General features: G+C 42.8%; 2 protein-coding genes across 2 annotated transcripts in view; both read right to left on the bottom strand.

Moving 5' to 3' along the window:
* Positions 1-8,362, bottom strand: part of LOC140694975 (uncharacterized) — a 40,744-nt gene extending 32,382 nt beyond the window's left edge. Inside the window, exons 1-2 of the mRNA XM_072957971.1 lie at positions 8,099-8,362; positions 3,443-3,661 (exon numbers count right to left, since the gene is read on the bottom strand). The gene's annotated coding sequence lies outside the window, so the exon portion shown is untranslated. The remainder of the gene's footprint in view (positions 1-3,442; positions 3,662-8,098) is intronic.
* Positions 8,363-38,750: 30,388 nt separating this feature from the next.
* LOC140694972 (uncharacterized) lies at positions 38,751-70,615 on the bottom strand. Its single transcript, XM_072957968.1, has 11 exons — positions 70,237-70,615; positions 69,482-69,762; positions 68,878-68,956; positions 68,569-68,637; positions 46,034-46,092; positions 45,684-45,836; positions 45,024-45,147; positions 40,392-40,451; positions 40,136-40,233; positions 39,737-39,857; positions 38,751-39,025 (listed from the first exon to the last, which is right to left on the bottom strand). Exons 1-6 carry the CDS (start codon positions 70,427-70,429, stop codon positions 45,741-45,743), a joined length of 777 nt encoding a protein of 258 aa, XP_072814069.1. The 5' UTR covers positions 70,430-70,615; the 3' UTR covers positions 38,751-39,025; positions 39,737-39,857; positions 40,136-40,233; positions 40,392-40,451; positions 45,024-45,147; positions 45,684-45,740.
* Between the last annotated feature and the right edge of the window lie 1,474 nt (positions 70,616-72,089).

Raw genomic sequence — 72,089 nt, 5'->3', positions numbered from 1 at the left:
TCTCCTCTTTAAGCTCGTGACACTGCAGTTAGTTGTCTCAAAGGCAGCTCCAACTCCACATGCAAAGAGCTGACTTCACGGTGTTCCTCCCATAGCCGTCCTTACCAGGGCCCCTGGTCGGAGGGTAAGGTCTCCCTGCGTCTCCCAACTCAGGCCCATCACTCACAGATGTGAATGGACCCCTCCTTCAGGGACCAGATATCCTCAGACACCGAGTCCCACTACCCTCAACTGACCTACCAGATACTCACTGGCACTCACTCAGCACTGACTCTCTGCTGGAGACCACGCTGCACACTGCACAGTGTATCTCACTGGATCTCCACAATAGTCCTGGGAATTGGGTACATCACTGCTTCAATTGATTAGATAAATTGTTTCACTTCCTTGCGTGCGTCCTTCAAACTGACACGGCTACTAAGCCACAAGCCTGGGCCTGAAAACCACTTGAAAATTGGACACTGCTACACCTCGCAGCCACCCTACTCTGACTCATCACATCATCTCCTGCCAAGGAGAACCAAACGGTGACCGCTTCCTCCAACAGCGTCCCCTGCAGCTGTCACCTCCGTGGCGGCCACTTCCTCACCAGTGACCGCCGGCCAGGAAGCGCCGTCACACACGTCACACAGCGACAGCCAGGAACCGCGTGCCGAGCACGTTTGTGTAAAAGCAGGAATCGAGCAAAATGCTGCAGAGTTTGACCTTACAAGTTTAAATACTCCATGAAAAGAATCCCTGAGCACCCGACAAAATCAATTCGCATCTTACTTCTTCAAAACAATCAAACAAATTTAATAAGGGCGCATTTGTCACCAAATAAAAGGAGGACCAAACATGTTCCTCAAAAGCAAGGATTTCAACAGGTATCAAACACCAGTGGGTGATGAGCTAACAAAGCAAATATTCCAAAAAAATAGAAATTAAAAAATGACTAAGATAATAGATGGATCAAAACAGCTGTTAAGTTGTTGCTTTTTAAAGCGATGGAGACTGTACGGAGGGCAATCTGGCTATTTCCAATGCAGGGTGTGCACAGCCCACATTTTCAGAAGCAACAACATGCTCACTGGGCAGTACAAGTGAAAAAGGAGTAAAGAAAAAGGAAAAGAGGAACAAGAGAAAATTAGAATCACACAAGAACAAAAATGATTTTGACTGCATGTACAAGAATTTATGTGAGTGTGTGAGGCCAGGGACACGGGGATGGTGAGGCCCAACCTCACCTCCTGCTCAAGGGAAAGCAGGGGCCTGAGGGGAGCGGCGCTGCCGGGGGACCACAACGTGTTCAGCTCCCCTAACCAAAATTCGACCTACAAGCGTCTAGGCAGCTTTTGAGCTACAAAATGTGGTCGCATTTCAGTCTGGACCGTTTTACTCACTTCCACCAAGAGTAGCAGGAGAGAATGAGGCTCTGCTCCTGCACCAAAGCATTGTTTAAAAAATTAATGACTGTGGAATAGTAAAAGAAACAATGGAGTAAAAGTGACTGGAGGAGAATGTGCTTGACCCTAGCTCACTGGCCGCGTTATCTCAATGACGTTCAGATGCTGGCTGAGCCCTTATGGTACCACAATAGACAGACCCACAAGGAGGCAGGTTTAATGCGCTGAACCACTGTGGGCTAAGTACACATCCGGCTACTCCGCCAAGTCCCAAGGGCAGACTTCAAAAGGCAAAAACAAGCTGGCATTCTCTGGTGGGTCTGCAGACTCAGAGACAAGCATTTGTTGAGCAAAAATATCACCAGTGCCTCCTATGACAAAAGAAGTGGCACTGGCGTGGGGGCTGGGGCAGGGCTCCAGGCTTCCACTGCTCACTCACCACTCTGTCCAGGGGGAGAAGGTGGTCCCTGCTTAGGTTTCGCTGATGCACCTACCTTGACTAATGTCTGGGGCCTCAGCAGGAGTTGACAGGTGAGGTGAACAGAGCCAGACTCTGTGTAGCACGGTGCTGGGAGCTATGCCCTCAGCAGTGCCCAGGCTCCTAAACATGTCAACTCATCTCCAAGAAGCAGATGGGGAGTGCGGGCATGTAGATCACAGGGCCCTGTGAGGACAAGTACAGATCATGGCCACGACATGCCTCTCCTCTTCCTTAAGCCATAGAGATATTTCCGGGGAGGAACAGAAAATTCATCCAGAGACCGCTAGGTGGGCTCTCGCAGGTTGGACTAGTGTCCCCTGTGCTTCTCACTCACAGGGCTGGTCTAGACATTCTTATTATTAATTCTCTAGCATCTTCTCCTCCAACTTACCAACAACCAGAAAGTAGGATCTGATCTTAAGTAAGTTCAAGAATCACAGAGCACCACCTCCAAAGCGGGCCCGGTAGCACATGCCAGGTCTTCTGACCGCCACCTGTGGGACCACCATGAGCCCTCTCCAGACTCAAGGACAGAGGCCGTAGGCCGGGGGGACACAGCTTCCCTCACTCACCCCAGCAAAGGGGGACCACGTCTCGGCAAAGGCATCTCACCCTCTTCAGCCCGAGGGAAAACACGATAGATATATGGGGAAACAGAGCAGAAGGTGGGGGGTAGGCAGCCCAGAAGAGCTCATCTGTACTTCCGAGGCAAAGTGGGGCCATTGACTTAATCACAGGGACAAAGTGGGAATGAACAATTCCCTGCTCTGTCCCATACACCGTGATACGCCTTTCCCTGCATAAGGAGTTCATTAGGAAGTCCCTGGCGGTGTTTCTGATGTCCTAACTTGGCATGGTGGCTGTCGGGCAGGAAGAGACGGCCTGAGCTGAAAAGGTGCTGGGCCTGGGAGGCAGGTGACAGCGGCTCCAGCCGCAGCTCAACCAGCGCCTCGTTCTGCCTCTCGGGGCTCAGCATCTCATCTATAAGCAAAGGGATGAGCATGTACCAGGACAGGCTGCCCAACAGAAATGAAATGAGAGCCATGTAAAGAAAGTTTCCAGTTGCCACGTTTAAAATTTGAAACAAAGAAAGAAACCAACAAACAAAAAACAAATACTAGAATGTGATTTTAAGAACAGATCTTACTTAATCTACTGTATGTAAAATACTATCATTTTGACATGTAATCAATATAGGAAGTAAAGAGATAGTTTATGTACTTTTACTAGACAAGCCTCAGCGTCTGATGTGCATTTGACCTACAGCACATCTCAGCTGAGTCCAGCCTCCTCCCCAGTGCTCCTAGCATCAGTGGCTTTGGCTACTTTATTGGACAGCAACCCCAGGGGTCCCACCATGGTCATGGCTGTAAAGAGGGAGTAAGTGTCCACACTAACCCTAAAAGGATCTCTCTGAAATAAAGGCGTATTCACTTTGAAATGTCTGGAACCCGGCGGGCTGCACCTCCCTCCCCCCTTGGCTACAAGATTGACTTCTTCCTTGCTGATCCCTTTCTGGATGTAGGGAAGCAATCCAGCACACAGCCAAGGTGGACTGGCTTCCAGGTAAACTTACCTGCTGTCTGTGTCCAGTCCCATGAAGTCCTCCATCTCAAACGGGATGCAGGGGAGGGGGATCTTGTCCCCAGAATTCTTGGGGCCACCATCCAGCCACTTGGACTTGAGCAAGATGAAGAGTGACTCAGTGAAGTCCTCGATCCTCTTCTCCACCACCCTGCAGTACTCTTAGATTGAAGGCAACGTCGGTGCGCGTCTGCTCGGCTACCTCCCCATGCTGCACAAAGACAAAAAGCTGAGAGTCATTAAGCGATGTGCCATACAGCTCCTCTGCATGTGGAGCTTCTCCAAGGCCTTGGCAGAGAGACATTCGGTAATGGTGACAAGGCCCACGACATTGGGGTGTTTCTGGAAGACGCTCCACCGATTCTCGGGCACATAGCGGTGCCTGTAGTGGATACAGTGTGTCCACTAGGAGCCACAAGGGCTGATATGGCTAACCGAGGTGAGTAGCTGATAGATGCAAAAGAAATTCTCCTCTGAGATGATCTCTACGGATTGGACCACAACGGGACGAGTCTGGTGGTCCTCAGCACACTGCACGTAGTCAGGGATGCTCATGTTGCAGGCCCTGCCGAGAGGGGAGAGGAGATCGAGGTACATTCTCTGCTGTGTGCTATGGGCCCATCTAGGTTGCGGTGACCTGGTGTGTACCAGACAGAAGGCAAGGGAAGCCAAAGCAAATCCAAGGGTACAGTTTGTCCTCAGAGTCTGCATATGGTTACTGTAGCTCGATCACATTACCCAGCTTTTGGTCTATTCTTCCTGCCTCTGCAGAGTAAGGTCATTTCTTATTTTCTATTTCCAAGCACCTAGCAAGGCCCTGATGCAAAGTCACTGCTCAAAAATGCTGAATAAAGAAATGAACAAAGGAAATGCTCCCCCAACCCCCTTCAGCAGAATATAAAGAAAAGGACCACAGTAGGATCAAAAGATCTGGATTCCTATTCAATTTATTTGAACACCTAGGCTTCATAATAATGGATAAGAAAACTTACCTTGGGGTAGAGGGTACTGTTCATTGGTAGAGCATATGCTTAGCATGTACGAGGTCCTGGGTTCAAACCCCAGTACCTCATTTTAAAAATGAAACAAGTAAATACACCTAATTACCCAGCTGAAAAAGTATTTTTTAATTCAAAAGTCAAAAAACACCTTGCAACTGACACAAAATTGTAAACTTGACTATAATTCAATTAAAAAAAAAAGCCTTGCCTTACAAGAATATATCTGGATTACGGATGTTTGAAAATGTAAAATGCATAGGGTACCACCTGCATAAAAGGAGGTGACTGTACACATGTTCTATCCCTCCTTTATGAGTTATACTTCCTTTGGGGGGGTTATAACCTCTCAGAGCTAATTTTCTCAGATTAAAAAATATAAACATTACCTGATTCTCAGTACTGCTGAAGAATCAGATAACTCTATGAAAGCATCTGACCCACAGAGTTTACTCAATAAATGTTTGTTGAATGAATGTATAAATAAGCAAAGTGAATGCTGCTCCCTGCCAGAAACCATCATAATGGTACTGCCTGGATATCCCAAGCCCACGTTCACCCGACTCTGCATTAACAATGTGGGTGACCTGGACAGGCCTGTGTGCTTCTCGAAGCCCCAGTTTATTCGTGAATAGAAATAAGGGCAATAACACAAACCTCAAATTGTTAGTGAGTCAGTAATGAATTGTACCCCAACACTGCAAGATGGAACCATTAAGAAAACTGGGCAAAGGGTCCATAGGCCCTCTCCATATAATCTCTTACTACCACATGGGAATCTACATTACATCTCAAAATTAAAAGTCTAATATTTTAAAGAGGTTATCGAGGTTAGGTGAGCTCACTGTCTCAAATAAGGAACACACAGTACAAATAGGACAATGCCCAGCCCATGAGATACACTCAGTTAAGATTCCCACTGAGCCCACTAGTCCCTCCAACTTCAGAGCAAGAGGATGGGTCCTCGTGGCAACAGGCCACAGCACCTGAAGCTAACAAAGCTAATGGTGTCCACTTAAAAGAGCCCCTGTCACCACCCTTGTTCTAATTTTCTATTTGTAATTTTTTTCTTTTCATTAAATTGGAACTCCAAATTGCATAGAATTCTTACCAGATATCATGATGGCAGCCCTTCAAAACCTGACCACAGAGATCATGATCTCAGCCCTTCTTGGTGAAACAATAAAATGAAAAGCCATTTCCACAAGACCTCTGTGTAAATCTACTAGGGAACTTCATCCTGGACTGAGGAAGAGGACTGGGGAGTAGGGGGTAAACTGGGACACGGAGAAATATGGGCCACCTGTCCCACAATGGACTTTAGACTCACCCTCACCCTCCAGGAACGTCTAAATACACACAGACAGAGTGCTATGGACAAGAATTTTTTTTAAACAAATCCCTGAATCACTAGCAGATCTTGTTTCTACCGAGACACAAAAGTCTTATTTGTATAATGTTTCACAGAAGCCTTAAAATATTATCACCCCAACTTGACACATCAAGAAACTGAGGTAGAGAAGTTTATCACATTCTACAAGATTAGAGAGAGGCCACGTCAGACACCGTATTTAAATCCAAGTCCCTGCTCCGTTGCTCACACTAGAAACTGTCACATACTGCCTCTTTCCTGCCCTCTCCCTGCAATAAATCTCTGAAGAGTCTTTTCTGTGTCACCTGCAATCAAAATCACATCAATTTTTCACAAAGAGCTATGTCACTCCTTGGAGGACATACCAAAATCTAAAGGGTTGGGTTGAGAGGAGATATTTGCATTTTCTGTTTCTCAAAGGAAACATGGCTTTAAAAGAAACTGAAAAGTATTTATCTAGTCAAAGCGCTCATTGTGCACAGAAAGAAATGGAGGCTCAGAGGAGAAGAGGAAAGGGCGTTATTAACAAATATTGCCTCAGTGCAGCACCAAGCCAGCCCTGGGCACTTCTGGGGGAGGATCTGGAAGGCCCAGGAGAATGAGTGTTAGAAAATAGAAAGAGAAGAAGAATATAAGGCCCCGTCTCTACACCACCATACCATGAATTTCCACCAAATTACCCAGTATGGGTGCAGCCAATATTAAGGTTGTCTAAACAGGTTATTGAAACCTGGAATTCTCAACCATAGTGGAAATTCCAGCATTTACTGTGCTTTTTTCCCAGTTCAATCATCAATTCAGTGGGCATTCTGTACCAGGGACTACACGAGACCTGGAGTTCTCCCAAATAAAGATCTCTATTACCACGTATGCAAACCACATAAAGGGCACCAGAAGAAAAGCGCCCACAGATAAGATGGAATTACTGAAACTGAAAGCAGCCAAAGAGCATATATTACTAGGAAAAATGGTGCTCCTATAAATGGACTCATGGACATAGAAAGCAAACTGTATTTAGCAGGCAGGAAAGGAGGGATTAACAGATACAAATTAGTAAATATAAAATAAATGACAAGGACCTGCTATTTAACACAGGGAACTATATTCAATTTCTTGTAATGAGTTATACTAAAAACAATCTAAAACATATGTATATACATATGCATATGTTTATAACTGAATCTCTGCTGTACACCTGAAACTAACATTGTAAATTGACTACACTTAAATAAAAAATAATTTAAAAAATAAGTAAAAATAAAAGCAACGCCATTAAGAAAAAATAAAAGAACACTCTAATCCCCTTAGCTGTAGGTGGTGGAGAATTCTGGTTGCAAACACCAAGTCCACTGGATCACTCCAGCAATGGCTGTCACTCTTTCTGACCATCAGAGAGTCACTTGTTTCACTGAGGTTTCTTTTCTCTTCTGTGAAAGGCTACAGCTGCAACTAACGATGTATAGAATCTCATCATTCACAAGCCCAACAAGTAGTGAGGACTTCCCATGGGCCAGGCTCTGGACAGAGGAAAATATAGGGTCCGAAATATATTCATGGGTAGAAGAAGTTTGTGCCATAAAGACGTTAATTCTTCCTGTTTTGATAGACAGATTCATTGCAATTCTGATTAGAATTCCTACCAGATTTTTCTTGGAATGTAACAAGTGAATTTATGGTCAAGATTAGCCAAGAAATTTCTTTAGAACCACCACGGGGGAGGGGTGGATAGGTCATTAATTTCCACTGCTCTTTCTGAAGTGATAAAAACGTTCTGGAATAATAATGGTTGCACAACTGTGAATATGCTAAAAGCTGCTGAATTTTACCATTTAAATGGATGGAATTCATGGTGTGTGAACTATATCACAATAACGCTGTTATATGAAAAAATATTTCTTGACAAATATTTTTCTTTTTATACCACTAGTCTGTCCCACAATTTAAGAAAAACAAAAAACCAATACAAACCAAACTGTGCCAGGAGTTCTTTAGGACTGCAATATCCCTGGGTCTCCAAGGCCTCTGGTGATGCTGTTCCTGTTAACACACACTAGCTGGGCTGGGCTAGTTAGGGACTGTAACTGTCTTTTTAAAATCGACGGTCACACGTTTCACCCTTGGAGAGGGAAGGAAGGAGGATATCACAGCTTCATGCCTTCAGCTCATTTTTAACAGAACCAAGCCCTGCTTTCACCACTGTTAATCCCTCTCACTATAAAAACACGTGACATCAACAAGCACCGCCATCATAACACCTGAAAGTGTTCAAGGTACTTACCTGCGGCAGAAACACTGAGGGAGGAGACAGAAGCTTGCTCAGCACTGATGCTCCCTTTTCCCGACTCCACCAGGTGAAGCTGGGCGCTACAGCCAGAGGCTCTCAGCCCGGGGAGCAGCACACACGCCACTGAGCTGGTCCTGAGGGAGGGTGAAAGGGAAAGGAGGGCAGCCCTAGGGGGGAGGGAAAGGGGGGGTGCGGGCTGCAGCCCCGCTCGGAGGCCAGCCCCAGCACCAGCATAAGCCGCCCGCTCCCGTCCAGGTCTGCAGACCACGCCCGCCCGGGAAACAGCCCGCCCATTGGTGGGGACTGGCAGGCGGCCGAGGAGAGGAAGCCCGGGTGGAGAGGACTCGTGGGCGGGAGAGGGGAAGGGGACGCCAGCCGTGGACTGAGGGGATCCCGGCTGCGTGAGAGGTGGCAGGCGCACACCTGGACCTGGACAGCTGTGGCCGGGGCGCCGGGGCAGGTGGTGCTGTCAGAAGGGTCTGGCCAGAGAAATTCAGCTGAACACGGGCTGACTGGCGCCCTTGGGGGCTGTGAAAGGCGGATCACCCTCCCGAAGCCGCCTGAACCCTTTCCCGGGAGCCCCCCAACTTGCACTTCCACAGCCAGAAGCCCCGGCCCCAGGCAGGAACCAAAGGCCTAACGGGCGACAGAGTTGAGAAGCATTTGGGGCCAATCCCCGATTCGGACATGGAGCTTCGAACCAGCGGACCACCAGGCACCGACAGCGCATGCGCAGGAGGGACATGGATCCTCTCTGGATTCTGCGAGAGAAGGTGGGACAGCGAGGGAGGGAGAAGATGGGAGCGGGTGGAGAAGAGGGGAAAAGTGGAGGGATACAGATGGACAGGAAGAGCAGAGAAGGGATGGGTCTGGATAGGGGAGTGTCGTAGCTGAGTTGGAGAGAAAAAGCTTTACCTCTAGGGCACCCTGAGATGGCAGACCTACCTCTGTACCCTTCTGTAACTGTTCAAGTCCCGCAGCTCATGTTTTACCTCCCTGATCCAGCCCTCCATCAGATGCTTCTGCAGAAACACTACGAGGATCACACCCGTTGCCCCCATGCGGAGCTGGGTTTTCTGTTGCTCTGAGAACCAAGCACCCGCAGGTGTTGTTGCTCAGAACTTCCTTGGGAAGAGCATATATTCCCTTTTTACACGCTGGGAAACAGGCAGGAAGGATCACTGCCTTAGCTCCACTGTCCCAGGTGTTGGGCTGGGGGGAGTGGTGTGGTACAAGATCAGAGCCCCAGAGAGAGCAGACTGCTTGAGTGTTGGTGCATAGTCCCCATCCCTCCTGGGTAAACCATACCCCACCCTAGTGGAAACATCAAGGGCTCACAGTGGTTTCCTGGGGGTGAGAGAGCTATCCTCATGTGAAGGAAAAGTCCAGCTGGGCTAACAAGCTAAGTCACAAATCTAAGTGTGATAAGTGTCGGTTTACTGATCTAAGTTCTGCTGGGCTATCTCGTAAATCTGAAGTTTAGTGTCAGTTTATTGGCCTAACAACCTAACTCGTAATTCCAAGCTCAACAAGTGTCAGTAACGTGATCTATTACAAATTGATAAGCTCCAGTGTACTGATTCCTTGCTTTTTGTTCTTTAAGTCTTATTGGCTAATATCCCTTTACTTGTATTGAAGTATTTAAAACCTCATGTGCATGTCTTGGAGGTGCTCAGAACTTCGGAGCAGAAGCCCCTCTGAGCCCGCCGGCATAATAATTCTGAGTACTCCGGCACTCCGATTGGTGCTTTTTTCTTGGCTGGCCTGTTTCCATAACACTCAGCTCCAGTGCCCAGCTTTCTAGGTAGATAGGAGTGTTACCAAGTCCAAATTCATTCTCCTCAGTGCAGGACAGGCCAATAAGTTTGGAAACCAGATGTTGGGGCTTGGAATAGCAAGTTTCTGTAGACCTAGTTGGCAAACAAATGTTCTGGAAAACTATCTCCCCAAGTCACAATTCAGGCTCCTTTCCTACGCGCTTGGTTGTTGCAAACTTCTTAGTGTAGGAATTCCTTCTTGTTAGAATCCTTTGTTCTTATAGCTATCTGCGTGGGTCAGATCCCTGTAAATCTCCACCAAAACAAACGTGATTTTCTATTCTGCAATTTGCTATCTTTTAATGAATGAAAAAGTGTTAAATATCCTTAAAGGTCAGAGCTTCAGAATAAGCTCTCCTGTGTATTTCAGGCTCTAGGCAACAATTTTTTACAAGCAAGATGAAGCCTAGGAGACAGAGCATAGGGTTAAATTCAAAGGAACAGATCTAATATGGAGTCAGATTTGTTCTGTTATATTACCCGGCCAGAAGCCACTTGAGGATTTAAATCCCTTTAAGTTAAAAATAACTAAAATTTTAAAGGAATTTACATACATAGGTGGGAATGTGCAAAGCATATCTGGAAAAGCACCCAAAAGATAGTAAACAGTGGCATCTCCAGACAGGGCTGAAAGAACAGAGGATGAGGGAAAACTTCTTTCACTTGTGTATTTTTGTGCTCTGTTTGAGTTTTTTTTTAACCATTTGCTTGCATTTCTTTTTCAGTTAAAATAATGTGTAATGGAGCAAAGGAGTAACTAGCTTAGCAAATACAGCAGCCATGGAATCACTAAGTCATCACTTTTGATTTAAGCCAGAAAGCATTTATTGACTCTCTCCAATGTGCTCAGTCCTGTTTTAAGACTTCTTTTATATTATTATTATTATTATAATACTATTATTATTTCTAGTACTATTACTATTACTATTATTACTATTATTTTATGAAATAATAACATGGTATACCTCACCCCTGCCCATGGCTGGTGGAAAACCAACTGAGTTTTTCTTGAGTTGTTTTCCAAGGAGTAGAGATGAGTTTATAAACAGAACACATCTTCAGGGCAAAACAGGCAGTGTGCATTACCAGCAGGCCAGACAGCAATGAAGGGTTTTCAATAGAGGCACCCAGAAGCTGAGAGAGAAAGCCTCCAGGACACTACAAAAAGCTGCCCAAACTGCCATCTCCATGGTACTACTGAAATAGGAAAGAACAAATCTGACTCCATATTTGATCTGTTTCTTTGACTTTAACAAAGCCAAGTTAATATGCTCCGGTCTTTTCATGGGTTATGATGTCACAGAGGAAACGGACAGGTCAACAAGGAACCACTCTGCCGTGATCACGGAGCCGGGGAAAGGGACGGGCTGCAAGATGTATGAAGCAGCCGCAAATGTGCCCGTGCTTCTAGGCAGGTATCCAAAATCGCCTCGACAAGGTGTCAAACATTTGTGCCCATGTCCTCATCAACAGACATGTATTAAAGACAAATGGAATCATATAAAAGGCCAATCAATACCCTTGATGGGTACACCGTCCAAAGAACAAAGTCTCAGTTTGACAACTGGCCATCTCGGTTCCATGGGATTCATTCTTGGAGAACCTTAAAAACCACTCTTCTGTCCTCAAGAATTGCTGCATATTTGTCCTATCTTTGGCTCAGGGATGCAGCACGTTCAAGTGAACTTTAATGTCTGCACAGATTTGACTGTCTTTCTCCAGGTTCATTTGTCCATTCCAATGAGGCCTGAGCTAAGTCCATCCTCCGTAAGATCTAGTCCCTCCAGTGACAGCTCATTGAGCCTGCAATTAAAAGCCAAGTGAACAAGACTGTCCTCAGCTAAAAATTTCACCCACCCTTCACTGTTTTCTTAATCTCCTCTCCTGGCTAAGTGCAACAGACTAACACCTCCCTCCACCAAGATTACCAACTATGTCATTTTGTCTCCCCAAAGAGAAAGTAAGGTCCATAATAGAGGAGACAACTCCATAGTCACCTCTGAATTCGTAGCATATAGAAATGTTAATAAATAGAACTATGATCATGGCTTCTTTCCTTTAAAACCTTTCTGGTTATTTGAATGAGACCTTGGAAGGGAGGTGTTTGCTGTCCAGTATCTTGATCCACAAGACTCTGGAGAACTTTTTCAGAATGGCTGTTCACTGATTCATTCAAAACACAACTTATCAATCAAGGAGTAGCTGTGCTTTTCTGCCAGGTGTTTGTGGTCACTCTAATGCCAGAACAACTTTAAACTATATCCTTACTTTGGATTTGTTATTTTTCCCCTCTTCCAACAAAATTGACTTTCCTTATTTTGTTGCCTTGAGGAATTTTTTTTTTTCCTATTTCACCCTTTAGTAAAGCAAGTTTCTCAGGATGGGCTTGGCCCATAATATGATCCCCCATCCAACTCCTAGTGTCAGAGGCCTGGGGCTCACATCCTGCCCTCCTGTCAAGGCAACTGAAAATCAGTTCAGGATCGAACCAGCACCCCAGGGATTCTAAGGCTCGCATATCTCCCAGAAACCCTGCTTTCTCATTTGTCTTGGCTTCTGAGAATTTCCCCTCACTTTCTTGACAATTAGTTGTGCAGCTTGAAAGATGAGGAAGGAAGGTTTTATTTCTTAATCAGCATTTTAAGGAACTTGTGTAATGAAAGTTTTCACGAGTTTCTAGAACCCTCCATTGCCGAGATAGAAAACACACTAGACATTTTCTAAATTTAGCTCCCATGTGCATTTTTTCTTTGTTTTTGTTTTCTTAACTGTTAACAGACATTTTTTAATTAAAAAAAAATAAGGCCCCAAAAAGGATAGAACACTGAAGGGGCAATCAAAATTAAAGGGCAAAGACAGAAAAATGATAACTACTCTACAAAGTTAATGTAATACATACACTATGTATCAGATCAGCAATTCTCAGTAACAGCTAATTGAAACATGACCATGAGGTAACATTTCTCTCCTGTCAGGACATGGCCAACAGAAAATACAATTAAACCAACAAACTAATATCCTAAGTCTGGCGAGGTACAGAAGGCTACAAGCTAAATGTGTCTTCTTCTGGAAAAGAGGAAGACACACCAGCTCTTTTCTGTGGAGCCTGAGCCCACGGGAGGACGGTGAAGTGAGCTCTGTAAGTACCCAATTAGCAAACTGAGTGATGAATAAATAGACGTGAGCTTTGATGACAGAGGTGATACTACTATTCATTTGTCCTGTAAAGTATGACTTCACGTTCAGTGATCAATACTTCGGTGTCCTCAGGAGTTGACATTATTCGAAAATGCACAGCCTGGGCCCAGACCTCCTCTTTCAGCTCGTGACACTGCACTTAGATGTCACAAGGGCACCTCCAACTCCACCTGCAAAGTGCTGACTTCACGGTGCTCCTCCAATAGCCGTCCTGCCCAGGGCCTCTGGTCGGGGACTAAGTTCTCTGTGCCTCACCCAACTCAGACCCATCACTCACAGATGTGAATGGACCCCTCCTTCAGGGCCCAGATATCCTCAGACACCGTGTCCCACCACCCACACCTGACCTACCAGATACTCACTGTCACTCACTCAGCACTGACTCTGTGCTGGGACCGTGCTGCACACTGCAAACGTTATCTCACTGGATCTCCACAACAGTCCTGGGAATTGGGTACATCACTGCTTCAATTGATTAGATAAATTGTTTCACTTCCTTGAGTGCGTCATTCAAACTGACACGGCTACTGAGCCACAAGCCTGGGCCTGAAAACAACTTGAAAATTGAACACTGCTACACCTCGCAGCCACCCTACTCTGACTCATCACATCACCTCCTGCCAAGCCTTCTAAATGTTTCCAAGCATTCTACAAGACAAAAGTGAACTACGAGAGCACCCCACTCTCCAACATAAAATCTGTCAATGATGGTCTACTGCCCTTAGGAGAAAGCCCCACCGGGCCTGAGCACAGCCCAACGGCCCAGCATCCGCATTCCCTGCGCGGCCGCGCCGCCTCACCCAGTACGCAGCTCTACACGTGCCTTCTCTAGGACAGGGATGCTGACTCCGCACAACCCAGGGCTTGTCTCACTTGAACAATGATCACCTTCTTCAGTGTTCATCTTCTTCTTTGCTGACCCTCAGAAAAATGTTTTCTCATGATGAATCAATATCTTTTTCCTTATAACTTCCCATCATTGATAATGAGCTCCCCCAAAAGAGAGAAGACCTAATTGTCTGTCTCCTTATCTGTAAAGTGAGATTAACAAGGAAATATGTGAGGTTTTATGAGAAATAATATTCATGTGAGGCTGAGGGACAATTCCATCATACAATAAGCACTCAATATGTGCTTAATTAATATTAATAAGAATATATTGCATTCCAGCATCCTTCAATCAATTTTTAATGACTTTGTCCAACAGACTACTGACAAACTGTTGGACGAACCACTTTGAGCAGATCAGCACAAGCGTACTGGGATAGGTAAGCGCTGACTCCAGTTGCAGCTGCAGCCACCCAGCACTATGGGGTAGGGGCAGTTTGCTCAAGCTCTTACATGTTGCTTGAGCATTTAGTTGTCGTTATTGATTAAAGACAGGTGTTCTTTAGTCAAAGCCCCTGAAACATAAATCTTCAAAGATTGATGCAAATTAGGTTTCAAGAACAACACTCTCATTAGAAATTATTTGAAAATCATAGTCTTAGCTACTCCGCACATCAAAAGGGCATGTTCTTAATGTATCTGACTAAATACACCGAAAGGGTTGTTTAAAAGAAATTACGATGAAGCCATCCTGAATAAGCTCCAGTATCATCTGCACAAAGCCCCACCTTAGGGTCTCATTTCACATTTCCACATAGGTGTTCAGGTAGCTTAACTTGGGTCTTGGTTTCTTATAACACGGGGTGGGGAATTGTTGTGGATAGATTTAAGTAGCAAATATATAACTAGGGTAATTGCTGTTAAGGAATTCTTGAAATAAGAAGATTGATATATAGTCCCACCCATAAGAAACTCAGCATTTCCAATTACAGCAGCATTAAAAATAAAATGAGAGATACATTTAACAAAAATTTACAAGATTTGTACATTGAACTTTTTGAAGTATCATCAAAATAAATTTTAAAAGATCTACATATATGGAAGACATCCCATTTCCATGGAATGATAGACAGTATTATTAAAAATATTAAGACTCCTCAAAATGATCTACATATACAGTGGAATCCCTATCAAAATTCCAGCTGACTTCTTTGCAAAAATTGAAAAACTGATCCCAAAATTAATATGGACGTGCAAGGGGCCCAGGATAGCCAAAACAACCTTGCAAAAGAAGAGTAAAGTTGGAGGACTCACTTTAAAAGGTACTAAAATGCTATAGTAATAAGTCAGTATGTTGCTGGCATAAGTTTGGATAAATAAATCTAAAAGACACAATAAAAACCCACGGGGAAAAACTTACATTTACAGACAGTTTTCCACTAGGGGGCCAAAAACACCCCATTGAAAGAATAGTCTATTCAACAAATTGTGCAGGGACAGCTGGGTGTCTGCAGGCAAAAGAATCAATCTGGAATCTGAACACCCATATTTTATATAACAAATAAAAATTAAAACAAAGTAGATCACAGACAGAAATGTAAAAATTAAACCTATAAACTTTCTAAAAGAAGACACAGTATAAATCTTTGTGGTCCTAGGATAGGCTTTGGTTTCCTGGATACAATACCAAGAGCACAAGTGATAGAAGAAAAAAGCAGATAAACTGGACTTCATCAAAATTAAAACCCTTTTCTTACAAAGGACATCATCAAGAAAGTGAAATGGCAGGGGAAATGGGTATCTCAAGTCAGAGAGTGCTTGCTTAGCAAGAAAAATAAAATAAATCATTACATCTAACTACCTCCCCTGTAAAGAAATTGTTTTAATGTTTAAAAAAATATAGTGAAAGACAATGTGCAGAATAGAAGAACAATTTTGCAAAACATGTATCTAATAAGAGAGTAGCATCCAGGATATATAACGAATTCTTACAACTGAACAATACAATAAAACAGACCCAATTTTTAAATTTACCAAGAATTTAGATACATATACAAATGGCCAATAAGCATATGAAAAGATGCTCAACATCACTAGACAAATCAAAATCAAAATGAGATCTCATTTTACACCCACTAGGATGGTTATTACCAAATCACGGACAATAACAAATGTCGTTCAGGAGGCAGAGAAACCTCATATGCGGCCAGGGGAAAGGGACAATTGTGCAACTTCTTTGGAGAAGCCTGGTATTTCCTCAAAAGCTTAGAGTTATATGGCTCAGCAATTCCACTCCTATATGTAGAGTCATCCCTCAATACCCTTGGGGGGTTGGTTTCAGGAACCCCACACCCTGGATACCATAATCCAAGGATGTTCGAGTCCCTTTACAATCAGCCATCTGGATCCATGTAGTGGAAACTACAGATATGGAGGGCCAACTGTACAGCCAACAGAATGAAAACATATTCTCATAAAAATTTCACATCAATATTCATAGCAGTATCATTCAGAATAGCCAAAAGTTACTAACAATATCCATCCATCAATGAACGGATAAACACATTTACCAAGAATAGGCCCACAAACTTTTGGTCATTGAAACTTTGACAAAGGAGGTGAGAACATACAATGGAGTAAAGACAGCCTCTTCAGCAAATGGTGCAGGGAAAACTGCACAGCTGCATGTAAATCAATGAAGTTAGACTACTCCCTCACAGCATACACAAAAATGAATTCAAAATGTGTTAAAGAATTAAACATATAGACAAGACACTATAAACCTCTTAGAAGCAACCATAGGCAAAACATGTGACATACATCTCAGCAATGTTTTCCTAGAGCAGTCTACTCAAGCAATAGAAAAACAACCAAAAATATACAAGAGGGATCTAATTAAACTTACAAACTTTTGCACAGCTAAGGAAACAGTAAGCAAAACAAAAAGACAACCAACCTATGGAATGGGAGAAAATATTTGCAATAAATGAAACTGCTAGGGGCTTAATTCCCAGAATATGTAAACAGCTTTTACACTTAATAAGAAAGAAAAACAAACAATTCAATTCAAAAATTGGCAGAAGTCCTAAAGAAACATTTCTCCAATGAAGACGCACAAATGGCCAGTAGGCACATGAAAAAATGTTCAATATCATTATCAGAGAAATGCAAATCAAAACTGCAATCAAATATCACCTCTCACCAGTCAGAATAGCCATCATTGAGAAGTTCACAGACAATAAATACTGGAGAGGCTGCGGAGAATTGGGAACCCTCCTACACTGTGGTGGGAATGCAGTTTGGCGGAGCCATTGTGGAAAAATGTATAGAGGTTCATCAAAAGACAAAACCTTGACCTCCCAGATGACCCAGCAATCCCACTCCTGGGCATATATCCAGAAGGAACCCTAATTAAAAAAGACACCTACACCCCAATGTTCACAGCAGCACTATTTACAATAGCAAGACATGGAAACAACCGAAATGTCCACTGACAGATGGCTGGATAAAGAGGTTGTAGCATATTTGTCCAATAGACTACTATTCAGCCATAAAATAATAATAAAATAATGCCATTTGCAGCAACATCAATGGACATGGAGAATGTCATTCTAAGTGAAGTAAGCCAGAAAGAGAAAGGAAAATACCACATGAGATTGCTGACATGTGGAATCTAAAAAAAAAAAAGAAAGAAACAAAAAAATAAACTTATCTACAGAACAGAAACAGACACAGAGTCACAGAAAACAAACTGTGGTTACCAGAGGGGGGAGGTTGTGGGAAGGAATAAATTGGGAGTTCAAGATTTGCAGTTACTGAGTATGTAAAGAATAAACAGCAAGTTTATACTGTATAGCACAGGAGAATATATTTAATATCTTATAGTAACTTATGTTTAAAAACAGTATGAAAATGAATGCAGGTATGTTCCTTTTTAACTGAAGTCTTGTGCTGTAGACAAGAAACTGACACAACATTATAAACTGACTAGACTTCAATGAAAATATTTTTAAATAGACTAAAACCAAAAAAAATGGAAAAGGATATTATCCAACAAAAAGAATAAAGTACTGATTCAGGCTACAATATGGATGAACCTTGAAATTTTATGCTAAAATAAGCCAGACACAGAAAGCCAAATAGTGCCCTATAAGGTGAACTGTATCTAAGCGTTTATTGTACTACTGTAAATTTTCCAGTGGTTTGAAATCTATCAATATCAAAATGAAATGTATTATGCATTAAAAACGCTTCCTCACAGGAGGGCTTTAATTATTAAATGCAGAAATGCATATAAAGCTCTTGGAAAAACAATTTGCACGTCCACACACAGTCACTGCTGTCACTGCCACTCAGACGGTGGTGACAGCGCTGATGAGAGCTGCCTCCACTCGCTCCCCTGCAGAAAGGAGTGAAGGCCTGAGCTCTGACAGGCAGGGTGAGCGTGAACCTGAGTCATACACAGCCACGTTCCAGACTCTGCGTTACCCAACTTTCTTATACAAACTGCAACATGTAATGTAAACACGCTAGAGGGATGTATCTTACAAAACAGGGAATACAGACAATGTTTTACAGTAACTATAAATGGAGCATCTATTGTACACCTGAAACTAATATCATATTTTAAATCAGCTATATTTTTATGAAAAATTAAAAAATATTTTTAAAATGCTATCACTTTAATATTCAATTCGGTTTTTAAGTTACTACTAAACAGCTCAGAATGTATAAAAGCATTTAATTGTGCTGTTTGCTTACATATTTATTTACATTCAGCCTCTTGCTAAAAGAGAATTTAAACAATTCTGTTAAACACAGCTTAACAACCATAACAACAAAAATGCAAAATGGAGAGTGAAGAGAAAATGGAGATTCAATACTTAAATGAAACCAGGGGGAGATAAACTCATAAAAATGGATTCCATGAAGTCAGGGCAAGTGTTAAAGGCCGACTACAAATTCAGCTGTAAGATTCTTGGCAGCTAAAGCAAAAAGAAAATGATGAAGGGGCGGGTGGTAGAGCATGTGCTTAGCGTGCACGGGGTCCTGGGTTCAAGCCCCAGGGCCTCCACTAACAGATAAATACATCTAATTACCTCCCCCCCAAAAGAACCCCAAAGAAAAGATAAAGAGAAATTTCTTTCCCAAAAAACCCTGATATTAAATTTGGGTTAAATACTTAAAAAAAGATAAAAAGAAAAATAAAAAATATAAGTGACACTGTGAAGGAAAACCCCAGCTGGGCTAACAAGCTAAGTCACAAATCTAAGTGTGATAAGTGTCGGTTTACTGATCTAAGTTTTGCTGAGCTACCTGGTAAACCTGAAGTTTAGTGTCAGTTTAATGGGCTAATAAGCTAACACGTAAATCCAAGGACAACAATTGTCAGTAACGGGATCTGTTCCAAATTGATAAGCTTCAGTGTACTGATTCCTTGCTTTTTGTTGTTTGAGCCTTATTGGCTAATAGCCCCATACTTGTAATTAACCCTATAAAACCTCATGTGCACGTCTTGGAGGTGCTCAGGGCTTTGGAAATGAAGCCCCTCTGAGCGTGCCAGCGAAATAAATCTCAGTACTACAACCTTGTGAGTTATACTTGTTTCTTGGCTTGCCTGTTGTTTCTATAACAACACAAGCGATAATGCCCGTGAGATAAATCTGCGGAGGTTGCTGTCAGGTCCCCATGTCTCACGTAGGAAAATCTGAAACATTTTTCTTACCATTCAGGGTCATCATAAGCCCACCTCACACCTCCCACCTTTAAATGCAGGAGCACAGGTAGGGCCCGACCTTTGCTGTCTCTGTGTCATCACAGTGAGACAGGATGGAAGGGGGAAGAGCACAGCCATTCAAGGAAGGCCACAGCAATTAACATCAAAATGTTAAAGGATTCAAACCCCAATAGGCCTTGAGGCTCAGGATGAAGAGATTTAACTTCTAGCAGATCTTGAGCTTCAGTAAACATCCATTGTAATAGTAACTTGGTGAATAACATGCCCCAGGCAACATGGCAGTCCCAATGCTAGCCACAAAAGGTCAAAGGGTGGGAAATGGCCAACTCCCTGGGAATCCTAGCCCCTTGCCCTAAGGCTGGTCCTTCTACTTATTAGCATATGAAACCACCAAGCCCAAGAAAACAAGCAACACAGCGCCACCTCGCGGTCACCACTCTCTCTCCCTCTTTGGGGAAGGCCCACAATGTGTGGAGTGTGTACCTACTTCTAATATGAGCATCAAACCCCCACACCTCGTGAAGTTTCTCTTGCCTATCAATGTATCTCTCTGAATAAATCTACCTTTACTCAACACTGGCTTGCTCTTGAATTCTTTACTGCATGAAGTTAAGGAACAAAATCTGGTGGGGCACATCCCAGGGGCTCAATGAAAGCCTGGGACACAGCCCTTCTCATGCCCAACGTTTTTTATTCTTGTATCAACAGGACTGGTCTGTGAAGGGAGGTCTGAGGCCCCAGCTAAGGGACAGAAGCAGCCTCCAGGGCTCCAATTGGTGGGCAGTCTCTCCCCCAGCATGGGTCTTGGGGTCTGCCCGGTTCTCTGTGTTTCTCTGTTGTGCTGACTCCCCAGACATACAGCGTACTCCTAGGCTTGTCCCCACAAAACCCTTCTCCCCAAAATACAAGCACATCATGTCACAATCCCCTTGTTCAACAAGGAAATGTCAACCCACTTTTTTTCCTCCCCAATAAAGTACCCAACTGTCCTCGCTCCCATCACACCACTATTTTCTTTGTGAGAACTCTGCACTCGCCACACCCCATCCTGAACACAGGTGCCTTACTGGCTGTGATTGAGATGTTTCTTTCTCACACAGCAAGCGTCCTTTCACTTTCCCCTTGTTACCTTAAAAAAGCATTTCCTGAGTCACTCACCCCTCTGATTCTGAACTGAAAAAGTGCTGAGTTTGCAGTCACTATATGCATACATCCCAGTTTTGGCTAGGTTTCCATCACAAGATCTTCATTAAGGAGCTGCATCAAGAAGTTTAAAGAGGCTATTCTTACATCTGAGTGGAGGAGCCTGCAAAAAAGTTGAATGGCTTTGAAGAGAGAGTTAACCAGGGACAAAGAAGTTGCAGGTCCTAGTCAAAAGTGTCATGAGGCAAAATGTTCTCCCAAGACTCAGTGTGGCTTATGAACACGGAGTCGGCGGGGAGGAGGTGACAGGCAGTGAGTAGGGTGAGTGATACAGGTTACGCTCCCCCAGCTGGGGAAGAAAAGGTTTTTTCCAGTTTTCCAAACAATTTCTTACTACCTTTTTCTATTATTGTCACATACTATTTCCAACGAATTAAGCATATCAATGTCAGTCATTTGGGCCACTTGGGAGAAGCTACACGATGCCATTCACAGGGCTGGGACATGACAGCCACACCAGTCTAGATTGAAAGAACAGTCGGGGTATTTGCAAGGTAATCACGGGCATGCAGCAAACTCCCCAGCTTCAATGACCTCATCTCAATGCTGGGGCCAATAAAACTACCAAGCAAAGTGCGTGATGATTATGGCCAACATCTGTTTATTAGTAAAGTGCCCGAGACAACTGTCGCTTAATGGGGAATGAGTAAGATCAACGAGGCCCTGTCTACCTGGCCACACGCGCCCTGCCTTCCTGCCTTGGTGCAGCAGCAGAACTTCTTTAGCTGAGATGAACACCCCCAGAGAAGCCCAGACGGGAAAGCTCCCAGCTCTGCACGGCGAGACATGTTCCTTTCCTTCTCAGAGCTGATCACAATTTGCTGTCGTCTGTTTTTATGTTTATCCCTTTTGTAACTGTCTCTCCTTCGGAGTTTTTGCTCAAGCAGCACAGGGCCAGATGTGTCTTGCGGCCTGCCGGATATTCTGGGCAGGGAAACAGCCGACTCCATATCTGGCTCTGGTGCTGAACAGAGAGGGCAGAAGGCCCAGGGGCCCATGCTGAACCGAGGCCTCTGCACCCAAAATTATGGTCTGATTTTGGACAAATTATACAGTCTTTTTACCATGAGATTCCTCATCTGTCCATGAAAATAACTGTCCATGGCACATAGAATTACAAGGATTATAGGAAATCACCAAATTCATAACCTAGCCAAGGGGCTGCAAGTGCATCCTCAACAGACAAATGCTGCCTTTACGGCTCTGACACATGCTTAGCGGGGCGGCCCCACACAGTGAACACTGCTAAGTGCCAGTGGGTTAAGTGCTTCATGTGTGCTATAATACTCTTTAGATCTTACAACAATCCCAGGGTGAAACGAATATTATGCCCATTTCACAGATTCACCAACAGGTTAAGAGATTTTGAATTCTATTCCAAGGCCCTATGGTGAAGAAATGGCAATTTAAACCGGAATCTGGGCCCAGGCCTTGGCTCCATCTCTCTCCAATCCACCTGACCACTTGCCTTTGAATTCCACCTCTCCAATACACAAGTTTCAGCCGGCCAGCTCTTAAATGCAATTTGTGCAGTTTGTCAATGTTGGTTAATTACCATAAACTGTTCTCAGAAACCACTACAGTAAAGAAAGGTGGACTTAAGGAATTCTGCATTGCGTTCTCCTGCAATGTGCAGGATCCCTTTCCTACACCTCCAAATCCAAGTGTATGCTTCCTCCCTGTTTATGTTTGCACACGGCTTATTAAAGCAGAAGGTACCTGCAGTAATTCCATCTCGGTTGCTTTCCAAGGTTGCAGATTATCCATAATCAGTCTGTGAACGAAAATACTACAATGTGAATGAGAATACTGCAACCATGACAGTAAACAAAGAATACTGAAACCAAGTCATTAAAGGCTGCCGCCACCCCCCAGCTAGGACAGGCCTGCAGCTCAGCTGCTACAGCAACTCACAATGGTGTCATCTGAGCAGACTCAGAATAAGAAAGGACAGGCTACTGGCCCGAGATAGCTAGGTGCTTGTCTAAAAAATGAATTCAGTGAGTCCAAATATTTGCTTCCTCTCACACATACAAAAGTACTAAATTCTTGAACTTGAGATACCTGGCTTTCTTTAGATAACAAGCAATCTTTTATTGTTCCAACAACCTGGTCTTTGTTGTAAAGCTCCTATATATCCTAGCTCTGCCTCAACCTCTTGGGAGCAGTCCCTCAGAGAGTTCTGACAGGCTGTCATCCCGGCTCGAGTCCTCCCGCCAAATGAAACATAACTCTTAACTTTTAGGCTGCACATGTATTTCAGTCAACAGTTTTGGACACCATGAAGCACCACAGCAGATTTCTCTCCACCTGAACTCTCCAAGTAACCGGAGCCTTGGTACCAGCAGTGGCCCTTTGTGCCCATCCACCTCCTCGGGGAGTCCAGATGAATTTGGGTGAGTCTCTCTAGGTTCTCGGATCTCACATATTGGTTGATGATCCTAAGTTTTATCTGGCGGTGTATCCAGGTACGTGGCCCTCCAGTTGAAAGAAACTGAGGTGAATTACCCACCCAGTGGAGACATATTGAGTGGGGCCTGGTTGAAAGATAACAGGAAATATCCACCTTGAGGATATGTCCAAAGTGGGGCTGGTGGAAACATATGAGGAAAATACTCACCCAGTGGAGACATCCTGAGTGAGTCCAAGTTGAAAGACACTGGGTTCAGGACTGAGTGGTTAGGTAAGAGTCTGGTCTAATATTTTCCTCAATTTGGTTACCTCCATTGAATTTTTCAGGATAAAAGTAAAACTCTTATGAGGAAACTTTCAACTCCAAAATTCGGACCATCCTCCTGGCTGGTAACAGCTTTCTCGGGTGACAGAGAATCTTCCAGGAGTGGTAGACACAAAGACTTCATGACACAGAGTTGTCCCTGTGGGAAATCTTACTAGCAAATTTATTCTGAGAACCCGACCTTACAATGGGGAATAGAACTTTCAAAAAAAAAAAAAATAAAGAACAGAAAAGAAAAGAAAAAGAAATGACAGATTGCCAGTCTCCAACTATTACCCCAGCCAGGTTTATGTACATACAAAATTTACAACATTAATCGGGAATAAGAAAAAAAAAAAAAACTCACTCTGAAAATAACTAACCAGGCCTGATAAAAACATTTTTTGGAATTCTGAACTTATAAAAACAAAATCCCCTTTAGGGGTAACTTGGATTTCTCTTCCTGTGTCCTTGAAATGTAAATGTTTTATCTTTCTCTGGGTGTTTTAAGTGTGTGTATGTATGTATATGTATGTATAGTTTATTTTTTAAAGGAAACCTTGGACTCCACCATACAAAAGTTTCAAGTATTGTGTACATATGGTGGCCACGCAAATAAATTGGGATTCTAAGCAATTCTTTGATTGTACCAATTTTCAGATATTTTGCCATCTTAAACTTTGCTGCATCAGCCTGGACCACAAAGGCTTTTAGCTTTTGGAGAGTAAACCTTTGAATTTTATTTAGGCAACACCCCGACTCTCATGTGGAAGGGCCTCTTCATCTTATTGGTTTAAAATCACTATATATATATTATATTTGTATATAAATTGACGGCCATATGATGGATTTTTTAATTTGGAAAAACTTTTTAATTGGTGAAAGTTTCAAGAGATCTCATTATAAACAGTTGTTTTATGGTTTCTATTAAAATCAAGTTTAAATGTAGAAAAATATATCTAATGGTTAACCTAAGAACTTAGTTAAAAAAATAAAACTGGTTTGAAAAGCTACGTTTGTGTTTTCCTTTCTGATAAATGTTTCTAGATATGCTAATAAAAACTTAGAATAATTAATGTTAATTAGGTTGAATAACTGGAAAAATGATTGTAAAAATGTCGAAAAAAAAATAAGTGGCTTATCCCAAAAGGATAAATATTTTTATATGGTTATTTTGAATCAAATAAATAAAATGGACATTTTTGGATTTACATACAGGGTTTTGATACTACACAACGTAAAGTTAAAAAAAAAAGGGCCAAAGAGTTCACCTACTCCCCCCCAAGATTAAAGTTCAAACAAGCCCATTTTACTTACCACAGTTTGAAATATATGTATATATAGACTGAAATACTTGATCAATAATTGGGATAACAGACCAATTAATGAAATTAAAAACTGACAAGTGCCTAAGCTCTTTGGCTGAATCTTGGGCATCCTAGAGACTTCTATAAAATTATATACAATGCACACACACACAAAAAAAGGTTTCTGGCACTCCTTCTAGAAATAAGAATTATTGATTAAACTTAATAAATATAAAAATTAAAGGTATAAGATTTAATAAAATTGAGATAAAAGTTTGTGAAATTGGTATATTTAAATGGTCTTTATACAAAACTTTTGCTTGTGTTGTGGGATACATATGTTTAAGAGGAAAAACACTTCCCCTTCTTGGTATTATAAGGCTAGGCACATATCTGTCCCTCTGAAAATATTAATTGAACAAATTAAAATAAACCAATATAGTTACATAAGCCGTCCAATATAATGTAAAACTAAAAACTAATTTGAGTGGCTAATAAAAAAATACAGGTTTACCCTGGGTTTAACTTATAACACAAGGAAAAGAGATCTTACTAAATGCCTTATGCAAGTTTTGGAAGACATATTTAAGTAAGCCTTAAAGTTTTAAAACATGGAATTCTTTGTTTACAGCTCTTCTCACTGATACAAAAATGCCATTTAAGGAGATAAAATACGGCCTGGGTGAGAGAGCAGTTCTCTGGGGACCTGGAAGACAGTGTCTTTGTCTTGCACATCAGAAATATAAATACAACAAACAGTGACCTAGGACTGAGTCTAATTAGCTCAACGAAATAAACCTTAAGGCCAAGAAATTTTTGGCATATTAGAACTCAGAACTCTGAAGGGTCCTTCAGACATTGTGAAGAAATTTTAACTGTCTGTTTCATAAATAGTAAGCCTTAATGATTTGAGCAAGCAAATTCAGCTTACTCCAACTATTATTATACCTATCTTATAAGTAAGTTTTAAAGTGAAGCTATGAGATCTCTAGCTTTTTTCTGATTATAAGCCTGTGTACACATTATAGAAGTGAGATATTTCTACTGCTAAAGAAAAAAAATTCAAAGTCATAGAACTCTGCTTAATTGACGTAAAAATATAAGAGCTTAAACATTAAGTATTTTTAAAATAACAACTGAACAAATTGACTTTCAGCGTCATGTGAAATGGAAAATATTCAATATTAAGATAATATTTGATATTGTTTAGTTTAAGTATGTTCTAATTAATATAGACATCTTTAAAGTCATCAATATTATGTATAATACCTTTACTGTACCTAGGTTTAATGAAAGTCAAATAAGATCCTGTTATATCTGTTGCAGATTTGTCAAAAAAAAATAAAAGTAATGTGCTGTGGTAAAATTTTAAGTAAATTAAATGCAAATGAGATGAGAGCTTTGGGTAAATATTTAAAATATATTTTTAAAATGTATGTTTAAGATAATCTCTAAGTGTTTGGTATCTTTAAATTCTAGTGTTGTGCTAAATTAAGTAAAATGACAAGATTTTATTAAATAGCTATGCCATTTTCAGATAAAATAACATTGAAATACGAATTACTTAACATTTAACTTCCTCTTACAGTGAAACTAAAGGTATATAGAAATATTAATAAATGGTTGGTGCCACACTGAAATAGTCTCTATTAGTAAGGGAATGATCTCAGTATCCTAGGAAAGTAATATAAATGCGTAAAGGAAGATATAAGAATGGAATTATATTTTGTTAATGAAAAATAGTGACTTTCTCCTGAACCTGGTTACTTCTGAATAGAAGAAAAATAAGGGACACACTAATATAAGTATAGAAAGCTGTGGAAGGCTTGTGGAAAAGGAACCCTGAGGGAAGAGTTTTATACATGGTCAGAATTGGCTAAGTTTAGAAACAAATTGGGCAACGTAAATGAATCTTAGAAGTAAGCTGGTACAAGATTAGAATTGTTTTTCTCTCTGTTAAGAGGAAAAAAATTTCTTAAAATGTTAATCCTCCTTCAGTAACAGATTGTAAAACTTCTTATACCACTTAGCTGATCTGTTCTGCCTTTACCTTTGACGTATTTTCTTGTTAATGAATTAGTACTACTTTACAGTGATCTATATGTTTATCTGATCAAGTGTTCTGAAATCTTTCAAAAAGCTCCCCAAATATAAAATTCTAATTAATTAAATAAAAATTAATTTAATTAATTAAAATTCTTTTAATCTCCAGTTAAGTTTGGGATGCTACAGAAGGCCCCTGAAACATCCCAAAGAGAGATTTTTAACTATAAAGTTTCATTTGGCATTTTAAATAACATGGAATTGTCAAATGAATCATAAAACTTCTAAGGTTATATTGAATGAGACAATATTATTAATATAGATATTGTAGAAATTATATGGACTCCCTAAAATTCTGGTATATCTGAAATGTTACCAGTGATAATTATGGGTATAGTGAACAGATTTCTTTATTGATTATAGTGTAACGGTGTTTAACCATGCTTTTAAATCTTTTGTCATTTATAGACAGTTAATTGTTTTCTTCTGATGGTTTTGCAAAATGCTTTCTCTTCAAGGAGATTTACTGATTCCTAATAAATTTCACACTATAGCACTGAACTAAACTGGGTAAGACATTTTAAAGTTCTAATGAAAACTCTCATTAAAAGAATTAGTTACATGGGACTGATTAACCTGCTGAATATGGTTATAATTTTTGATATTGTTTGAAATACTACTGGCTTTTAACCTGTTTCCCAGACGTAAAGAATCTCTTCTCCTTAAGCTAGTTATGGTTCACAGCAATTTGATAAATTATACCTATGTAATCACACTTGGAACACTTATCTTTTCTCTCTATCTGATCCCTCAAGAGACTAAAAACACTTAGGTCCCCAGTGGCTCTATCAAACAAATTAGGGAGATCATCTCCTAACAGATATAAGAGTATAAAGATATTTTAAGGATTTTAAAGAGAAAAGAATTTACCTAAATCTGTAAGGCAGAAACCCATGAAAAGCCTTGACGTGTCTTTCTTGGCCTTAGCAAACCTTAACATTCTACCCTGAGACTCCGTATTAAAACTTCCAACACAGCCAATTTAAAAAAGCCTATATGATCAAATAATCAGACTTAACTTGTAAAAAATTAATCTTGATTTGGCTATATTTGAGAAAACTGAGGGTAACTTAAGAGAGAAAATAAATTATATTTTAGTGGATATTAAATTCTAGTTTTGTTAATTCAGGTCCATATTTACTAAGACACTTCCCAGATCATTCCTTGCTGTTATGTCACATTACTGTACGGTTTAATTGAATTATGAAAAGGATACTCTAGGTTTGTTTCTGAAGCTCAGAAATCTATCCTTGGGTAAAGTTCCAATGCCCCATGACCTGCAGCCAGGGGATTATACATACTGCAACAGGCATGACTTAAAGAACTGTCTCCAACCTGAATGGAAGGACCCTTTTTCAGGTACTCTTTACCAGACCATACACACCAAAGCTGAAGGAAACGGAGTCTCGGATTCATTTCCTATCTGAAACATCCCCTGCAGTGCACTGGCCTATCGAGTGCTGCTCACCTTAAAACAATGCCCAAATGGAGAAAAAGCTACCAGACCAGGATGAGAAGAAGACGACATCTGAGCTAGACAGCTGACCCAAGACACCGGACCAGGACTGTATACCAATTACTTTGATAATTTCTCCAACCTTTGATTATGATCTACTCCACTTGTTAAGTTTATGATAAATTACCTATGTCTAGTACTTCTGTGTTACCTTGGTGGGTTTCCCTACTCCAAGGCTCTAATTAGATAGCCCTCAGAAACGTTATTCTAAAAAGAATTTATAGTTCTGTTTAGGCCACTGTTGATCTTACAAGGTGGGAGATTTCAACTGGCCAATTAATACCTGCTCTGACCCTGACCATAAATATGAACTTTCTCATAGGATCAAACTCAGAAACACAAGCAAAATTTTAACCCAAAAATACAACTTCTCGACTATTAAATTCTTACTCGTGACTTTATTAACGTTACTAGCTGTATTACTTATATCCTGTCTATTTTATAAAATTGTTGTCTATTACATTTCCCAATGTGTAACTAGGCCCACAAGATTGATGATGGCTAAACATCTTGAAGAAAGAGATAAAATTTATAACCCTGAATAAAATAAATATAATAGTGTGATTCTAGGTATGGGAATGAGCAAAGATGGGTAAACACTTTCTGTATCATAATAGACTAGTAAGACAGGTGATCCAGAGAACTTTTAGTATCAACAGGGCCTGACAAAAAAAAACTTACACCTTGAATGGCAACTTAGAAGATTCTTCACCTGAACTAGGAATGAGCCATCCTAGCACCGTGGGACAAAATTGGTCATGAAATTTCTCTCAAAATATTGGTCAAATTTAGGACCAAGTGGGAGCACTGTGAATGAAAATACTACAATGTGCATGAAAATACTGCAACCATGACAGAAAACAAAGAATGCTGAATCCGAGTCATCAGCGGCTGCTGCCAACCCCCAGCGAGTACATGCCTACAGCCCGGCCTCTCAGCCACTCACAGTGGTGCCCTCTGAGCAGACTCAGAGTAAGAAAGGACAGGATACTGGCCCTAGATAGCCAGGGGCTTGCCAAAGGAATGAATTCAATGACCCAAATGTTTGCTTCTCACCATACATAGAAAAGCAGTAAATACTTGAACTTGAGATATCTGGTTTTCTTTAGATAACAAGCAATATTTTATTGTTCCAATTACCTGGTCTTTGTTGTAAGCTTCTATATATCCTAGCTCCTCCCCTACCTCTTGGGAGCAGTCCCTCAGAGTGATCTGAGAGGCTGTCATCCCGGCTCGAGTCCTCCAGCCAAATAAAACAAAGCCCTTAACATATAGGCTGAACGTTTATTTCAATGACGTTCCAGAATAGACACAACTCATCAATTCTGTAATGGAACACACTGAATCAGGAACCAAAGCGTGTTTTAGTCCGGAAAATCTCCGGGTTCCTATTTCTTCCTGTCATTATACAATCCCTCTAGAACTCATTAATTTGCTGTCTGCTCCTCTGGCAACAAAACTCGTAGAAGACTCAACTCAGCAGAGCGCCCTGCTGGGGAGAACACCCCGCAGAAGCACTGCAGGCTGCCTGCCCTCCTGCACGCTCTGCTGACCCTTGGTGTCCTCCGTGGAGACCAGGCCAACAGAGTTGTTCCTAACAGCTACAAATTCGCACACGTTAAATAAATCATTTTATTTTATATGATATTTTACGTATATACACATCTCTGAAAACAGCTTTGCAGAAGCTCAAATCTTCAACATCAATCCCCAAAGGCAAATCCGGTCCCCAAGGGGAAACAAGACTTAAGACGACGCTAAGGCCTCCAAAGTCCTCTCAAGGACCGTCAACCAAACTGCCTGCAGGTCTGCAGCTGCAGGCTGTTACATGTCTGCTTTTAAAGCAACCCCTTCCTGCCCTCGGGTATTACAGTGTCCCTCTATGCCCTCCCGTCTCAGGGTAAAAGCAGCCGTTGCAGAACCTTGCAGGGAAGCACTGACAGGAGTCGACAAAGAGGATCAGAGCTAAGCTAATACTTCTGATGACACGACCTTGTCACTGTGTCACTTTACAGATGAAGATATATATAGAGAGAGGTGGGGTGATATTGCTCAAAGTCACACAGCTAATAAGTGGCAAAGTCTATAACTCTGCTCTTCCCTTCGGCGTGACGCCCCAGCTGGGACGCCCACAGGGTTGTCTCATGCTTGCCTGAACAATCCTCTCCTGTCACTCATAACCCACCACAGGGTCTGACCCTAGCCTGCCTTTTCAGCATCTATTTCCTCCAGTCTCTCAGGAACAAGGCCGTTTGGGCCACTGTATGACTTCCGGCTCCCGGAAACATCAGTGCTCATGCTGGTCTTGCCTGTGCATCCGGCCCGCTGCTCAGAGGCTCTTCCTCCCCTGCAGGAGTACGTTTCCACTCTCCGCAGGGACACCTCCTCAGGGGAGCCCTCTTCTCGCTCTCAGCACGGCAGGGCCACATCCCAAGCTGCCCCATTAGGACAGTGTGCGCCCAGGTCTGTTAATCAGACCAGCAGCATCAGAGCTAGGGATTATGCCCGGGCTACCCTGCAAAACTACTGCCCGCCACACAGCCCCCAGCCAGCAGGTCACCTGGAAGTCACAGCAAGTGCCCCACCCAATCCAGAAGCCTCTTCATTTGCCAGCATCGCTGATGACTGGTTTCCAAACTTTGGTCAGTTTCGCACAAAACAGCACCTTCAACTGTGAAGCAGAGGGTTTCGCTTCTGCTTCCCATCCTTACTGGTAATGTCAAGGAAAACAAAGAGGCCTTTTCTCAACACTTTTATAATGACACCCTCCCACCCACAATACTCATATGCTCAAGAGCTTTGGATCCACGTGATTTTCTTTCCCTTATGATAAGCGGCTCAAAACACTGCGGGATTCCTTCTATTTAGAGGGTATTTGTACTCAGTTTATCGGCTTTAATCTGTTTTTGTCTCTCTTCAATATCCCTAGCAGTTGCCACCTCTTACTCCCTTCAGCAGCCTCCCTCCCAACATCTACTCTAGGAAATCAGCTGTGATGAGGGGCCCTGGGGCAGTCACAGACGATGCAACTAAGGCAAAGACAGGGTCCATAATTTGCCCGAGAAGATCAGCTTCAACCCCCAACAATGTGTGTCACGTCCCTGTGTTTAACACTTATGCTAAGCAAGATAACTTTTTGTAGATTATGGTTATAAACAGATGAGGTATAAAAATACATACAAGGACACACATCTACTCTAAGATGCTCACTAACTCCACTATTTTGTTTCTACTTATTTCTATTAAAAAATATTAAGAACCTCTGCAGTCAGTATAGCAAAATGTTACTGGGCTTTAAATCCAGAATATAGAGGTGTTAAATGTGTCATTACTCATACTTATTTGTATGTTCACAATACAAAATTATTTGAAAGTCCCTCTCACCTCCCTCTACTCACTACTGGCTCTCACCTGAGCTCCCAGACCACACATCTAACAACCTTTCACTTTACCCACAGCTGAACTCATCAGTTTTCCGCAGAACTCCCTCTGCAGCTTTCCCTCCTCAGAGCACAGAAGGACCATCATTTACCTCATTAATCCACCCAGAAACCTGGGCCTTACTCCATCCTGCATTCACAGCCAGCCTTCATCCTTTCCTTTTTACCATCTAAACATGCCTTCAATATGTTCGCTTTTAAACACTGACCGTCCCACCGCTCAAGTGGAAGCCACCAACACTGCCCACCTGGACTCACGAGTCTCCTAAGTGGCCCCACAGCCGCTCTCCCCTACTTGAGACAAATGGGACTGTGCCACTCCCGCGCTTTTTGGACTCTTTTAAGACCCACTCTTCTTAGAAGAAACTCCAAGTTCTTCACCAGGTGAAAGTCTTTGCCATGAAATTGTCACCTCAGGGAGGGCAGGACCCGCCCTCTCCCCTCGGCCCCGCCCTCTGGCAGAGCATCAGCTTGGGAGGACCTGCTGAGCTACACCAACCTGTATTCTAAACCTGGTCTGAGTTCTTAGCAAACTGCTTCACTTATCCATACAATTCCAAGGTAAATTAGAAAGATTTTAGATGTTGAGCTAGACTATCGATTTTGGGATTTTGCACTAGCAACCTGCAAGGACATGTTCTAAAGATTCTGTCTTCTTAAAACCACACCCAGGTTAAAGGAGTATTTGTGGAATGTCTTCGGAGGAAAAGGGACTGTACTTTTACAGGCTTTATGTTTTATAACATGAACAACCCGGACAGGGTCACAAATAGAACCGCCTCACAAGTGACAGAAGACAGGTGAGAGGCACAAAGCAACGGGTTGCAAAGATGGTAAGAGTAAACATGATTCTCCAACCCCCCCAAAAAATTTTTGAAACAACCAAAAATTCTGAATTTTAAAAGTAAAAGAGTATCATATAGAGAAATGAAATAAATAATGCTCTTCATCAGGGTTTCAAGATCTCACTCCAGAGTTTTTAGCAGGCCATACTGAATCCTAGCACAGAAAAATCAAATGGACTTGTAGTGAGAAAGTTCCAGGAAAACTGCAGTAATTCCTCCACTTGTGTAAGGACATACACTCACCTGCTGAAGGTGAATGTAAACCGCATTCTGGATAAATTCGAAAGCTTCCAGGCTCCGCTTCTGGATGCCAAGGACATGGACAGCTTGGAAGCATGCTTCTAACTCAGTCACCGGCATTTTTACACTGCAGGGGAAACGGAGGCACCCAGTCAAGAGCAGAGATGTTCCTGTCGTGTCTCACAGGCCGTGCCTCGGGGATTCAGTGCCCTGCAGCAGCCCGGCCCCAGGCAAGGACCAGCAGCGTTTTCCACCCAAGCAGGAGGGGCACTGTGCTTGAGAAAGCCCATCTCCGATGGGGGCAAGAGGGGCTGGTGGGGTTCAGTGAACCTATAAATGCCCACAGAAATATGCCTGCATTCATTCAAGTGATGCAAACAACTGTAGCAGGCTATTTAACAAAATTTCAATTGTCAGTGGAAATTTTGCCATTCCTTTCCGCTTGTCCCCTGCACTCTGAGACAGGCTTAGGCTCTCTTACACCTGCAGCTCTGTGCAATAGTTGTGAAGTCATTTTACTTTACAGATACCACGGTTCTGCCCAGGGTGATATCCAGCCCAGAGAGGTGGCCCAGGCCAATTTAAAGCTATGTGGCTTGCGTGCAGGGACAATTACAGGAGCTGGTTCCGGAGCCAGGCCCCTCCCCACCTCTGCTCCCCTCTCTCCCGAGGCCCCGCTGCCAAGCACTCAGGCTCCGTGATCTTAAGTCCTACTCTTCTACTCTACTCCAAACCCTTTTCCTTTTCTTTTTTTTCCCTAATTATTCCCAGCTGGAGTGATTTTTCAATCTCAATATCTGAAAAAATTCCTGCAGCCGAAAAAGAGGTCTCCAGAGGTCAATGCCCATATGCTGGTTCCTGAAGAGAGCCCCTGGCTACGGGGACCCTCACCAACACTCACGGGGCATCAGAGATGTTGCAGGGTCGGCCACCCCCTACAAGAGTTTGCTGTCACCCCAATGCCTGCACAGCATCCCTGCTCACAAAATATAGTTGGTACACTTATCGGTTATTAAGAAGCAAAAATACAAAATTGCTCATATTTCTTACTAATATTATCTATGAAGCTGGAAACGGAATTGTAATAAAATGTAACAGTTTTTACCCTATGTTAAATCTGTTCCTTTGAGTTTAAACCTGTGCCCTGTTTCCTAGGCTCAGACTTGGTAGCTCTGCACCATTTGAAAAAGAAAGTTGCCTTTAGCCTGAAATCTGCAGGAAAGCCTATTCTCCTGGCTCTGATCTTTAAAAATGTTAGCTCATCTGCACTTCTGTAGAGATGGCAAGTTGCATAATAGAGAATAGCCTTTGTTTTTTTGGAGGTTTTACAGGGGTACCATGATTTGATCCACATGGACAGCTGCAAGAACAGCGGATTCAAAGGATAAACAATTCATAAAGCAAGAAGTATGCAACAACCAACCACAACCCCCCCCCCCTTTTTAGTATAAAAGGAGACTGAATTCTTACTTGGGGAAGATAGTTCTCCAGGACATCAGTCTGCCGTCTTCTGGGTCTGCCAGCATTGCAAGTGAAGTCACTATTCCTTGCTCCAACACCTCATCTCCCGGTTTATTGGCCTGTCATGCAGCGAGCAGAACGAGTTTGGACTCGGTAACAAAATGACTGCATTGGAGGTAGTATGTCTCCAATGTTTCCTCGTTTCCAATATGTAACATGCACATCATTTATGATCTAGTGCAAATAATTCATCAAAGACAACCACAAAAAGAAACTATACTCACCTAGCTATCAACACTGAAGTCACAACCTGTCAATTTTATATGATGTTGAACAACACAATAGAAAAACCTAACATAGGGAGTTGATTCCACGGAAATAAAATTATTTCTACTCCTTCAATACTTTTTCTTTTCTTTTCTATTTTATTTTGTTTTGCTTATTGAAAGGAAAATAAAAGTCAAGTCATTTTATTTCACGTATTTTTGTTATAGCTACATTCTTTAAATACTACAAAGAGATTTAAACTGCAAAAATAATTGTTCATATATTAGTATAAAGATATATACACAATCAATGGGGATTAGGAAAGGAATGGACATTTACTAAAAATCCACTGCAATCTTGTCTTTTACAAGCATATCCTGGAATATAAGCTGTATGATCCAGGGGGCCCCATCCCCATTCTCACTGTTGAGTCCCTTAGCAATCAACTACTAAGGCACCAGCATAGAACCATGTGATCAGTATTTTAGGAATAAATTAGGGAATTAGCACATTCAATTCTAAAACAAAAACCCTAAAATAAATACTGAACTTATTTACAGATAAAGAAAATTGGAACCAAAAAAGTAGTTATTTCCCCAAGGTCACAAAGCTAATAACTGGTAAAGACAAGATTTGAACTCATCTGCCTGATTCTAAAAACTAAGGTGGAAATCCCATTCGACTGGGGAGGGTCCAGCAGCAGAGCCTATCACCCTATCTTTGTTCAGATCTAGCCTTAGACAGCCTGAGACAGCACCCCATTCCTATGGAACTCGAGGGCAAATGATAACAATAAGGATTTTATATCCAGTGGTTTGTTAGGTCTCATTTATATAAAGTGTCAGCAGGTCAGCAGAAAAACTCTGGAAAATATGAGTGGGTCCAGAGCTTTCTGCTGATTAGTAACTCAGTCTCTCAGGACATAGTGACCTTCCCATGAGAGGCCTCATGGACATAAACTAAAGGCAGCTGAGCAATGAAAACTAACAAGAACCTGGAACTCAAGCAAGAAGGTTCCCTGCCATCCCCCACCCAGTTGCCTCTTCACCCGCATGGACACGATGGCAGGAGACCCAGATTCTTGTCCAAGTTACATCATCATGGATTCTCATCCATAATAATGTATGACTCTATGCCGCCTTATGTCCATTAAAACTCAAATATGATAACACCAATATCTCAGCAGAATATCTATGTCTCCACTTCCTGTCTTCTAATAGGAGAATATTTTTATGGACAAAAAGCAGAAATCCAATTTAAAAAACCATGCACGAAGCCAGGTGAAATTCTGCTTAAGAGACTGCTCTCACGCTGAGTAAATGAAAACTCAGAAAAAGTGGCCCTTCTCCCTCAGTAAATGGGAGGTAGCCTGATGTGTGTGTGTGTGTGTGTGCACGTGTGTGTGTGTGTAAATCAAATACAATGAATTCTGGGATGTGTACAGTTTTTTTAAGTCACTGTCATTTCATGGGAATGAGCCAACATTTAAATAATTTGAATCTAGTGTTCTGAGAGAGTCTCGGGCTCTTGGTGGAGGAGGTGAAAGGGGAGAGTGAAGGAGGAAAGAGGTACATGAAGCAAAGAAGTAAGAATACTGCCAGGGAAAGGCAAGACGTTAGTTTTGTTCTTCCTTGCACCACATACAAATTAGGGACTCGCTTTCTGCTGATGACTTATCGAGCACTGAGTTGCAGGAGAAGAGGGGACAGCTCATTGCTCACTGAGCTTGTGACTGTACGTGGCATCTTATAGACACAAATCATTTACCCTGATCAAACACTCTAGCAGCAGGCTGTAATTCTTCTGTTTTGAGAGACAACAAAGCAGGAGTTCAAACAGGATGCATAACTTGACAAAAGTCAGAGGTCCAGTAAACTAAAGAGGATTAATTCAAACTCAGATCTGAATGCAGAGTCTGATCTTCCCACTCCCAGGACTGGAAAATCCTTAACACAGGCTCCCCAGCTCCCCTGCATTGTTCCTGGCACCAAGCATTTGCCATGGCAATGGTCACCATTTCTCACAGACACAGCGCTCTGTGCAGCAAATGACCTTGATCAGACCTTGATCATCTACCTGCCACGCCCACCAGGCTTCACCATACAGGCAGGAAAGCTAGCTTTCAAGTGCATACAAAGCCATTCCTTGTCTAACCTGGGCTCTTCTGTGGTTTCTCCAGCCTAAAGGCAGCCATGAAACTGCTCACAGTTTGTACATGAGCCACACTACCTCTCTCCATCTGTCTCCCCACCTATACTACTTAGCTATGAACATTTTGAGAATCTTCGACACAAATTTTTAAAAACAAAAAAGAAAGGATTCTGGAACAACTACTTAATACTTACAATTTTAAATGACAAATTACAAAGTGAGTATTTACAAACCGAATCTTCCTTTCTAAATTTCAGTTTTAAGCGTTTAAAAATATAATAGCAAAAAATTTTCACTTACAAAATTGACAAAAACATAAACTATAATCTGGAATAAGTTAAAAAATAATGCCCATGTTCTAAATGGAGAAACTTCAGGGCTGTACTGAGGGGTAAAGTAAGAGGTGAGAATGTAGAGACATCAACAAATTGCATGGAGGAAAGCAGTTTTGTAAAGATGTAAGTTCTCATCAGAATAATTCAAAACTTACTGAAAACTCCCATGACAACTCCAATCTGATTTTTTTTTAACTTGAACAAAATATTTTGGAATTCTTCAGGAATAATAAAATCATAATACTAGACAAGAAAATTTGGGATGGAAGAAAAGAATGAAAAAAAATTCAGACTGCCAATTGTTAAATAAATTTTTACAATATGTAAGTTATGGTGCTGGAGTAAGAAAGGCAGATTGACAGAAGGGAACCATGAGCTCAAAAAGAGACTCTAGTGTACATAAGTATTTTGTAAAGGTGGGATTTCAAATCAAAGAGAAAAGTATGACTTCAGTAATTGTCCTGAGACAATCAGACAATCACCTAGAAAGAATAAATACTATTCCTCTCATAAGGACCACAAGATAATTTACAGACAGTGATGTAAATATAAAAAAGTACTAATAACAGCAAATACAACACTTTGTTCTTATTAACTCAACTTACCCTTACATTAACAAGTACTATTATCATCTCCATCTTAGAGATTAAAAAAAAACCTACAGAGGAGATTTATTCCAGTATAAGAAATTATTTTTAAGAATAATTTCAGAGATAAAATACATAAGGAATACATTTATTATCATAAGAATATTTTGAGACACTACCAAAATTAAAATCCTCCTAAACAAAATGAAAGGCAAGAAATGACAAGAAAAAGCTCTGTGATACATGTTGTTGAAGACAAAAAGTTAATGTTCATAACATACAAAGAGCTGTCACAAAGCAACAAGAAGCTCCCCCACTTAAATGTGTGCAAAGGATAAAAGGAATCATTCATTTTAAAAAAGTCAAATGGCTAATGAGTGAAAAATGCTCAATACCTCACTGGTCATCAAATGCAAACTAAAACAATGAAAAAGCACTTTTGCTCATCATATTGGCAAATATTTTTAAAAGATATTCTATCTAGTGTCCATCTGTGGGAGAAGAAACCATGAGCGACATTTTCAGAGGACGACATGTCAATGGATATGTAAACTCTGAAAAACGTACGTACACAATGACTCAACACCACTTCTACGAATCGTTTCCTCTAGGAAAAAACAAATTTAGTCCAAAAAGATGTACCCATCAGGGCATTTACACAGCACTGTTTACAATGGTGGGAAGAAAAACTGAAGTGAAATCATATCCAGCAATAGAGAATTGGTTACATAAGTAATTGTGCATCTTTTCATTCCCCTATGGAAGGAATTTCTAGAGTTACTTGAATGGAGTCTGTGATGAATGTAAATGTCACATCCAGGGACTAAATTTCCAGAAGCCTTAACTAAAGGAATACTCATAAAAGATCACAGGAATGTCTGTACAAGAAGGATGCCAGTCAAATATCCTTTCTGACAGTGGAAAATGGAGAAAACTTAACTGTCCACCATCAAGACAATGATGCGTTAAATCACGACGAGCTGCGAGCAATGAGGGAGCCGGCGTTTTGCCGTGGTCCAGGGCCTTGTCCACAGCATTCTCTCACCAAAGGTGTGCGTGGGAAAGAGACCACACCCGCAAATCAGGAGACCCCTCCACTCTATCTGAAAGGACCTTGTGAGTCTGGAGTGGGAGGACGTCTATGATATACACCTGAGTGATTAAAGCGAGCTGCAGAAAAACATATAGTATGGTCTCATTTTTAAATAAAGCATATATACACACACGTATACATGGAATTCTCATATGTGTGTATATATGTATGTCATAGGCATAAAGGTCATGAAACATATATATCAAATTTTCAACAGTTTTTACTCTTCGGAAATAAGGGGAAGGGAGGTAGGGCCTTCCTCTACCACCACAGTTCTCTTTTCAGTATTTCAGTTAAGTATACTTGGAATTTAAAAGTTTATTTAAGTCCGAAGTAAAATGGACAATGCCTCCACAAGACAGAATGCTATACTGGTCATCAAAAATCATGCCAGAGGAGATAGAATATTGTAGAAAAACATATAAAAAGCCGAATGGAAAATGGAGGTGTCCACACAGTAAACAGTCACAGAGTGCTCTCTGGTTTTTTATGACAGAGGTGATCCACACTGATGAAAATATACGTTAACGTGTTAATTATTATCTTTGAATAGCGGGACAAGGATAGCCTTTTTTGCCCCCTTTTTCAGAGTTATTATTTTAAATGCACATTCTTTTTCATCTGAAAAAAAGCATTTTTAGGTGTGTAGTACTATGCATTGGAGAATAATACAAGAATACTTAGAGAAACAAGTAACTAGGAGACAAAGCAGCAGCATCACACAATGTAGGACGGGCGATCCTGATTAACACCACGAAGTTACATAAGGACCCACAAAGTGAGAGCACCTGCTGTAACAGGGCGTGGCCCCCTTCTATTTGTCAGCAGTGTCTTCAGGGCTGAGGCAGTTCTGAGCACGGCCAGTGTCAGTGCTGGTGTCTTGATTGATGCTACTGGGGGTGAGGGCACCTGCAAGCCGAGAGGAAGAACAGAAATCATCCTCTGCCTTTTCTGTCTTGTTTCTTTGTTACTTTAAAAGAGAGCCATATATAAGATAAACCGTGTATCTCCCCAAATGAAATTTCAGTAATGAAACCGTTTTTAAAGACTTCACAGCTTATATTCTGCCTATAACTGTCTTTTCAACAAAGATCTTATTTATTAAATGTTAATTAACTCAGTTAATTAACTCCCTGTTGAAACATTCTAGTAAAGAACATGAAATGCAGTATGTAAAAGAACCACACCTGCAGTGACTAGCTCAGCTGTCTTGACGGCAGTGCAGTCAGCCCCCACCATCCCGTGGCCCTGAGCTCCTGATGCTGGTAAGAGATTACGCTGCCGCCTCAGATGGAGAGAAACGGTGAAAGCATTTCTTGAACCCTACAGCACAGACAAAACATAACTGACAAATCCCAGGCCCCTTTGAGGCTCTCATTTTCTGTTTCTGGCCAACCCCCATCAATGAGCAGAACCACCCAATCCCCGAGCCATGGGACTCACGTGGGAAGCAGTTTTGGAGAAATTTCCAGGTACAGAATGTAACCAACTATACATAGAACTCTGAAAAAAGAAAAGATGCCATACTCTGATTTTGGAAGACACTCAAAATATTCTCCTAAGCCTTAGTAGCTGGAAAGGCTGGGCTTCTCCTAAGTCACTTATTTATTTCACAGCCAGTAAGCATCTCCCTCAAATCCTGCTTCCCTGTGTCTGCTGGGAGCTTGAAGCACACTGCTGCTGTCGATCTTATAAGTCACATGGCAGAGGCATGTGTCTCACGCCTGCAACCCTCACACAGGCTCGCCTCCTAGCCTCACTGTCTGAACTGGGCCCCATTTTCTCACCTGTTTATTTGGTATCTGTTCTTCTGTAAGCTACCTGAAATGCGTTTTGGAACATGTCAGAAGAAGCAGTGGGTTGAGAAATGGACAGATTGAGAGGTGAGAGATGGGCAGACAGAGAGAGAGACTCCAAGAAAAGGGGAAAAAATAAAATTTCCTATGCAAAACCCTCTTCTAATCAGGGAAGGAAACCACCACGGAAAAGTGTGAAGAGGCAGGTAGCTTAGGACTGTTTCCTGGATTCCATGAAAAGTAACACCAAGAGATGAGAGGGTAGAACTTTAAATAGTAAAAGAAAAAAAGCACGCATGCTTGAAAAATATATCTACAATATGTACTTTCTAAAGAATAGACTGAAATCAGCAGGACCCAATAACACTATACTTGGGTATTTACAGAAGTGAGAATCCCATCTCCAAACCACAAGGCATCCCTTCAGAGCACTGACAGTCTACATGGGGCGGTCATAAAGCCATCACCGCAAAAGCTATGCTACCCTGCACTTACGAGGAATGAGCAGCTGTGCTCAGGCTGCCCACGCGCGTCATTTACACCCCACAGCACCTCTACGGGGGGGACGCCTAGCGAGCCCCGTCTCTGCAGGACAGAAAACCAGTTCTGGAGAGGCTAAGCCAACTTACCAGTTCTCCATCTCACAGGACTGGTCTCTCCAGAGCAGGACACGAACTCGGACCCACGATTGTAACCATGGTACTACAGTGCTTTGTGTGCTGTTTGTGTGTATAATACATTTGTTTCTATCATGAAAGGTTATTTAATAAATGATCGGTTGTCTTGTCTATCTCATTAGCTCACAATCAATCTTTATACTGTTGAATTGTACTCTTTTCCCCTGAAGAAATGAACAGAAACAGCGGGGGTCAGAAAGAGGTGGGGCTCCATTCTTTATCTGGGATCTCATCTCATTGAAGTCCCCAAACAGGGAAAAGGAGCAAATGTTCTCTTTATCTTTTAAAGAGAGGGCTCCAGTGATGGTGACTTATTCAATTACAAAATCAAGGCTGGGGAAAGGGCACATGCAGCAACTAGAGCAGTATCAGCTGTAGGAAGGTCAAAAGTGCTCATGGGAGGGCTCAGGGGGCAGCCTCATTTAATTTCAATCAATAAAACTATAACAAACTCTAAAAATACTGGCCTACAATGGATTAGCTCTTTCTTGACATCTAGCAAGTTTCCACAGCCCACATGTAACATTATCGGGAACCAGTGAAAGGAAGAGTCCACAGACAAGGAAAATCAATGCCACAGGCAGGCTGAAACCCAGGCTGGAGTTTAGGAAGAGAAAGGGCATAGTTAAGAACTGGGGAAAGGCTGGGGAAAAAAATCATCACAAGGACTCTCAAGCATCATCCAACAATCATATAATCATTCATTCAAGAGAGAGTTACTGAGGTCGTATTCTGTGCAAGATTGTACAGCGGGTGAAGCAAGAGCGCAGCGTCCATGGTGGCAGCAAGTTGCGGGGCTCAAATACACTTCTGATCCCAGTACCTTGCACACTTGTCCTCAATATAAAGGCAAAGGTAATTAAAGTAAAATAATACTCTGTAAACTCAAAGCATTGTTGAAAAAAAAAGTTAAAGAAGACCTAAATACCAGGACAGACACTCCACACACATTCCCCTATCAAAAGAAAGTGCTCTTGGAATGGCAGTGCTCCCCAGAGCGATCCGTCTATTCAACGTGGTCTCGATCACAATCCCAGCGGGCTCCTCTGCAGAAACTGACTATCTGCTGCTACAATTCATATGGGAATTCGAGGATCTCAGTAACCTATACGCACTTGAAAAAGAAAAATTTGAGAGGACTTATAATTCTCAATTTCAAACCTTACAACTGTATCTCCAGGTGAGATTAGAGGCCATTGTGAAGTTATTACTGTGTTAATCCTTATTTACTAAATTCTCTACAATGAATATTACTGTTACAATAAGAAAAATAAAAAGTAAGTTATCCTTTAAAACATGCACACCAATTCATTCATTGGGAAAAATTATTCTATCAATTAAGAGATAAATATCTATTGAAATAGGACAACTTAAAAACAAGAGTGCATTTGCATTTTTCATAAATTGAAAACTGAAAAGCACAAAGACGTCAAGTTTCTAGGGAGACCAATGCAACATATTAATAGTTATTTTCAGAAATTCTAATTTAACAATGAAAACTCTGGAAAGGGAAAATCGTGACTGAGAGCCAACTGCAAACACATGGAGAGCAAAGGCCTAGAAATCACAGTTCCTTTAACTCTGCTCCTAACACAATAGGAGAGGAAATTCCTCACTGAGGGGACAGTGGAATCCCATGCATAAGACAGGATACACAGTACAAACTGCACTAGAATTGGGGGTGATTTTTTTAGAAGAATTCTAAAGTTACAAAATTGCTGAAAAACTATTAAAACACTGACAGAAAGATTAAAACACACAGTCATATATATTATATAGAAACATATGTAGTCTGCTCCCATGTTGCATAGAAATACAAATATATTTGTTCATTTATGGGCACTTATGACTTTATCCCTGGTAGAATATTTCAACTAAAACAAATAATCAATATAACACTCCTTTGTCAAATCTACTTGATAAGTTACTCTGCTATGTATACATAATGTGTCTAAGATAGATCTAAAATTAGTGAAAAAGAGCTTTGTATGGCTTCTTGAACTATTCTCAAAATTCAAAGCTTAATTTTAAAACAGATCTGAACAGTAATTCTATATTACCTTTTCCGTCGTGAAATGAACAACACAGTCTGTTGTCAAAATTCTGTCCTTACAATGATTCACGAGCACCGTATCCTCACAAAACTGCTGGACAGCAAGGCACTATCCAGACACTGTGACCCAACAAATGAAACACAATGAAGACAGTGACCCTATTTTGGAGGGCTTATAGTCTGTGTCAACACCAGGGTTTTATTTGATTGGTTTGATTGGTTGGCAAAATAAAATCAATCAAGTACTTTCTTCTTTGAGCATTCTATAAGTCATGACTCTGCTGTTAGTGTCATGAGCAGGAAAGACTTAAGCATGACTTGATTAGATCAACTAGCAACAATCATCACTGGAGAGTGAGTAATAAAGAAGTTAACTGATAGCAATGCTTCTCCCTACATGAGACCTAAAATAAATCGACACTGATATCCGAAAAGAAAATGAGAATTTGAGGTCCCCAATAAGAAAAAAATCTAACAAGAAATCAAAAAAGTAAAGATTTTTTCATTAACGTTTCCTGGAAAGATTGGAGCATGGTGGTGTTGAGCTCAGATGCTAGGGAAAAACATGAGGGTCTGAATTCCCACAGCACTGGGTAGCTTTGACACTAATATGTCAGTCAAATTCTCTGCATCTCAGTCTCCGATGCATAGACTGGGGACAACAACCGCACCCATCTCCTAGAACGGTCCTAAGAATTAAGTTATTTTATATATACAAGTTTTAATAAAATACATCAGATATTAAATATTACCCCAAAAGCACAAGGAAAAATGAAAACAGAGATAAATTGGAGTTCATTAAACTTTAAAACTTTGCTTCAAAAAACACCATCCAGAAAGTGAAAAAACAACACTCAGGAGAAAATTTTTTCAAATCATTTATCTGATAAGGAATTTGTGTATCAAAAAAAAAAAATTCCACAGCTCAACAATAAAAAGGCAACTCAATTAAAAAATGAAAAAAGAATCTGAAAAGATATTTTTCAAGGAAAATATACAAATGGCCAATAAGCACAATGAAACGGTGTTCAATAACATTAGCTCTAAAGGAAATCAAGTCAAAACAACTAGGAGAAACCGCTTCACATTCACTACAATAGGTTAAAATCAAAAAAAGATTAACAAGCACTAATGAGGACACAGAGGAAGCGGAGCCCGCAGCCATTGCTGGTGAGGATGTAACACAGCGTGACCACTTTGGAAAACATCCTGGCACGTCCTCAGAGAGTTGAACATTTGGCTTCTGAATGATCCAGCAATTCTGCTTCCTGGGCACACAAGTAAGAGAACTGAAAACAAATGTTAACATAAAAACTCCTACAGGAATATTCACCATTACTTTTCGCCATTAATTTTCAGAGCCAAAAAACAGAAACAACCCAAATGTCTATCACGTGATGAATGGGTAAACAAAGGGGCCCAGCCATACAGTGAAATATTATTCAGCAATAGCAAAGCATAGAGTACTGACCCAGGCCACAACGTGGACAAACATTGAAAACGTTACTCAGTGTGAAAGAAGTCAGTCAAAATAGACGGTTCCACTTACATGAAGTGACTCGATTTGCATGAAATGTTCAGCACAGGCAAATCCACAGAGACAGAAGAGTGGCTCCCTGGGGCTTGGGGAGGATGGGGAAGTTGATAATGTCTGCTTATGCGTACTGGGTTTCCTGTTGGGGGGAAGAAAATATTCTAAGATTGACTGGGATGCACATTTCTGGGCATAGAGTAAAATCCGCTGTACATTTTAATGGGTGATTTGTATTAAAACTGTTAAGAACAAAAGCACCTCGGATTAGTACTTTCCATAGTAAATGCAAATTGCTAACATTTATTACAGGAAGAAGAAACTGCCCTCAGCATGAAAGCAGGAGATCAGCAAATATTAGTTAACCGAAATTGGACAAGAGCATTTCACTTGAAACTGTTGCTGAGTGTACAAGAAATATTCAGACATGACAAGGAAAATCAGTTTGACATCACGAAGAAGCATTCTGCTTCAAATGCAAATCAAGGATTCGGCAAGCCCAGCTGCTACAAATGACCAGAGAAGAAACCTGGTTCTTAAAACAAGCACCAGAGCCAACAAGGAAATGGTGGTGAGGAAAGCAGGCGGCCTAAAATCTGGAACAGTGTGCTACAAATAATTTCTCCACTGAAAATTCAAAAATAAAATGAAAGTGATGTAATGCTGTGTTGAACTCACGTGAATGGGCTTCCTGCAGTGCTTGACAGTTCTGTAACCCCGAATGACTCAGGAGAATCAGCATGGCTCCTGGGAGTCCCCAAGTAACTGCCCATCAGCACGCTGACCACCATCACATCTGCCAGGGTTGAACTGCAGAGAAGAGAGCAACCTCTGAAAGGCACAGGGAATGTTGACAAGGGAATAAAAGGCTGCGGTCAATCCTGGGACAGAGGCCCTGTGAGCAGAGGCCAGAAGGCTGCAGGTGAACTGGAGTGGCCCTGGGGCAGGAAGGGACCACAGGGGAGCATATCTCAATTATCTCCTCTCTCTCCCTCGGGTAGGAGGGATAAAGCCTGCATCCTTCTCACCTGGAACTGTGGGTTCTGGCTGGCGGAAGTCTTACCGACACGGAATGAATTTCTCAAGACTGCGGAAAAAGGAAAGAAAGCGAGAGGGATTAGGGAGCCAAATCCACGAGTCTCTCAAATGCTCCCATATTTATTGTGTATAATCAAAGTAAAAAGTCAATAACAGTTGTGAGATAGTAGGCAGGAACTTGGGGAAAGAAGGGATGAGACAGAGATTGTAGACTCCACCATGAGTACTAAGGCTTAGTTTACCTTTAGGGAAGTCATGGGCTGAGGGGAACAAGATACATTTTTTAGACATGTTCATTACAAAGCAGACCACCAGACCAGCCTGGTCCCTGTTTTGGGGATAATAGACTATCTAACACCACGCAGGCCTGGCGTTTATAGCTGAGGGCCTGGGTCATTGCTGTGCAATAAGCAGTGTGCTATCTATAACCTCAAATATGCAAGCAAGGCATTGTCTCTGCTTTTTATGGCAAGGAGACAGGAGTGAGGATGCACAGGTGTTTGCTTTAAAGCAGTTAATAAGCACATTTTTTCTTCTTAAAGTTGACAGGCGGCTGGGATGTGTTACAACTTGTTAACTCAATCATGGGCTCCCACATGGAACCATTATGGAGGACATCCTAGGATGAAAAATCCTGGCTCTGGATCTTTTCCTGCCAGCTTCGGCCACTCCAGCAGGGTCTAGACACATCCCTGAATAACGATCCCACAGAACCACCTAAACTCTTAACTCCTGGTGCTTGAAACTTAATTTTAGCTCTACACAACTTAATGTAGAAAAGTTTCAGAAATAAAAGATATTATATTCTTTTTATATCTCATCATAAGACTGATTTTTCTGATTGCTCTAAGCTGCTTCTACATGGTAAAGCACCTAATTCTGCAGGTGAATTCAGTACTTTCCTTTGGGCATAACTAGACAGTCTGGGCTGTCTGACTTCTATTAGTCAAATACCAATACACTTAATTGATTTCTTTGTTCATCAATTTCAGCCTGGAGGTGAGGGTCTATCACTATTTTCCTCAGCCCACCCTCTACTCTTTTCTCATCAGCATCTCAGGCCTCCTGAAAACAAAACAAAGCATTTGTTTCCCTTCATCTACACTTTCCACAAAGGCAACAGGAATCATCATGCCTAGAGAATGAATTCAACACAAATGTTAAAACAAAAATCTATAAACCTGAAGCAACTCCATCTCCGACTCATGATACACAATGACATGAGAGTAAGTGTGTCAGGTACAAAGCATGCGTGAGCCTGACCACCTCATTTCTATTCTTCAAAGGAAGGAAGGTTTTCGTATTTTTTATTATCATTCTTGGTCATTGTTTCTGATTAAGCCAAAAAATTTTTTATGAAATAATTAAGCACTGCAATAACAGATTTTCGCTGTATCAATTACAGAAGGAATTCAGAGGGGATAGGAAAACCCACCTCTGTAAAAAATGCAAAATTCCTTCCCCTGTTAAGAACACGAATACAAAATGCAACAGAGAATTCAAATTCTTGTGGAGAGGACAAAAGCCACAGAATCAAAGCAAAGTCATTATTATGACTCAATCCAAAATTCACTGGACAAACATGCTCAATGCATTCAAATAATTTTTAAGGCACACTGCAAACCATTCACTTAATTATCTACAGGCTAGAGGAAGAATTTCCCTCTATAACAGACAACATAAATCAATAGGTTGCCCCACCAAACAAGGAACAAACATCAGGTTTTTTGCAGTTCTGATAAATCAGCAAGTTTTAAAGATCAAAATCCAGAAATTTTAAACATTCATTCACACCAGAATGAATCAAGCACTTAAAAAAAATAAATAACCCAAAGAAACTAAACACATTGATCACGTGCCTGGATCAATGAGAAATTCTTGTACAGCTGGAAAAAAAGAACAGTCTATAGACTTATACTTGAAAAATAAAACTACTTTTAAAGATAACTGCTAAAACACATTTCATCATTCATGTTGCCTTGAAAAATCTGAGGCACTTGTCTCTGATCAGAAAAGCAATTCTGAGTATTAGTATGTTACAATTCAGTGCCAGTTTGCTTTAGAAGAAAAAAGAAAAGCTACTGTTTCTCATCTTGCACAAAGTTTAAAGAACCTCCCTGCCTCTATCTCCTCCCATTTTCTAAGCTCATGCTCCCCAACCCTTCTGAAACAATTATGAGAACCTCTTATTCCCACCAATATGCCAAATCACAAAAGAGTATCAATTTATTTGTGTAAATATATACCTACACCTTGAACTGGAGGAGAAAGATTTCAGAAGGCTATATGGAACTTATTGCTACATTCCTGAAATCACACACATACACGTTCACAGAGACACAGACATATACAAACTGAATTACTGGGCACTTCACAAGCTAAGGACTTACAACTTCTAGAAGATAACTTTGTAGTTAGTTTAAAATACAAAACGGTCAGCTTTTGAAAGCCTTGAACATTGCAAAATCATCCAAATATCAATGAGATCCAATTAGCCTTCTCTGTAGAATGTAATTCCCCATGATGGCAAAGCAGACCCTAAGAAGTAGTGGATCCAAGACTCGTGTTTTTCACTAGCTATGATCGTTTTAAAACACGTAAACAGATTTAGAAAGGTATGTCCCTATGACATTTATTCTTATTGAGATGGCATATGTATTCAATTGTCTATGCAGAAAATAGGACCCATGATGGTGTTTAAGAAATATTTTGTGTATTGAAATATTTATTTTTAAGTGCAGACAAGGAGGGTGGGTATTACTCCATTGTAGAGCACCTGTTGTGCACGCACATGTTCCTGGCTTCAATCCCCTGTACCTTCATGAAAATAAATAAATACAAGTGCTTACTTAAAAATAAGAATAAATTTATATAAAAAAATAAATGCAGACTAAAAACCACTGCAATCTAGGAGCCACAATTATAATAAAAAACAAGTGTTTCTATCAAATATTGACTATACGCCAATCACAGAGACAACCACAAATCACACCTGACAACCATCACGTGTGATTCTCAGCAATCCTACTAAGTAGACACGGATGAGAAACCCGGCTCTGCGGATGAGGAGACGGAGCTCGGAGGAGCCGGGGACACTGACCGTCCTGCTCCCCGTGACACCGCGTCAGCCCAGGGCAAGCGCTGACAGAGCTGCACTGAGGGGACACCCAGCTGCATGGAACCATGGGGGATTGGGGAGTCCTAGAAAATACTCAAAAGTGTTCAATGAAAAACCAGCTCAAATATGTTACTCTGTGCCCCATCCTCTAAACACAGAACATGTCTGGGACCTTTTTGATGCCTCCATGTCCTTTCTGCCATCATCAGTTACGTGCCCTCTCAGCGCGACCAGTCATGAACTGGACCCCATACGAAGTGCACTCAGATGGAAGAGCTTTAAAAGCTGTTTTATGAAGTTTGTAAGACTCTGTCTATTCCTCACACAGGCGGTCATCCAGCACTACTCACCGGTGCGGATGTACCACCTGAAATCACACCTTTCTGCTTTTTAAAATCCCTTCATGTAATACAGACTTTTAAACGGCAAAGAAGCAGCTCAACCACAGACAGTGGACATCTTTTCACCAAACGGACTCAAACAGCCCATCGGACTACCTGGAAGCCCTTTTCTTCTATTAAACCCACTTCCAGGTACTTCATCTGATTGGTGGACTCGGCCTCTGAATGGCCTACTCAGAGAGATCCCATCCTCACATCCGGGAGTGGGAGAGGACCCTGCTGCTGGGAGAAATCAGTGAGGAAGGTGGACATCCTCCAGCCATTTCTGCACGGGTAGAAATGCCACATGCTCAGAAATTATACCGTCAGCACCCCTCGGCTCCCATGGACTGGTTTCACATTAAGCAAACTTATGACACACTGATGCAAAAAAACCAGAAATTTAATTTATTAATGTAACAGGAGATGTGAAACTACAAACCAGATTGAAATATCAGAGTTCAACCATGAGTACAGATTCTCCTCCACGGCCCAATCTCGGGCAGGCAGTCACATGGCAAGCGTGGACAGAAGCAGAGCAGGAAGGGTTTCTAGATTAACTCAATGGACTAAATTTCTGTTATAAGAACAGATCTACTGCCTGGAAAACAATTAATGCCAATCACGGGGCACACTCCATGGACAGTGGCTGAAACACGACTGTGAGTACCTGTATAACTCCACTTTCCCTGTCCTTTCTGGTCTAACTGATGCAGAGGTACAGAGATCCAGGGATGCAGATACCTGTAAACACCCAAAGCCCATCCCTGGGAGCCTGGAAACCAGATAGCCAGGATTAAAATCCCAGCTCTGCCACTAGCTCTGTTACCTTGGCCAAATTACTTACCCTCTGTGTGACTCAATTTCCACACTGTAAACCTGGGATAACAATCAAATCTTTCTTACTCACTTGTTGTGAAAATTGGAGGATTCATTTCTGTAAAACTCTCAGAAAAGAATGTAGCACATTTTTGGTGCCCAACAAATTTCAATTTAATAAGAAAGTGATTTACAAGTCTCCCATCTAATCATCTTCTGTGTTTCATGACTATTCTGAGTCCCAAAGGAAATCCTTATTTCCCCTCTTATAAACTCTTGAGGAGCACCCTTCTGTTTCAAGCCACCACCTGTTTAATCTGAGGGGGGATTCCCTCCTCCCCACTCCTCTGGTCCATGGGAGACTGCTTCTCCCTTCACACCCCTGACCACTGGCCCACGGCTAGCCCTCCTCACACTAACAGATTGAGGTGTGAGTCCGGGGAGACAAGCAGGGCATATGAAAGCTTTCCTTCCCCTCCAGTGTTGGCCACCCTTAGGAAGCAGCTGGGATGCTCAGTTCCATGGCAAGACAGTCCTGTGCATTATGGGTCAGAATCTCTCAAGGGAATGCTCGCTGTGGACCAGAGTTACCTAGGACTGCGTAAGTCTCTAATTCTGGGACATAGTGTCATGACACTCACTCTCCCACAGCCCTGAATTTCATGGAGAACGTGGCTTCATCAGTAATAAAGGAGACATTTATCGCCTGCCTGTTCTTCTTTGTCATCTCTCAGTTGGCTGCTGGACACAACATGTGTATAAGTATTGGGTCCCCTTAAGCCCCAACATATATGAAGTAACAAAAATTCTGTGGCTTAACATTGGTTCAGGGCGACTGTGTAACTGTCCTGACTCTTCTGATGCTAAATTATGTGTATAGGAACTATGGAACCTCCTCAAATATCTTTCATCATAAAACCAGCTTTTCTTATTTTCCTGTTTCTCAGTAATTGCCAAAGACTATCAAATGATGGCTTCACACCAAACAGCAGTTAAGATTATGAGCCCTCTTGTCATACACACTGTGCTAAACACTTTACATAATTTCTAATTCTCACAATTCTACAAAGCAGAAATGAGTGTCCCCATCTCACAGACGAGGGAAAAACTCAGAACGAACTGACTCAGGATCACGTAGCTCAGTGGCAGCGCGTGCACGCAAACCCAAGTCAAAACACCACACCCCTTTGTATATGTACCAAATCTCCTACCACCCATTGACACACAGCGGTGGGGATAATACTTAGGGAACTCAGTACACTTTTCAGCTTTAAGGTGCTCCAGAGGCCGCTTCTAGCTCTTTTATAAAATCCCGGCTCACTGGTTTCTAACACTGCAAGAAAAGTCTGATGTTGCAACTGTTTGCACAGGAAGTCTGAAATGTTCACAGCGAGATGATAGAATAAAACTAAGACATAAGCAGAATAATAGTTCCAGGTAGTCAGACATAATGGACATTGTGCTACCCTGAAGCACTAAGCAAAGGAATCAAAAAAAAAAAAAAACGTTGTTTAAGACTTCCTTTACAAACAGGAAAGTTAAGACTGTAAGAAGGTGTAACAGCGCCACCTATGGCTTAAAAGGCCTTCCTGGTTGCCTGGAAAGGTGCAACACAAAAATTGCCTGTGGATCAGAAACAAGAATCAGATAACTAAAAGCTTATGTAGCACATACTGCTCTCCTAGTCCTCATGTCTTGCACTGTAGCAAAAACCAACAGACCTGTACTAGGCCTATATTCATAAAAGTCATGTCTGTATTTTTCCAACAGGAGGTAATCTAAGTATCTTGCAAAATACTTCTCAAAGAGCCAGGAAATCATAGAAGTGTATTGAAATACAAAAACATTTATTTACATATTAAAACAGCATGAGCTTTTTTCTATTAAAAAAGCTGACATGTCAAATCAATGTTTTGATATTTTAAAACCTATTAAGAGTGCAGAAAAATAAATCAAAATTTTCTTTAATCACAAAAGAGAGAAGCTTATTCCCTGAAAATGATCAATGTGGATTTTTCTAAACTTAATGCTTCTGGTCAGAGTCCTACGAATTTAAATGTCTGAGTGTATAGTTACACGGCAGCATGAACACTGAGTTGTAACAATACACATTCTGTGTAAATAATCTTCAAGGTCGTCTGCTTAAGTCAATTTAACTAGTCCCTGTCTCAATAGAATGATACAGATTTCATTAAAACTTCATACTGCACGCACACACACACACAAAACCCTGAATCCTTGTTACTTTAAGCCATATTCATATATATCCATATTGAATATGCATCAGAAACAAGCCACCCTCTTTAGTATTCACAGTTGATCCTTCTAAACTATCTGTCATTGTGACAGCACATTTTTACTAAGCAGCTCTTGGATGCTTTGTATACAAGGCGTCTACCTCTCACAGTCAGACATGGTAAACGGCATCACTCAAATTTCACAAATGAGGAAATATACTTAAGCCATGGAAACAACGTACATATTTATCATCAGGAAAGAAAAGAGTAAAGATTTTACTTTCAATATGCACTGACAAACTTTTCCTCCATACTAAGACTACATACATAAAACAAATTCAGTCATTGTAAATTATTCTGTCAATAAGCACCACTAGAGAAAAACAAGCAACATCATTAGCAATGATTGGACTTTCAAAGCCCACTCCTATTTTGCACTATAATCATTTTTAATGTTTTGTTTTTAGTGCTTACATAGCACTAATATAAAGAAAACATAAACTATTTAAGTCATTACCTGAGAATGCAACATTTGTGAAAATGTACAATTTTAATTTATGCCACTCTGTCTCACATTCTCACTGGTGTCTCTCCTTTGAAGGCCTCATCAGGCTGAGATCGCCAAAATCGGTCATTTATGGACTCACAGGAGTTCGGGAAACCACTCAACGGGAGGCTGATCAGAGGAGAAATTGAGAATGCATCCTGTGCAGCCTGGGTTCCAGCACCGAGCTAGGCACCGCCAGCTGCGTTTGATTTGGGACAAGCTGCCCACCTCTCAATCCCTCAGCTGCAAAAAGGAGACATTGATACCTACCGTCAAACACCTGCTTTGAAGTAAAACATGAGAAAAACAGTTTAGCCTTTGGTAGGTGTCCACTCACAGCAAGCTTGGTCATTATGATGATGAGGATTACTTTTAATAAGTTAAGCTAGACCAAAAATTAGAAATCACCATAAAGGAGAAACATTTTAACTCAATAAGCATTTCCTTTTGAATGGATTGATAAAAGTTCTAATGATTTTTTTAATAAACCAAATTTTGTCCATTAATTTTAGATTTACCGGTTTATGGACAAGTCTCCAAAAAAAGAATTAGAGGCCTCTAACCTCTGAATACTAAGAAAGTAAAGTTTAAAAAAATTATGGGGGAGAGTATACCTCAGTTGAGAGAGTATGTGCTCAGCACGCATGAGGCCCTCAGTTCAGTCCCCAGTAACTCCATTTAAAAACTTTTATTTAAAAAAAAGGAGAATTAAAGGAAAAAGATGGAGGACTACAGAATTTTTTTAGAGAATCCACTCAGATTTAAGATGGGGAAAAAATATCCATTTCTCACAGGAAATCTTGAGAACTATGTAAACCGGATCTGAGTTGTCTAGTCTTTAACATTATTCATGAATTCATATTACCAAGTCTTAAAACTACCTGATAACCCACAGTGGTGATAGTGATCATAAAACCTGCCATTGCGGATCGAACTCCGGCTAGGACTGCTCTGTTCTGACATCTCTGCCCCTGAGGCCTCACCAGGCTGAGAGCACTAAATTTTGTCATTCATGAGCATCTCGTGTAAGTCTTCCATTTGTGCTTCTCAGTCTCCTCTCACCAGCCCCTCTGAGGGAAGCACTGTTATCATCTTCCCCACACGCAGATAAGGTCACTGAGGTACAGAAACTAAACCTGCTCCAGGTCACATCGGCATTAAAGGACGTCTGTATTTCTGCTGTTTTGCGATTGACAAAGGAATCTGAGATATCAATACAAGATAGACTGTTAAATAATCAAGTCTGTCAGCTCTTCACCTCAAAGAGCAGATACTATAAATTCCTGATGTAGGATGAGGCTGCCGCCACAAAATGACTCAGCTAGAAATTAATATCCAAGATGAAGCAGCGGATACACATAAATATTCATGACTGTCAACTCCTCTCACGGGTCTTGGCCCTTCACTGCCTGAATGGGGGTGAAATCCCCACCCGTGTCTGGGAGGGTAGCGCGGCTCTTCCAAGTCTCACCCAGGCTTCACAGGCTGTTTCCCCCTACAGACTGTCCTAAATGATTAAAAAGCTCACAAGATTTTTACACCAGCCAAAACTGAAAGACATTTCTGCATATGGAGCACTTTCTCAGGCTTAAACCATTTTTGCCTACACTCAGCAAGGGGGAAAAAAGAAACATGATTCTGCAAAGTCTCTTAGCCTTACCACTCACAGGAGTTAAATGGTCTCAGCACAAGATGACCCTTCACATTACAGGATGAGAACAAAATAAAGCCGCCCCAACAACAAGCACTCCCAGAGACAGCGCTCAGCAGTCTTCTGCACACTCACGGTTGTGCAGCCCTCACCACCATCTATTTCCAGAACACTTCATCACCCCAATAGAACACCCCTGTCACTAGCAGTCACTCCACAACCCCCCTCCACCCAGCCCCTTGCAACCATCATCTGCTCTCTGCCACTGCATGAGCCAATTCTGGGCATTTCTAAGATCACTGAAATCAACAATATGTGGCCGTTTGTGTCTGGTTCCTTTCAGTTAACGTGCTGTTATCAAGGCTTTCCCATGTTGAAGTGGTATCAGCATGTCTCTCTTTTTTTGAAAATGTTAAACTTTATTAGAAGGTGGTAAATACTATCAAAAATAGTAGAGTGGGGTATAAGGGGTGGGGTTTCAAAGGGAAAAGGCCGGGTTGAGCAGTCAGGGTGGACTACCCAGAGCAGATGGCTTTTTTCATATTCCCCTTTATTTATTTTTTCTTTTTTATTCACTCTTATGTCTGAATAATATTCCACTAAATGGAGATACTACATTTTGTTCTTTCATTCAGCAGCTATATATGGACGAGGTCCAGAAGAATGAGTGTAAGTGGTGGCTAGCAGGGATGGCATTTAAGCAAAGGGCAAGATGTGCTTTCAAAAAAAAAAGTGAACAATCAGAGGCACAAGGAAATTCAGCGCGTTTCTGAGAAAGTGCATGGTTGCTTCAGTAGGACTGCCATGCAGGGCTGTGGGGGATAGTGACAGGAGACACAGTGAGGGAGTCACCTGAGAATATTCCCCACTGCAAGCAGCTCAGCCAATTCTCCTCCCTCATCCTGTATTTTAGAGACATTTTTGCTAGCTTTTCTCTTATTTCAAGTAACAGTACTTTAGTTACACATCTGATCATCTGCATCAGACCACATTAGCTCCAAGCCACAGAAAATCATTCACTGACCGGAGCAGCTCCAAGGCATAACATTGATGGACCAGGGAGTCTTGCAGCATCCCATCCTGCAGGCACAAACCACACATGTTCCCTGGTGATGTCCGGAAAGTAAAATGCATGGAAATATCTCACTGCTGCTGCACGACATCTGCCCACAAATTGCCCCAAATCATGCTGGCACAGCACTACTCAACCCTCGCACTACCCAAAAAAAAAAAATAAAATAAAAGAGAGAGAGAAAAGAAAAGAAAAGAGAAGAAAAGGAAAGAAAAGAAAATATAAGAAAAGAAAAGAATAAAGCTAAGAAAGCAAATTTAGGCTCTTCCATTGAAAACCAGCAACCATCACTGCCAGTATCTGAGCTGGAATGATCCTGACTTCAAAAACCACTGTGCAGTTACTATTCAAATGTGACAGACATATATGTATTTCACTTAGATGATATTACAATAGGATTTTTCTTTTCAAAATTTCCAGTTGCAACAATAGCACAAGAAAGTTTATGTTTCATTTTTTAAAAAAAATCAATTATTTTCCACTTTGTTAATTTTGAATCTATTATTATTTTATAAAGGGAGCTATGCTGCAGATTATAAACCAAATATCTGGCTTCTGCAAACAAGACCTATATGACTTCACTATTTCAGAGCAAGCTTTAATGATGCTTTCAAATTGGGGGCGCTCACTAACAGCTCTTTAAATACTGTCAAAGATGTGCTATTATGTAATGCAAAGGGTCTACCTACACATCAACTCAGAAACCAAAGAAACTACACGAAAGCCTTAGTTTATCATTTTAAAATATTCCTATTATTTTGAATATTAAATTTCTTAAAAGATAAGATATTTTTTGAGAAAGACATCAGTTGTATTAAATTTCCTCTCACCAAGAAAGCAATCTTTATCAAGAATTACTACCCCTATGAAAATCCAAAAGACAGGACGTTTCTAGCTAAGTTAACTTACAGATCTCAACACAAGCCTAAATCCTATCTGCTCTCACTTGAACGAGCCCAGCAAAGTCCTGGGCTACTCTGGAACTTAGCTCTTCTGTTCCATATGTTGGCAGAGCTAAGATCATCACACAAGGCAGGGAAGGAGAGAAGAGGTAAGTCCACCTGGCGGCCTCCATCTGTTTACTTCCAGCCACAATGTGTCGCTAGAGCGACCCCGCTAACAAGCCCTCCACACAAGGAAACCCGGCATCCACTCTGCCCCTGCGGTCCCCAAGCAGTCCCGACGCCCCTCTCCCACTGGTGGCCTCCGAGCCTGTGAATGGTCTTCTAATGACCCTCCCAGTTGGTGACACCCTCCCCCTCTTCCCCGCTACACACACACACACACACACACACGCACAGCCAAGGCAGCCTTCCCAAAGCACAAATTTGATTACATCTCCCCCACTTCAAACCCATCAGAGGCTCCCTGGTAGAGTTCTAGCCCCACCCCCGACCCTGCTTGTCCATCCTCACCTCAGTACCAGGTCCCCAGTGACCTCAGGGGCCCCGTGACCTGCTGCTACTTCCCACTAGCCTCCAGGCTCATTTTAACTGTTTGTCAAGGAAGTCTTCCTTCCCTCCAACCTCCGCACTTTGGATTAGGTGCCCTGCTGTGTTAATAAAACATTTTAATCTAAGTCAACTTCTGACACTGCTAAGCTCTCAAGAAGCAAGTACATTTTGCTTACTACTGTGGGTCCACCCCCTCTCCCCTAGACACTCAGAATTGCGTGTGTTGTGAATAAAAGAATGAAGGGGTGGGACTCAAAAGGACAGGCAGAGCTGCTCTCCTAAGGGTCACTTCCTGCTGACACCCTTCACTGCCTCTTCTGTGTCAGTTCTAGTAAAAACCAAGCTCCTCCAAAGCCCTCCACCCCTAGGCCCTCTCCAGTGTCCTTCAAAGCAGGGTCACCCACCACCCTGGACCACACAGGGCAGTCTCCCCGAGTCCCCACCCCACAAGCCTCCAGGCCTCTACCCGGGCTGCTCCTGCCACCTGAGTCACCCTCTTGATTCCTTCCCCTGGCTGACTCTTACTCTGTCCCCAGAACTGAATGTAGAGCCAATTTCTTCCAGGAAGTCCTCCCTGATGATGTCCTTTAGCTCTTGGCTGGGCTCCATCTACAGCAGCACTGCTTGGCGACCAACTGGTATTTGTCCACCTGCTCCTATGAGACCATGACCTCTTGGAGGCCACGTGGGAAAAAGGAGTGAGGTGACAAGAGGGGTGGGAAGAGCAAACAGGAAAGTCGCAGCTCAAGTCCCAAATTCAAGGATTCTGTCTCAGATAAAAAGAATAAACTGTTTCATATGTGTGTCATTTGGCTATGATTTTTGTGGCTCATGGAAAACAAGAGCTTGGTGTTCAAGCCTGAAATCCAAGTTACATGCAAAGAAATGTATATATTCATATCCAAAGGAAACCAGAGCTGCTCAACAACACTTTGCAGTTAAAATCCAAAGGAACTTTGATAAAGGCAATCTCCCTCTCTCTCTTTATTTTTATTTATTTATTTTTTTTTTGGTATCATATAGTTTTAGAAGTATTTGTATAACTAAGTGATGGCTACAGCCTATGATTCTGCACTGGAGTGTTTGGGGCTAAGGAAGCCCAGATTACATGCACTGTGTAAATGCAATCACACCAACACAATGACAGGCGCCCTAGTGGCTGAGCTGAAGTTCCAAAGCAGAGAACCTTATGTTGGAAGACAGCTCTCAGTAGAAAGTAAGAAATGCAATGTTCTGTACTCAATTTCATTAGCTTTATGAGCCATTAACAGATAGTATGTCTTGTCTAATGAAACCCCAAAATATATTGTCATCTTCGATTTTCTCCATCTGACTGTTTTATGCTAAATTTGGATATCAAACCCTCACTCCATACGGAAAGCTCAGGCCTTAGCTGCAGCACAGTTACATCCCGTGGAAGAAAGCCGATCAAGGGAGAACAGGAGAGTTTCCCTTCAGAAGCTGCTAAGTGTGGTTTTGCACCTGTATGTCATTTACAACCACGCCATCGTCAAAGGAGTAAGACCTTACATCTGTGGGGCAAAAAGCACTGCGGTGGTTCCGAACCATGAAAGAACACTGAGCTTTGTGCAACAGTCCTGAGGCACTTAAAGCGTACTTTCTCTGAAAGGCTCCGAAACTGACTCACTTCACCATTTCAGGTACAACCGGAATTAGTAGAGAGAACATGCCCTTGAAGTCTGACAAGGCCCTGCTGGAATCCTGCTACAGCATTTACTAGCTGCTAAATGAACCAATTCCTTAAACCTCTGAGGAGGCTTCCCAATCTTCAAAACGGGGCTGCCACCGCCCACTTGGGAGGCATGGATGTGAATGCAACACGCAAGTAGGGCGGCCGACTGGTACGTGACACGGGACCTGGCTAGTTTCCCTCCGCTGCCCTTCTCCCCCTTTAAACTTGCACTGTTCCCCCTGGTAAGGGTGAAGCCCCAGGAACAGACTGCCCGATTCTTCTGTATATCCCCGGATACATACCTTACCCTTAGGAGGTCAGAAAAACAACTGCCTCCTCCCCAGTCACTATCAATATTCTTAAGAGTCTGGGTTTTTTTAACTCTATGTTTCAGGGAGACTATTCAAGAATTGTTCAACCACCGTTCTCCAGGTTGGCTCCTCTCCCAACGCCCATCCCTTCTTACCTCAAATCTTCTGTCTGATTGCCTTTTGTTCGTGGGAAAGAGAGTCCGCTAGGGTGCGGACTCCCTAGGCCTCCCTCCCTTCATCACAGGAGAGTGTGACTACATTCTCCCAACTCCCCACTCCGACTCCAGCTTCTGAGGAGTTTCCCCTTCTGGACCCTGCAGCCTCTGGATCGTCCCAAGACGCGCACACGTGGCCAAAACCCTCTCTTCAGATTTCTTCCTGTGTGGCCCTGCCCACCCCCCAGAACCTTAAGGATAAATGCCATTGCTCTGAAAATCACAAACGCCGCTGACTGACACACCAAAGCTGCATGGTCCGGGCTTTCCTCCAAACCAGGCACAGCCCTGCCCCCCCTCAGACACAGTCTGCACCTCTTGAGATGAGCTGATCCACTTGCACGGCTGTGAACACCAGCTAAGAATGACGAATCCCAATGTGTATCTCTAGTCCGGCTCCTTCACCTGAGCCCCAGGCTCATAGACACGAGTGCCTCTTGGAAGTCCTAACTTGGATGACAAATGGCATCTTAAAAATGCCATATGTCAAAAAAAAAGGCCTTATGTCCACCATTTACTCTAGACTTCGATTCCTGGCAGGTACCTCCCAGGCTCCCCATTTTAGTAACAGCCCCAGCACCCACCTAGTTGTTTGAGGTCACATTCAATTTCCACTGTTCCCTCCACCTGGCCCTGCCCTGGAATCAGTCTTGTTATTTCTGTCGCTAAGCCAGTCTCAAGTCTGGTTCTGCAGGGAGCACGATGGAAACCCACAAGCTCACAGCAAGGTGCACTGAGTCACAGTCCTCCGAAGGGAGTTCCCTGGAGGGGGAGGCATCTCCTGCTGCCAGTCACCTCAGAAGGCACTGGATTCTCACAAAGAAGGACCAGAAGAAGGGACTCAAGGATCTCCCGTGATCTGAGGTTTGAAGGGCCCGAGGTCTGGGGGAGCTCCTAGTTAGCTGACACTCCTGTCAGTGAGCAGATGAGGATGGTAGGAACCCAGGCAAGTCTGTTCTCGCTCCGACCCCTTTTCTCTCGGGAGCCACGGGAAAGGCCAGTTTCCAGGGCACAGACCGGCCATCACAGATCCCAGCCTGCATTTGCCAACCCAGACAGCCTAGACTCCTACTTGCGACTCTTACTTCTGTTCTGTTCCCCCCCAGAATGTGATGGACTCTTTCAGAAAGTCTGGACTGTCTCAAGCGAGACCAAGTCAGTGAAGGATGAAGTGTCCACATTTGGACCAGAGCATGAAAGGAGAAACAAGGCCTCATGTCCAGCATGACGGTGGTGGCCAAGCCCTTTCCCTGGGTGAGATGAACCAGGGTCGGGGTGAGAATGCAAGGTCCCTTCACGGCTGACAGGGGTGTTGGAGACTCACTACCGCAAAATAACCACACGGCCGTCAGTGGTGGACATCAGCTGCAACAGACACAGAGTCAGCTATTTACTGCCAAAAAGGGGTAAAAGTAAAGGCCGGTGCAGGGAGGCCTGCACGGCTGCTGAGGCAAACCACAGACCTGGCTCTGAATGCCCACTGGCTGAAGCAGAGAGGAAGCTACGGTCCCCTTTAGCGGTCCCTGTGTCCACCAGATCCAAGTGAACCAGTTACTTAGGACAAGGCAATGTTTTCCTGATACTTAGAAAAACCAGCCTCATAAAGGGAACAAAAGAGTGGCATGGTTTTAGGCCCGCTCCTGCCCCTCTATGAATGCAAAGTAAAGTAAATGGCACTGGGAAGGTGAATGCAAAAAAAAAAACCAAAAAACAAAAAACCGGTGACTGCTTCCTCCAACAGCGTCCCCTGCAGCTGCTCACCCCCGAGCCGGCCACTTCCTCACCAGTGACCGCCGGCCAGAAAGCGCCGTCACGCACGTCACACAGCGACAGCCAGGAACCATGTGCCGAGCACGTTTGTGTAAAAGCCAGAATCAAGCAAGGTGCTGCAGAATTTGACTTTCCAAGTTTAAATACTCCATGAAAAAAATCCCTCAGCAGCCGCCTAAATCAATTCGCATCTCACTTCTTCAAAACAAATAAACAAAATTAGTAAGAGAGCATTTGTTACCAAATATAAGGACGAACTAACAGGTTCCTCAAAGCAAGGACTTTAACAGATATCAAACTCCAGTGGGTGATGTGCTAACATAGCAAAAATTCCAAAAAAGTAGAAAATAAGATGACTAGGATAATATACGAAACATGGCAACTGTTAAGTTTTTGCTTTTTATAGCGATGGAGACGGCACAGAGGGCGATCTGGCTATTCCAATGCAGGGTGTGCACAGCCCACATTTTCAGACCCAACAACATGCTCACGGGGTGGTATAAGGGAAAAAGGAAAATAGAAAAAGGAATAGAGGAACAGCCAAAATTAGAAACACACGAGAACAAAAATGACTTTGACAGCATTTACAAGAAATTACGTCAGTGTGATGAGGACAGGGACGCAGGGACGGTGAGACCCACCCTCACCTCCTGATCCAGGGAAGGCAGGGGCCTGAGGGGAGCGATGCTGCCGGGGGACCCCAACGTGGTCAGCGCCCCAAACCAAAACTTCACCTAGATGCGTGTAGACAGCTTTTGAGCTACAAAATGTGGTCGCATTTCAAGCTGGACAACTTTACTCACTCCCACCAAGAGGAACAGGGGAGAATTAGGTTCTGCTCCTGAACCAAAGCATTGTTTAAAAAATTAATGACTGTGGAATAGTAAAAGCAACAATGGAGTAAAAGTCACTGGAGGAGAACGTGCTTGACCCGAGCTCACTGGCCACGTTATCTCACTGACGTTCAGATGCTGGCTGAGCCCTTATGGTACCAGAACAGACAGACCCACCAGGAGGGAGGTTTAATGTGCTGCTGTATTTTGATGCCGGCAGCCATGCCTGGTACACGAGGTTCTGGGTAAACAATGGTGACAGTGTCAACCACTATGGGCTAAGCACACATCCAGCTACTCTGCCAAATCCCAAGGGCAGACTTCAAAAGGCAAAAACAAGCTGGCATTCTCTGTTGGCTCTGCAGAATCAGAGCCAAGCAGTTGCTGAGCAAAAATGTCATCAGTGCCTCCTATGACAAAATAGGAGGCACTGGCGTGGGGCTGGGGCAGGGCTCCAGGCTTCCACTGATCACCCACCAGTCTGTCCAGGGGGTGAAGGAGGTCCCTGCTTTCATTGCACCGATGCACCTACCTTGAATGACGCCTTAGGACTCAACAGGAGGTGACAGGTGAGGTGAACGGAGCCAGCCTTGGTGTAGCACGGTTCTGGCAGCTATGCCCTCAGCAGTGCCCAGTTTCCTAAACCTGACACCTCATCTCCAAGGAGCAGAAGTGTAGTGTGGGCATGTAGATCACAGGGCCCTGTGAGGACAAGTACAGATCATGGCCACGACATGCCTCTCCCCTTCCTTAAGCCATAGAGGAATGTCCGGGGAGGAAGTGAAAATTATTCCAGAGCCCGCCAGGCACCACACGCAGGTGGGACACGGATCCCCTGTGTCTGTCATTCACAGGACTGGTGTGGATTTTCTTTTTATCAATTCTCTGGCATCTTCTCCTCCATCTTACCAACAACAAGAAAGTAGAATCTGACCTTAGAATCACAGAGAATCACAGAGCCCCTCCTGCACAGCGGGCCCGGCAGCACGTGCCATGTCCTCCGACCGTCACCTGTGGGACCGCCATGAGCGCTCTCCAGACTCAAGGCCCGAGGCCGTAGGCCAGGGGGACACAGCTCACCTCACTCTCCCCAGTAAAGGGGGACCACCTCTCGGCAAAGACGTCTCACCCTCTTCTGCCCGAGGGACAGCTTGAAAGATACACAGGGAAACATAGTAGAGGGTGAGGGGTTAGGCAGCCCAGAAGAGATCGTCTGCACTTCCAAGGCAGAGTGGGGCCTTTGACCTAATCACAGGGACAAAGTGAGGACGAATTTTTCCCTGCTGTGTCCCATACACCGTGACAAGCCTTTCCCTGCGTAAGGAGCTAATTCGGAAGCCCCTGGCAGTGTTTCTGATGTCCTAACTTGGCATGGTGGCTGTCAGGCAGGGGAGAGGGCCTGAGCCGTGCTGGTGCTGGGCCTGGGAGGCAGGAGACATCGGCTCCACCCTGAGCTCAACCAGCACCTCGTTCTGCGTCTCGGGATTCAGAGTCTCATTTATAAGCAAAGGGATGAAACTGTCCCAGGACAGGCTGTCCAACAGGAATGAAATGAGAGTCATGTAAATAACATTTCCCAGTTGCCACGTTTAAAATGTAACAAAAAAAAAAACCAAGTAACTGATTTTAAGAACAGACCTTACTTATTCTACTGTATGTAAAATACTATCATTTTGTCGTGTAATCAATATAGAAAGTAACAAGATAGTTTATATTCTTTTTACTAGACAAGTTTCAGCGTCTGATGTGCATTTGACTTACAGCACATCTCAGCTCAGACCGGCCTCCTCCCCAGCACTACTAACATCAGTAGCTGTGGCTACTCTATTGGACAGCAACTCCAGGGGTCCCCCCAAGTGTCCTGGCTGAAAAGGGGGAGTAAGTGTCCACACTAACCCTAAAAGGATCTCTCTGAAACAAAGGCGGATTTAGTTTTAAACGTCTGAAAACCGGCGGGCTACACCTCCTTCCCGCCTTGGCTACAAGAAAGCCCTCCTCCTTGATGATCCCATTCTGGATGTAGGGAAGCAATCTGTCACACAGCCAGGGTGGCCCGGCCTTCAGGTTGACTTGCCTGCTGTCTGTGTCCAGTCCCACGAAGTCCTCCTTCTCAAATAGGATGTAGAGGAGGGGGGTCTTCTCCCCAGAATTTTCGGGGTCCCCATCCAGCCACTTGGACTTGGGCAAGATGAAGAGTGACTCAGTGAAGTCGTCGATCCTCTTCTCCACCACCCGCAGTCCTCGTAGATTGAAGGCCACATCGGTGTGCGGCTGCTCGGCCACCTCCCCATACAGCACAAAGACAAAGAGCTGAGAGTCGTAGAGCGTGGTGCCATACAGCTCCTCTGTGCGTGGAGCTTCTAGAAGGTCTTGGCCAAGAGGCAGTCAGTAATGGTGACAAGGCCCATGACATTGCGGTGGGTCTGGAAGTCACTCCATCCATTCTCGGGCGCATAGAGATACCTATAGTAGATACAGAGTGCCCACTGGGAGCCGCACGGTCTGATCTGGCTCACCAAGGAGATTCCATTATAGATGCAAAAGAAATTCTCTAAGATGATCCCCACGGGTTGGACCACAATCGGGAGAGTCTGGTGGTCCTCAGCGCACTGCACGTAGTCAGGGGCGTTCATGTTGCAGGCCCTGCCGAGAAGGGAGGGTAAGTCGATGTACATACTGTGCTGTGGGCTGCGGGCCTCACTGGGATGCGGCGACCTGGTGTGCACCAGCCAGAAGGCAAGGGAAGTCCAAGCAAATCGGGGATAATTTTGTCCTCAGCATCTGCACATGGCTACTGAAGCTCAGATCACATTACCCAGCTTTTGGTCTAGGCTTCCATCCCCTGCAGAAAAGGATCATTTCTTGTTTTCTGTTTCCAAGCACCTAGGCAGGCCCTGATGCAAAGTCGGTGCTCAAAACTGCTGAATAAATGAATGAATAAAGGAACTGCTTCCCCACCCCTCAGCAGGATATAATGAAAAGAACCATAGTAGGATCAAAATATCTGGATTTCAACGCCAATTTATTTGAACTCCTAAGGTGCAGAATAATGGGTAAGAAAACTTGCTTTGGGGAGGAGGGTACAGTTCAGTGGTAGAGCACGTGCTTAGCATGTTCAAGGACCTAGGCTCAATCCTCAGTACCTCATTTTAGAAAAATGAAACAAATAAATAAACTTAATTAACCCCCTCAAAAAATATTTTCTCCATTCAAAATTCAAAAAAAACCACCTTGCAATTGACACAACATTGTAAACTTGACTATACTTCAATTAAAAAAAAACTTCTTGCCTTACAAGAATATATCTGGATTATGGAAGTTTGCAAATGTAAAATGCCTAGGGTACCACCTGCATAAGAAGAAGGAACTGTACAAATGTACTATCCCTCATTTATGAGCTATTTTTCCTTTGGGGAGATTATAACCTCTCAGAGATATTTTTCTCATATTAAAAAAAAAAAGAAAAAGAAAACATTACCTGATTCTCCATACTGCTGAAGAATCAGATAACCCTATGAAAGCATCTGACCCACAGAGTTTATTCAATAAATGTTTGTTGAATGAATGAATAAACAAGCAAAGTGAATGCTGCTCCCTGCCACAGACCATCATAATGGTACTGCTTGGAAATGCCAAGCCCACGTTCCACCCAAATCTTCACTAACCATGTGGGTGACCTGGGCAGACCTGTGTGCTTCTCTCAACACCAGTTTATTCATAAATAGAAATGAGGGCAATAACACAAACCTAAAAGGGTTAGTGAGTCACGAATGAATAGTACCCCAACTTTGCAAGATGGAACTATTAAAGAAAATTGGGCAAAGAGTCCATAGGCCCTCTCCATATTATCTCTTACAACTACATGGGAATCTACATTACATCTAAAAATAAAAAGTCTATTATTTTAAAGAGGCTATTGAGTTTAAATCAGCTCACCGTCTCAAATAAGGAACACACAGTACAAATAAGAGAATGCGCAGCCCATGAGATGCACTCAGTAAATATTCCCACTGAACCCACTGGTCCCTCCAAATTCAGAGCATGAGGATGTGTCCTCGTGGCCAGAGGCCACTGCACCTGAAGCTAAAAAAGCTAATGGTCCCCACTTTCAAAAGCCCCTGCCACCAACCTAGGTCTAATTTTGTATTTGTAATTTTTTTTCTTTTTATAAAATAGAAATCCCCAATTGCATAGCCTTCAGGTCACCAAAACCTGACCACAGAGATCATGATGGCAACCCTCCTTGGTGAAACAATAAAATGAAAAGCCATTTCCACAAGACCTGTGTGTAAATCTACTAGGGAACTTCATCCTGGACTGAGAGGAAGAGGACTGAGGAGGAGGGGGCAATCTGAGGCACACAGACCCATGGGCCACCTGTCCCACGATGGACATTACACTCAACCCTCACCCTCCAGGAACTTCAAAATACACACAGACAGAGTGATGTGGACAATATATATGTATTTTTAAAGAAATTCCGACTCTCTAGCAGGTCTTGTATCTACCGAGACACAAATGGCTTATGTGTATAATGTTTCACAAAAGCCTTAAAACATTACCACCCCAACTTGACACATTAAGAAACTAGGGATAGAGGTTTATCACATTGTGCAAGATTAGAGAGTTGCCACATCAGACACTGTATTTAAACCCAAGCCTTTGCTCCAGTGCTCACACAAGAAAGTGTGACATACTGCCCCTTTCCTGCCCTCTCCCTGCAATAAATCTCTGAAGAGTCTTTTCTGTGCCACGTGGAATCACAATCACATCAATTTACCACAAAGAGCTATGTGACTCCTTGGAGGACGTGTCAAAATCTAAAGGGTTGTGATGGGAGGAGAGATTTGAATTTTCTGTTTCTCAAAGGAAACACGGCTTTAAAAGAAACTGAAAAGCACTTATCTAGTCTAAGCCCTCATTGTGCAGAGAAGGAAATGGAGGCTCAGAAGAGATGAGGAAAGGGACTTATTAACAAATATTGCCTCAGTGCAGCACCAAGCCAGCCCTGGGCCCTTCTGGGGGAGTACCTGGAAGGCCCAGGAAAATGATTGTTAGAAAAAGGAAAGAGAAGAAGCATACAAGGCCCTGTCTCTACACCACCATACCATGAAGTTCCACCAAATTATCCAGTATTGGGTGCAGCCAAAATTTAGGTGGGCTAAAGAGGTTATAGAAACCTGGAAGTCTCAACCATAGTGGAAATTCCAACATTTACTGTTTTTTTCCAAGTTCAAGCATCAGTTCAGTGGGCGCTCCATACGAGGGACTACACGAGGCCTGGAGTTCTCCCAAATACAGATCTCTATTATCACGTGTGCAAACCACACACAGGCCCACCAGAAGAAAAACGCCCACACATAAGATGGAACTACTGAAACAGAAAAGAGCCAACCAGCATATATTGCTAGCAAAAACGGTGCTGCTAGAAATAGACTCATGGACATAGAAAGCAAACTGTTGTTAGCAGGCAGGAAAGGGAGGATTAACAGATACACATTAATAAATATAAAATAAATGACAAGGACCTACTATATAGCACAGGGTACTATTTTCAATTTCTTGTAATGAGTTGCAGTAAAAACAATCTGAAAAACATTTATATACATATGCATAAGCTTATAACTGAATCTCTGCTGTACATCTGAAGCTAACATGGTAAATTTACAACACTTCAATAAAAAATAATTTTATATAATAAGTAAAAATAAAAGCAACGCCATAAAAAAAAAAGTAAAAGAACACGGTAATCCCCTTAGCTGTAGGTGGTGGAGAACTCTGCAAGCACCAAGTCCACTCGAATACTCCAGCACTGGCGGTCACTCATTCTAACCATCAGAGAATCACTTGGCTTCTACGAGGTTACTTTTCTCTTCAGTGAAAGGCTACAGTTGCATCTAATGATGTATTGAATCTCATCATTCACAAACCCAAGAATTAATGAGGATTTCCCATAGGCCTGGCTCTGGACAGATGAAAAGATAGGGTCCCAGATATATTCATGTGTAGAAGAAGTTTATGCCATAAAGACATTAATTCTTCCTGCTTTGATAGACAGATTCATTGCAATTCTGATTAGAATTCCTCCCAGATATTTCATGGAATGTAACAAGTTAATTTATGGTCAGGAACAGCCAAGAAACTTCTTTAGAACCACCACTGGGAAGGGGTGGATAGGTCATGCATTTCAACTGGTCTTTCTGATGTGATGAAAACGTTCTGGAATAATAATGGTTGCACAAATGTGAATATGCTAAAAGCTGCTGAATTGTAACATTCAAGTGGGTGGACTTCATGGTGTGTGAACAATATCACAATAAAGCTGTTATATGAAAAAATCCTTCTTGCCAATTATTTTTCCCTCTATACTACTAGTCTGTCCCACAATTTAAGTAAAACAAACAAACAAAAAAAACAAAACAAACCAGATTTTGCCAGGAGCTCTTTAGGAGTGCAATGTCCCTGGGTCTCCAACGCCTCAGGTTGTGCTGTTCCTGTTAACACACAATAGCTGGGCTGCACTAGTTAGGGACTATAAGTATCTTTTTAAGATCGACGGTCTCACGTTTCACCCTGGGAGAGTGAATGATGGAGGATGAGACAGCCTCATGCCTTCAGCTCATTTTTAACTGAACCAAGCCCTGCTTTCACCACTGTAATCCCTCTCAGTATAAAAACATGTGACATCAACAAGCACCGCCATCATAACACCTGAAAGTGTTCAAGGTACTTACCTGGGGCAGAAATCCTGATCAAGGAGACAGAAGCTCCCTCAGCACTGCCGCTCCCTTTTCCCGACTCCACCAGGAGAAGCTGGGAGTTACAGCCGCGGGCTCTCAGCCTGGGGAGCAGCGCCCACGCCGCTAATCTGGACCTCAGGGATCGGGAAAGGGAGAGGAAGGCAGCCCGGGGGTCGCGGGGCAGGGAGAGCGGGGTGGGGGACGCGGGCTGCAGCCCCGCTCGGAGGCCAGCCCCAGCCTCAGCCCAAGCCGCCCGCCCCGTCCGGGTGTGCAGACCCCGCCCGCCCGGGACACAGCCCGCCCAGTGGTGGGGACGGGTCGGCGGCCTAGGAGAGGAAGCCCGGGAGGGGAGGACTCGCGGGCGGGAGAGGGGAAGCGGACGCCAGCCGCGGACTGAGGGGAGCCCGGCTGGGCCAAGAGTCGCAGGGGCACACCTGGCCCTGGACAGCTGTGGCCGGGGCGCCGGGGCAGGTGGCGCGGGCAGAGGGGTCTGGCCCGAGCAATCCAGCTGAACACACGCTGACTGGCGCCCTGGGGGGCTGTGACACGCCGACCGCCCTCCCGCAGCCGCCTCACCCCTTTCCCGATATCCCCTCACCTTGCACTTCCACAGCCAGAGGCCCCGGCCCCAGGCAGTAGCCAAAGGCCTACAGGGCGACAGAGCTGAGAAGCCATTGGGGCCGATCCCCGGCTCGGAGCTGGAGCTTCCAACCCGCGGTCCAGCTGGCAGCAACTGCGCATGCGCAGGAGGGCCAGCGATCCGCTCTGGGTCCTGAGAGAGAAGGGGAACCGAGGGAGGGAGAATAGGGGAGGAGGAGGGGAGGCGGGGAAAAGTGGAGGGAGACACATGGACAGGAGGAGCAGAGGGAAGGCAGTTATCTGGAATTGGGAGGGGAGTAACAGAGATGGGGAGAAAGCGTTTTACCTCTTGTGGCACCCCGAAGGAGGCAGCAGTCCTGCCTATACACCCTTCTCTTACCCGTCATTGCCCACAGCTCATATTTTACGTCCCTGGCCCAGCCCTCCAGCTAAGGTCTCTGCAGAAACCCTACGGGTATCATACCCGTTGCCCCCACAAGGAGCTAGGTTTACTGTTGCTCAGGGAACCAAGCACCCGCAGGTGTTGTTTCTCAGAACTACCTTGGGAAGAGTACATATTCCCCTTTTACACGCTGGGAAACAGGCAGGCACGATCTCTGCCTTAGCTCCACTGTCCCAAATGTTGGGCTGGCAGGGAGCGGGAGGTAAAATGTCAGAGCCCCAGAAGGAGCAGACTGCCTGAGTGTTGGTGTAGAGTCCCCATCCCTCCTGGGTAAACCACACCCCAACCTCGGGGAATAATCAAGGGCTCACCGTAGGCCCCTGTGTGTGGGAGAGCTGCCCTCAGTCCCAGTGTCCAACTTGCTAGGTAGGTAGAAGTGTTATTGAGTCCAAATTCATTCTCCTCAGTGCAGGACAGGCCAGTAAGTTGGGAGACCAAGTGTTGGGGCATGGAATAGCAAGTTTCTGTAGACCTAGATGGCAAACTAATGTCCTGGAAAACCATCTCCCCAAGTCAGAATTCAGGCTGCTTTCCTATGTGCTTGGTTTTTGCAAACTTCTTGGTGTAGGAATTCCTTCTTGTTAGAATCCTTTGTTCTTGCAGCTATCTCCCTGGGTCAGATCCCTGTAAACCTCCAACAAAACAAACGTTATTTTCTATTCTGCAACGTGTTATCTTTATATGATTGGAAAAGTGTTAAATACCCTTAAAGGTCAGAGCCTTCAGAATAGGCTCTCCTGTATATTTTAGGCTCTAGGCAACATTGTTTTACAAGCAAGAAGAAGCCTAGGAGACAGAGCACAGGGTTAAAGTCAAAGGAACAGGTCTAATATGGAGTCAGATTTCTTCTTTTCTATTACTGTGGCAGAAGCCACTTGAGGATTTAAATCCCTTAAAGTTAAAAATAAGTAAAACTTTAAAGGAATTTACATACATTGGTGGGAACTTGCATAGCATATCTGGAAAAGCACACAAAGGATTGTAAACATTGGCATCTCCAGGGAGGCGTGTAAGAACAGAGGATGAGGGAAAACTTCTTTCACTTGAGTATTTTTTGCTCTGTTTGAATTTTTTTAACCATATGCATATATTTCTTTTTCAGTTAAAATAAATGTGTAATGGAGCAAAGGAGTAACTAGTTCAGCAAATACAGCAGCCATAGACTCACTGAGTCATCATTTTCGATTTAAGCCAGGAAGCATTGATTGTCTCTCTCCTATGTGCCCAGTGCTGTTTTAAAACTTTTTTATATATTTTTTTTATAAAATAATAACATGCTATCCCTCACCCCTGCTCAGGGCTGGTGGGAAACCAACTGAGTTTTTATTGAGTTGTTTTCCAAGGAGTAGAGATGAGTTATAAACAGAACACAACTTCAGGGCAAAACAGGCGGACTGGTTTTCCAGCAGGCCAGATAGCGATGACGGGTTTTCAATAGAGGCGCACAGAGGCTGAGAGAGAAAGCCTCCAGGACCCTACAGAAAGCTGCCCACAGTGCCTTCTCCATGGCACTACTGAAATAGGAAAGAACAAATCTGACTCCATATAAGATCTGTTCCTTTGACTTTAAACCTGTGCCCTGTTTCCTAGGCTTAGTCTTGCTGTTTCTGCACCTTTTGTGAAACAATGTTGCCTAGATCCTGAAATATACAGGAGACCCTATTCTCAAGGCTCTGACTTTGAAGGATATTATCACTTTTCCATTCGTATAAAGATAACAAGATACAGAATAGAAAATAACATTTGCTTGTTGGAGGTTTACACGGATCTGACCCAGGTGAAGAGCTGCAAGAACAAAGGATTCTAAAAACAAAGAATTCATACACCAAGTTTGCATCAACCAAGCATTCCCGCTTCCCCTTTTTAATATAAGAAGAGCCTGAATTCTGACTTGGGATGATGGTTCTCCAGGACATTGGTCTACCATCTTCTCCACTGGCTTTACAAATTAAAGCCGCTATTTCTTGCCCCAAATCCTTGTCTCCTGATGTGTTGGCCTATAATGCACGAGTAGAACAAGCGTGGACTCGGAAACACAAACATACATTGAAAGTACGCATTTGGTATATTAAATGACCTGCTTCCACTCGTATTCCTGAGGTTTTCTTCTCTTGACCACTCCTACTTTATTTATGAAAAACCTGTCATGTGGACACATTTCCTT

The sequence above is a fragment of the Vicugna pacos genome, unplaced genomic scaffold (assembly GCF_048564905.1).
Source record: "Vicugna pacos unplaced genomic scaffold, VicPac4 scaffold_115, whole genome shotgun sequence".
NCBI lineage: Eukaryota > Metazoa > Chordata > Mammalia > Artiodactyla > Camelidae > Vicugna > Vicugna pacos.
Note: the sequence above shows the minus strand (reverse complement) of the source record. Positions and strands in the feature narration are given on the sequence as shown.

Bases quoted from the DNA above. Each gene is read 5' to 3' on its own strand.
- LOC140694972 (XM_072957968.1), bottom strand. From the start codon at position 70,429: ATGGTTTTCCAGGACATTAGTTTGCCATCTAGGTCTACAGAAACTTGC. The intron at 46,093-68,568 runs GTTTGTTTTGTT...CTTTTTCCGCAG, and splicing joins AGAGCTCCTGGCAAAATCTG to TCTTGAGAAATTCATTCCGT. The intron at 45,837-46,033 runs GTGAGAAGGATG...TGTGCCTTTCAG, and splicing joins GCCAGAACCCACAGTTCCAG to AGGTTGCTCTCTTCTCTGCA.